Source organism: Camelus dromedarius, unplaced genomic scaffold (genome assembly GCF_036321535.1).
Source record: "Camelus dromedarius isolate mCamDro1 unplaced genomic scaffold, mCamDro1.pat HAP1_SCAFFOLD_179, whole genome shotgun sequence".
NCBI classification, from domain to species: domain Eukaryota; kingdom Metazoa; phylum Chordata; class Mammalia; order Artiodactyla; family Camelidae; genus Camelus; species Camelus dromedarius.
The window spans coordinates 1370576-1442664 of record NW_026989756.1 but is presented as its reverse complement, the minus strand read 5'-3'; positions in this window follow the sequence as shown (position 1 = coordinate 1442664).

The window sequence follows — 72089 nt, the reverse complement described above, 5'->3', positions numbered from 1 at the left end:
TCCATTCCATACATATATATGGGGAGGTAGAAGCTCCAACTCGGTTTTACAGTGAAAACTGCAGGAACTTCAAACCAGCACTAGGAAACAGACTGAGAAAGCAGAGAAAATGTGTTTCCTGCAACCCGTTCCCTTGGTGCTAGATGAACGAACGTCTCTCCACTTGCTCAGTTCTGAGAGTTAAGTGTGAGTGAAAGCCGTCCTTCACCTAGCTTGTTGGGAACACAAAGTTTCTTTTCAGTTGCAAACTCCATTCCATACATATATATGGGGAGGTACAAGCTCCAACTCGTTTTTACAGTGAAAACTGCAGGAACTTCAAACCGGCACTAGGAAACAGACTGAGGAAGCAGGGAAAAAGTGTCTCCTGCAACCCGTTCCCTTGGTGCTAGATGAACGAACCTCTCTCCACTTGCTCAGTTCTGAGAGATAAGTGTGTGTGAAAGCCGTCCTTCACCTAGCTTGTTGGGAACACAAAGTTTCTTTTCAGTTGCAAACTCCATTCCATACATATATATGGGGAGGTGCTAGCTCCAACTCGGTTTGACAGTGAAAACTGCAGGAACTTCAAACCGGCACTAGGAAACAGACTGAGAAAGCAGAGAAAAAGTGTCTCCTGCATCCCGTTCCCTTGGTGCTAGATGAACGAACGTCTCTCCACCTGCTCAGTTCTGAGAGATAAGTGTGTGTGAAAGCCGTCCTTCACCTAGTTTGTTGGGAACACAAAATTTCTTTTCAGTTGCAAACTCCATTCCATATATATATATGGTTAGGTACAAGCTCCAACTCATTTTTACAGTGAAAACTGCAGGAACTTCAAACCGGCACTAGGAAACAGACTGAGAAAGCAGAGAAAAAGTGTCTCCTGCAACCCGTTCCCTTGGTGCTAGATGAACGAACGTCTCTCCACTTGCTGAATTCTGAGAGATAAGTGTGTGTGAAAGCCGTCCTTCACCTAGCTTGTTGGGAACACAAAGTTTCTTTTCAGTTGCAAACTCCATTCCATACATATATATGGGAAGGTACTAACTCCAACTCTGTTTGACAGTGAAAACTGCAGGTACTTCAAACCGGCACTAGGAAACAGACTGAGAAAGCAGAGAAAAAGTGTCTCCTGCAACCCGTTCCCTTGGTGCTAGATGAACGAACGTCTCTCCACTTGCTCAGTTCTGAGAGATAAGTGTGTGTGAACGCCGTACTTCACCTAGCTTGTTGGGAACACAAAGTTTCTTTTCAGTTGCAAACTCCATTCCATACATATATAGAGGGAGGTACTAGCTCCAACTCTGTTTGACAGTGAAAACTGCAGGAACTTCAAACCGGCACTAGGAAACAGACTGAGAAAGCAGAGAAAAAGTGTCTCCTGCATCCCGTTCCCTTGGTGCTAGATGAACGAACGTCTCTCCACTTGCTCTGTTCTGAGAGATAAGTGTGTGTGAAAGCCGTCCTTCACCTAGCTTGTTGGGAACACAAAGTTTCTTTTCAGTAGCAAACTCCATTCCATACATATATATGGGGAGGTAGAAGCTCCAACTCGTTTTTACAGTGAAAACTGCAGGAACTTCAAACCGGCACTAGGAAACAGACTGAGAAAGCAGAGAAAAAGTGTCTCCTGCAACCCGTTCCCTTGGTGCTAGATGAACGAACGTCTCTCCACTTGCTCAGTTCTGAGAGATAAGTGTTAGTGAAAGCCGTACTTCACCTAGCTTGTTGGGAACACAAAGTTTCTTTTCAGTTGCAAACTCCATTCCATACATATATATGGTGGGGTATAAGCTCCAACACGGTTTTACTGTGAAAACTGCAGGAACTTCAAACCGGCACTAGGAAACAGACTGAGGAAGCAGAGAAAAGTGTCTCCTGCAACCCGTTCCCTTGGTGCTAGATGAACGAACGTCTCTCCACTTGCTCAAATCTGAGAGATAAGTGTGTGTGAAAGCCGTCCTTCACCTAGCTTGTTGGGAACACAAAGTTTCTTTTCAGTTGCAAACTCCATTCCATACATATATATGGGGAGGTACTAGCTCCAAATAGGTTTGACAGTGAAAACTGCAGGAACTTCAAACCGGCACTAGGAAACAGACTGAGAAAGCAGAGAAAAAGTGTCTCCTGCAACCCGTTCCCTTGGTGCTAGATGAACGAACGTCTCTCCACTTGCTCAGTTCTGAGAGATAAGTGTGTGTGAAAGCCGTCCTTCACCTAGCTTGTTGGGAACACAAACTTTCTTTTCAGTTGCAAACTCCATTCCATACATATATATGGGGAGGTACTAGCTCCAACTCGGTTTGACAGTGAAAACTGCAGGAACTTCAAACCGGCACTAGGAAACAGACTGAGAAAGCAAAGAAAAAGTGTCTCCTGCAACCCGTTCCCTTGGTGCTAGATGAACGAACGTCTCTCCACTTGCTCAGTTCTGAGAGATAAGTGTGTGTGAAAGCCGTCCTTCACCTAGCTTGTTGGGAACACAAAGTTTCTTTTCAGTTGCAAAGTCCATTCCATACATATATAGGGGGAGGTACTATCTCCAACACTGTTTGACAGTGAAAACTGCAGGAACTTCAAACCGGCACTAGGAAACAGACTGAGAAAGCAGAGAAAAAGTGTCTCCTGCAACCCGTTCCTTTGGTGCTAGATGAACGAACGTCTCTCCACTTGCTCAGTTCTGAGAGATAAGTGTGTGTGAAAGCCGTCCTTCACCTAGCTTGTTGGGAACACAAAGATTCTTTTCAGTTGCGAACTCCATTCCATACATATATATGGGGAGGTACAAGCTCCAAATCGGTTTTACAGTGAAAACTGCAGGAACATCAAACCGGCACTAGGAAACAGAATGAGGAAGCAGAGAAAAAGTGTCTCCTGCAACCCGTTCCCTTGGTGCTACATGAACGAACGTCCCTCCACTTGCTCAGTTCTGAGAGATATGTGTGTGTGAAAGCCGTCCTTCACATAACTTGTTGGGAACACAAAGTTTCTTTTCAGTTGCAAACTCCATTCCATACATATATATGGGGAGGTACTAGCTCCAACTCGGGTTTACATTGAAAACTGCACGAACTTCAAACCGGCACTAGGAAAAAGACTGAGAAAGCAGAGAAAAAGTGTCTCCTGCAACCCGTTCCCTTGGTGCTAGATGAACAAAAGTCTCTCCACTTGCTCAGTTCTGAGAGATAAGTGTGTGTGAAAGCCGTCCTTCACCTAGCTTGTTGGGAACACAAAGTTTCTTTTCAGTTGCAAACTCCATTCCATACATATATATGGGGAGGTACTAGCTCCAACTCGGTTTGACAGTGAAAACTGCAGGAACTTCAAACCGGCACTAGGAAACAGGCTGAGAAAGCAGAGAAAAAGTGTCTCCTGCAACCCGTTCCCTTGTTGCTAGATGAACGAACGTCTCTCCACTTGCTCAGTTCTGAGAGATATGTATGTGTGAACGCCGTCCTTCACCTAGCTTGTTGGGAACATAAAGTTTCTTTTCAGTTGCAAACTCCATTCCATACATATATAGTGGTAGGTACTAGCTCCAACTCTGTTTGACAGTGAAAACTGCAGGAACTTCAAACCGGCACTAGGAAACAGACTGAGAAAGCAGAGAAAAAGTGTCTCCTGCAACCCGTTCCCTTGGTGCTAGATGAACGAAGGTCTCTCCACTTGCTCTGTTCTGAGAGATAAGTGTGTGTGAAAGCCGTCCTTCACCTAGCTTGTTGGGAACACAAAGTTTCTTTTCAGTTGCAAACTCCATTCCATACATATATATGGGGAGGTACAAGCTCCAACTCGGTTTTACAGTGAAAACTGCAGGAACTTCAAACCGGCACTAGGAAACAGACTGAGAAAGCAGAATAAAACTTTCTCCTGCAACCCGTTCCCTTGGTGCTAGATGAACGAACGTCTCTCCACTTGTTCAGTTCTGAGAGATAAGTGTGTGTGAAAGTCGTCCTTCACCTAGCTTGTTGGGAACACAAATTTTCTTTTCAGTTGCAAACGCCATTCCATACATATATATGGGTAGGTACTAGCTCAAACCCGGTTTTACAGTGAAAACTGCAGGAACTTCAAACCGGCACTAGGAAACAGACTGAGAATGCAGAGAAAAAGTGTATCCTGCAACCCGTTCCCTTGGTGATAGATGAACGAACGTCTCTCCACTTGCTCAGTTCTGAGAGATAAGTGTGTGTGAAAGCCGTCCTTCACCTAGCTTGTTGGGAACACAAAGTTTCTTTTCAGTTGCAAATTCCATTCCATACATATATATGGGAAGGTACTAGCTCCAAATCTGTTTGACAGTGAAAACTGCAGGTACTTCAAACCGGCACTAGGAAACAGACTGATAAAGCAGAGATAAAGTGTCTCCTGCAACCCGTTCCCTTGGTGCTAGATGAACGAAGGTCTCTCCACTTGCTCTGTTCTGAGAGATAAGTGTGTGTGAAAGCCGTCCTTCACCTAGCTTGTTGGGAACACAAAGTTTCTTTTCAGTTGCAAACTCCATTCCATACATATATATGGGGAGGTAGAAGCTCCAACTCGCTTTTACAGTGAAAACTGCAGGAACTTCAAACCGGCACTAGGAAACAGACTGAGAAAGCAGAGAAAAAGTGTCTCCTGCAACCCGTTCCCTTGGTGCTAGATGAACGAACGTCTCTCCACTTGCTCAGTTCTGAGAGATAAGTGTTAGTGAAAGCCGTCCTTCACCTAGCTTGTTGGGAACACAAAGTTTCTTTTCAGTTGCAAACTCCATTCCATACATATATATGGTGAGGTACAAGCTCCAACTCGGTTTTACTGTGAAAACTGCAGGAACTTCAAACCGGCACTAGGAAACAGACTGAGGAATCAGAGAAAAAGTGTCTCCTGCAACCCGTTCCCTTGGTGCTAGATGAACGAACGTCTCTCCACTTGCTCAGTTCTGAGAGATAAGTGTGTGTGAACGCCGTACTTCACCTAGCTTGTTGGGAACACAAAGTTTCTTTTCAGTTGCAAACTCCATTCCATACATATATAGGGGGAGGTACTAGCTCCAACTCTGTTTGACAGTGAAAACTGCAGGAACTTCAAACCGGCACTAGGAAACAGACTGAGAAAGCAGAGAAAAAGTGTCTCCTGCAACCCGTTCCCTTGGTGCTAGATGAACGAACGTCTCTCCACTTGCTCTGTTCTGAGAGATAAGAGTGTGTGAAAGCCGTCCTTCACCTAGCTTGTTGGGAACACAAAGTTTCTTTTCAGTTGCAAACTCCATTCCATACATATATATGGGGAGGTACAAGCTCCAACTCGGTTTGACAGTGAAAACTGCAGGAACTTCAAACCGGCACTAGGAAAAAGACTGAGAAAGCAGAGAAAAAGTGTCTCCTGCAACCCGTTCCCTTGGTGCTAGATGAACGAACGTCTCTCCACTTGCTCAGTTCTGAGAGATAAGTGTGTGTGAAAGCCGTCCTTCATCTAGATTGTTGGGAACACAAAGTTTCTTTTCAGTTGCAAACTCCATTCCATACATATATATGGGTAGGTACTAGCTCCAACTCTGTTTTACAGTGAAAACTGCAGGAACTTCAAACCGGCACTAGGAAACAGAATGAGAAAGCAGAGAAAAAGTGTCTCCTGCAACCCGTTCCCTTGGTGCTAGATGAACGAACGTCTCTCCACTTGCTCAGTTCTGAGAGATAAGTGTGAGTGAAAGCCGTCCTTCACCTAGCTTGTTGGGAACACAAAGTTACTTTTCAGTTGCAAACTCCATTCCATACATATATATGGGGAGGTTCTAGCTCAAACTCGGTTTTACAGTGAAATCTGCAGGTACTTCAAAACGGCACTAGGAAACAGACTGAGAAAGCAGAGAAAAAGTGTCTCCTGCAACCCGTTCCCTTGGTGCTAGATGAACGAACGACTCTCCACTTGCTCAGTTCTGAGAGAAAAGTGTGTGTGAAAGCCGTCCTTCACCTAGCTTGTTGGGAACACAAAGTTTCTTTTCAGTTGCAAACTCCATTCCATACATATATATGGGGAGGTAGAAGCTCCAACTCGGTTTGACAGTGAAAACTGCAGGAACTTCAAACCGGCACTAGGAAACAGACTGAGAATGCAGAGAAAAAGTGTCTCCTGCAACCCGTTCCCTTGGTGCTAGATGAACGAACGTCTCTCCACATGCTCAGTTCTGAGAGATAAGTGTGAGTGAAAGCCGTCCTTCACCTAGCTTGTTGGGAACACAAAGTTTCTTTTCAGTTGCAAACTCCATTCCATACATATATATGGGGAGGTACAAGCTCCAACACGGTTTTACAGTGAAAACTGCAGGAACTTCAAACCGGCACTAGGAAACAGACTGAGGAAGCAGAGAAAAGTTGTCTCCTGCAACCCGTTCCCTTGGTGCTAGATGAACGAATGTCTCTCCACTTGCTCAGTTCTGAGAGGTAAGTGTGTGTGAAAGCCGTCCTTCATCTTGCTTGTTGGGAACACAAAGTTTCTTTTCAGTTGCAAACTCCATTCCATACATATATATGGAGAGGTACTAGCTCCAACTCGGTTTGACAGTGAAAAATGCAGGAACTTCAAACCGGCACTAGGAAACAGACTGAGAAAGCAGAGAAAAAGTTTCTCCTGCAACCCTGTCCCTTGGTGCTAGATGAACGAATGTCTCTCCACTTGCTCAGTTCTGAGAGATAAGTGTGTGTGAAAGCCGTCCTTCACCTAGCTTGTTGGGAACACAAAGTTTCTTTTCAGTTGCAAACGCCATTCCATACATATATATGGGGAGGTACTAGCTCCAACTCTGTTTTACAGTGAAAACTGCAGGAACTTCAAACCGGCACTAGGAAACAGACTGAGAAAGCAGAGAAAAAGTGTCTCCTGCTACCCGTTCCCTTGGTGCTAGATGAACGAACGTCTCTCCACTTGCTCAGTTCTGAGAGATAAGTGTGTGTGAAACCCGTCCTTCACCTAGCTTGTTGGGAACACAAAGTTTCTTTTCAGTTGCAAACTCCATTCCATACATATATATGGGAAGGTACTAGCTCCAACTCTGTTTGACAGTGAAAACTGAAGGTACTTCAAACCGGCACTAGGAAACAGACTGAGAAAGCAGAGAAAAAGTGTCTCCTGCAACCCGTTCCCTTGGTGCTAGATGAACGAACGTCTCTCCACTTGCTCAGTTCTGAGAGATAAGTGTGTGTGAACGCCGTACTTCACCTAGCTTGTTGGGAACACAAAGTTTCTTTTCAGTTGCAAACTCCATTCCATACATATATATGGGGAGGTACTAGCTCCAACTCGGTTTGACAGTGAAAACTGCAGGAACTTCAAACCGGCACTAGGAAACAGACTGAGAAAGCAGAGAAAAGTGTCACCTGCATCCCGTTCCCTTGGTGCCAGATGAACGAACGTCTCTCCACTTGCTCTGTTCTGAGAGATAAGTTTGTGTGAAAGCCGTCCTTCACCTACCTTGTTGGAACACAAAGTTTCTTTTCAGTTGCAAACTCCATTCCATACATATATATGGGGAGGTAGAAGCTCCAACTCGGTTTTACAGTGAAAACTGCAGGAACTTCAAACCGGCACTAGGAAACAGACTGAGAAAGCAGAGAAAAAGTGTCTCCTGCAACCCGTTCCCTTGGTGCTAGATGAACGAACGTCTCTCCAATTGCTGAGTTCTGAGAGATAAGTGTTAGTGAAAGCCGTCCTTCACCTAGCTTGTTGGGAACACAAAGTTTCTTTTCAGTTGCAAACTCCATTCCATACATATATATGGGGATGTACTAGCTCCAACTCGGTTTTACAGTGAAAACTGCAGGAACTTCAAACCGGCACTAGGAAACAGACTGAGGAAGCAGAGAAAAAGTGTCTCCTGCAACCCGTTCCCTTGGTGCTAGATGAACGAACGTCTCTCCACTTGCTCAGTTCTGAGAGATAAGTGTGTGTGAAAGCCGTCCTTCACCTAGCTTGTTGGGAACACAAAGTTTCTTTTCAGTTGCAAACTCCATTCCATACATATATATGTGGAGGTACTAGCTCCAACTCGGTTTTACAGTGAAAACTGCAGGAACTTCAAACCGGCACTAGGAAACAGACTGAGAAAGCAGAGAAAAAGTGTCTCCTGCAACCCGTTCCCTTGGTGCTAGATGAACGAACGTCTCTCCACTTGCTCAGTTCTGAGAGATAATTGTGTGTGATAGCCGTACTTCACCTAGCTTGTTGGGAACACAAAGTTCCTTTTCAGTTGCAAACTCCATTCCATACATATATAGGGGGAGGTACTGGCTCCAACCCTTTTTGACAGTGAAAACTGCAGGAACTTCAAACCGGCACTAGGAAACAGACTGAGAAAGCAGAGAAAAAGTGTCTCCTGCAACCCGTTCCCTTGGTGCTAGATGAACGAACGTCTCTCCACTTGCTCAGTTCTGAGAGATAATTGTGTGTGATAGCCGTACTTCACCTAGCTTGTTGGGAACACAAAGTTCCTTTTCAGTTGCAAACTCCATTCCATACATATATAGGGGGAGGTACTGGCTCCAACCCTTTTTGACAGTGAAAACTGCAGGAACTTCAAACCGGCACTAGGAAACAGACTGAGAAAGCAGAGAAAAAGTGTCTCCTGCAACCCGTTCCCTTGGTGCTAGATGAACGAACGTCTCTCCACTTGCTCAGTTCTGAGAGATAAGTGTGAGTGAAAGCCGTCCTTCACCTAGCTTGTTGGGAACACAAAGTTTCTTTTCAGTTGCAAACTCCATTCCATACTTATATATGGGGAGGTACAAGCTCAAACCCGGTTTTACAGTGAAAACTGCAGGAACTTCAAACCGGCACTAGGAAACAGACTGAGGAAGCAGAGAAAAAGTGTCTCCTGCAACCCGTTCCCTTGGTGCTAGATGAACGAACGTCTCTCCACTTGCTCAGTTCTGAGAGATAAGTGTGTGTGAAAGCCGTCCTTCACCTAGCTTGTTGGGAACACAAAGTTTCTTTTCAGTTGCAAACTCCATTCCATACATATATATGGGGAGGCACAAGCTCCAACTCGGTTTTACAGTGAAAACTGCAGGAACTTCAAACCGGCACTAGGAAACAGACTGAGAAAGCAGAGAAAAAGTGTCTCCTGCAACCCGTTCCCTTGGTGCTAGATGAACGAACGTCTCTCCACATGCTCAGTTCTGAGAGATAAGTGTGTGTGAAAGCCGTCCTTCACCTAGCTTGTTGGGAACACAAAATTTCTTTTCAGTTGAAAACTCCATTCCATACATATATATGGGGAGGTACAAGCTCCAACTCAGTTTTACAGTGAAAACTGCAGGAACTTCAAACCGGCACTAGGAAACAGACTGAGAATGCAGAGAAAAAGTGTCCCCTGCAACCCGTTCCCTTGGTGCTAGATTAACGAACGTCTCTCCACTTGCTCAATTCTGAGAGATAAGTGTGTGTGAAAGCCGTCCTTCACCTAGCTTGTTGGGAACACCAAGTTTCTTTTCAGTTGCAAACTCCTTTCCATACATATATATGGGGAAGTACTAGCTCCAACTCGGTTTGACTGTGAAAACTGCAGGAACTTCAAACCGGCACTAGGAAACAGACTGAGAAAGCAGAGAAAAAGTGTCTCCTGCAACCCGTTCCCTTGGTGCTAGATGAACGAAGGTCTCTCCACTTGCTCTGTTCTGAGAGATAAGTGTGTGTGAAAGCCGTCCTTCACCTAGCTTGTTGGGAACACAAAGTTTCTTTTCAGTTGCAAACTCCATTCCATACATATATATGGGGAGGTAGAAGCTCCAACTCGCTTTTACAGTGAAAACTGCAGGAACTTCAAACCGGCACTAGGAAACAGACTGAGAAAGCAGAGAAAAAGTGTCTCCTGCAACCCGTTCCCTTGGTGCTAGATGAACGAACGTCTCTCCACTTGCTCAGTTCTGAGAGATAAGTGTTAGTGAAAGCCGTCCTTCACCTAGCTTGTTGGGAACACAAAGTTTCTTTTCAGTTGCAAACTCCATTCCATACATATATATGGTGAGGTACAAGCTCCAACTCGGTTTTACTGTGAAAACTGCAGGAACTTCAAACCGGCACTAGGAAACAGACTGAGGAATCAGAGAAAAAGTGTCTCCTGCAACCCGTTCCCTTGGTGCTAGATGAACGAACGTCTCTCCACTTGCTCAGTTCTGAGAGATAAGTGTGTGTGAAAGCCGTCCTTCACCTAGCTTGTTGGGAACACAAAGTTTCTTTTCAGTTGCAAACTCCATTCCATACATATATATGGGGAGGTACTAGCTCCAACTCGGTTTTACAGTGAAAACTGCAGGAACTTCAAACCGGCACTAGGAAACAGACTGAGAAAGCAGAGAAAAAGTGTCTCCTGCAACCCGTTCCCTTGGTGCTAGATGAACGAACGTCTCTCCACTTGCTCAGTTCTGAGATATAAGTGTGTGTGAACGCCGTACTTCACCTAGCTTGTTGGGAACACAAAGTTTCTTTTCAGTTGCAAACTCCATTCCATACATATATAGGGGGAGGTACTAGCTCCAACTCTGTTTGACAGTGAAAACTGCAGGAACTTCAAACCGGCACTAGGAAACAGACTGAGAAAGCAGAGAAAAAGTGTCTCCTGCAACCCGTTCCCTTGGTGCTAGATGAACGAACGTCTCTCCACTTGCTCTGTTCTGAGAGATAAGAGTGTGTGAAAGCCGTCCTTCACCTAGCTTGTTGGGAACACAAAGTTTCTTTTCAGTTGCAAACTCCATTCCATACATATATATGGGGAGGTACAAGCTCCAACTCGGTTTGACAGTGAAAACTGCAGGAACTTCAAACCGGCACTAGGAAAAAGACTGAGAAAGCAGAGAAAAAGTGTCTCCTGCAACCCGTTCCCTTGGTGCTAGATGAACGAACGTCTCTCCACTTGCTCAGTTCTGAGAGATAAGTGTGTGTGAAAGCCGTCCTTCATCTAGATTGTTGGGAACACAAAGTTTCTTTTCAGTTGCAAACTCCATTCCATACATATATATGGGTAGGTACTAGCTCCAACTCTGTTTTACAGTGAAAACTGCAGGAACTTCAAACCGGCACTAGGAAACAGAATGAGAAAGCAGAGAAAAAGTGTCTCCTGCAACCCGTTCCCTTGGTGCTAGATGAACGAACGTCTCTCCACTTGCTCAGTTCTGAGAGATAAGTGTGAGTGAAAGCCGTCCTTCACCTAGCTTGTTGGGAACACAAAGTTACTTTTCAGTTGCAAACTCCATTCCATACATATATATGGGGAGGTTCTAGCTCAAACTCGGTTTTACAGTGAAATCTGCAGGTACTTCAAAACGGCACTAGGAAACAGACTGAGAAAGCAGAGAAAAAGTGTCTCCTGCAACCCGTTCCCTTGGTGCTAGATGAACGAACGACTCTCCACTTGCTCAGTTCTGAGAGAAAAGTGTGTGTGAAAGCCGTCCTTCACCTAGCTTGTTGGGAACACAAAGTTTCTTTTCAGTTGCAAACTCCATTCCATACATATATATGGGGAGGTAGAAGCTCCAACTCGGTTTGACAGTGAAAACTGCAGGAACTTCAAACCGGCACTAGGAAACAGACTGAGAATGCAGAGAAAAAGTGTCTCCTGCAACCCGTTCCCTTGGTGCTAGATGAACGAACGTCTCTCCACATGCTCAGTTCTGAGAGATAAGTGTGAGTGAAAGCCGTCCTTCACCTAGCTTGTTGGGAACACAAAGTTTCTTTTCAGTTGCAAACTCCATTCCATACATATATATGGGGAGGTACAAGCTCCAACACGGTTTTACAGTGAAAACTGCAGGAACTTCAAACCGGCACTAGGAAACAGACTGAGGAAGCAGAGAAAAGTTGTCTCCTGCAACCCGTTCCCTTGGTGCTAGATGAACGAATGTCTCTCCACTTGCTCAGTTCTGAGAGGTAAGTGTGTGTGAAAGCCGTCCTTCATCTTGCTTGTTGGGAACACAAAGTTTCTTTTCAGTTGCAAACTCCATTCCATACATATATATGGAGAGGTACTAGCTCCAACTCGGTTTGACAGTGAAAAATGCAGGAACTTCAAACCGGCACTAGGAAACAGACTGAGAAAGCAGAGAAAAAGTTTCTCCTGCAACCCTGTCCCTTGGTGCTAGATGAACGAATGTCTCTCCACTTGCTCAGTTCTGAGAGATAAGTGTGTGTGAAAGCCGTCCTTCACCTAGCTTGTTGGGAACACAAAGTTTCTTTTCAGTTGCAAACGCCATTCCATACATATATATGGGGAGGTACTAGCTCCAACTCTGTTTTACAGTGAAAACTGCAGGAACTTCAAACCGGCACTAGGAAACAGACTGAGAAAGCAGAGAAAAAGTGTCTCCTGCTACCCGTTCCCTTGGTGCTAGATGAACGAACGTCTCTCCACTTGCTCAGTTCTGAGAGATAAGTGTGTGTGAAACCCGTCCTTCACCTAGCTTGTTGGGAACACAAAGTTTCTTTTCAGTTGCAAACTCCATTCCATACATATATATGGGAAGGTACTAGCTCCAACTCTGTTTGACAGTGAAAACTGAAGGTACTTCAAACCGGCACTAGGAAACAGACTGAGAAAGCAGAGAAAAAGTGTCTCCTGCAACCCGTTCCCTTGGTGCTAGATGAACGAACGTCTCTCCACTTGCTCAGTTCTGAGAGATAAGTGTGTGTGAACGCCGTACTTCACCTAGCTTGTTGGGAACACAAAGTTTCTTTTCAGTTGCAAACTCCATTCCATACATATATATGGGGAGGTACTAGCTCCAACTCGGTTTGACAGTGAAAACTGCAGGAACTTCAAACCGGCACTAGGAAACAGACTGAGAAAGCAGAGAAAAGTGTCACCTGCATCCCGTTCCCTTGGTGCCAGATGAACGAACGTCTCTCCACTTGCTCTGTTCTGAGAGATAAGTTTGTGTGAAAGCCGTCCTTCACCTACCTTGTTGGAACACAAAGTTTCTTTTCAGTTGCAAACTCCATTCCATACATATATATGGGGAGGTAGAAGCTCCAACTCGGTTTTACAGTGAAAACTGCAGGAACTTCAAACCGGCACTAGGAAACAGACTGAGAAAGCAGAGAAAAAGTGTCTCCTGCAACCCGTTCCCTTGGTGCTAGATGAACGAACGTCTCTCCAATTGCTGAGTTCTGAGAGATAAGTGTTAGTGAAAGCCGTCCTTCACCTAGCTTGTTGGGAACACAAAGTTTCTTTTCAGTTGCAAACTCCATTCCATACATATATATGGGGATGTACTAGCTCCAACTCGGTTTTACAGTGAAAACTGCAGGAACTTCAAACCGGCACTAGGAAACAGACTGAGGAAGCAGAGAAAAAGTGTCTCCTGCAACCCGTTCCCTTGGTGCTAGATGAACGAACGTCTCTCCACTTGCTCAGTTCTGAGAGATAAGTGTGTGTGAAAGCCGTCCTTCACCTAGCTTGTTGGGAACACAAAGTTTCTTTTCAGTTGCAAACTCCATTCCATACATATATATGTGGAGGTACTAGCTCCAACTCGGTTTTACAGTGAAAACTGCAGGAACTTCAAACCGGCACTAGGAAACAGACTGAGAAAGCAGAGAAAAAGTGTCTCCTGCAACCCGTTCCCTTGGTGCTAGATGAACGAACGTCTCTCCACTTGCTCAGTTCTGAGAGATAATTGTGTGTGATAGCCGTACTTCACCTAGCTTGTTGGGAACACAAAGTTCCTTTTCAGTTGCAAACTCCATTCCATACATATATAGGGGGAGGTACTGGCTCCAACCCTTTTTGACAGTGAAAACTGCAGGAACTTCAAACCGGCACTAGGAAACAGACTGAGAAAGCAGAGAAAAAGTGTCTCCTGCAACCCGTTCCCTTGGTGCTAGATGAACGAACGTCTCTCCACTTGCTCAGTTCTGAGAGATAATTGTGTGTGATAGCCGTACTTCACCTAGCTTGTTGGGAACACAAAGTTCCTTTTCAGTTGCAAACTCCATTCCATACATATATAGGGGGAGGTACTGGCTCCAACCCTTTTTGACAGTGAAAACTGCAGGAACTTCAAACCGGCACTAGGAAACAGACTGAGAAAGCAGAGAAAAAGTGTCTCCTGCAACCCGTTCCCTTGGTGCTAGATGAACGAACGTCTCTCCACTTGCTCAGTTCTGAGAGATAAGTGTGAGTGAAAGCCGTCCTTCACCTAGCTTGTTGGGAACACAAAGTTTCTTTTCAGTTGCAAACTCCATTCCATACTTATATATGGGGAGGTACAAGCTCAAACCCGGTTTTACAGTGAAAACTGCAGGAACTTCAAACCGGCACTAGGAAACAGACTGAGGAAGCAGAGAAAAAGTGTCTCCTGCAACCCGTTCCCTTGGTGCTAGATGAACGAACGTCTCTCCACTTGCTCAGTTCTGAGAGATAAGTGTGTGTGAAAGCCGTCCTTCACCTAGCTTGTTGGGAACACAAAGTTTCTTTTCAGTTGCAAACTCCATTCCATACATATATATGGGGAGGCACAAGCTCCAACTCGGTTTTACAGTGAAAACTGCAGGAACTTCAAACCGGCACTAGGAAACAGACTGAGAAAGCAGAGAAAAAGTGTCTCCTGCAACCCGTTCCCTTGGTGCTAGATGAACGAACGTCTCTCCACATGCTCAGTTCTGAGAGATAAGTGTGTGTGAAAGCCGTCCTTCACCTAGCTTGTTGGGAACACAAAATTTCTTTTCAGTTGAAAACTCCATTCCATACATATATATGGGGAGGTACAAGCTCCAACTCAGTTTTACAGTGAAAACTGCAGGAACTTCAAACCGGCACTAGGAAACAGACTGAGAATGCAGAGAAAAAGTGTCCCCTGCAACCCGTTCCCTTGGTGCTAGATTAACGAACGTCTCTCCACTTGCTCAATTCTGAGAGATAAGTGTGTGTGAAAGCCGTCCTTCACCTAGCTTGTTGGGAACACCAAGTTTCTTTTCAGTTGCAAACTCCTTTCCATACATATATATGGGGAAGTACTAGCTCCAACTCGGTTTGACTGTGAAAACTGCAGGAACTTCAAACCGGCACTAGGAAACAGACTGAGAAAGCAGAGAAAAAGTGTCTCCTGCAACCCGTTCCCTTGGTGCTAGATGAACGAACGTCTCTCCACTTGCTCAGTTCTGAGAGATAAGTGTGTGTGAACGCCGTAGTTCACCTAGCTTGTTGGAAACACAAAGTTTCTTTTCAGTTGCAAACTCCATTCCATACATATATAGGGGGAGGTACTAGCTCCAACTCTGTTTGACAGTGAAAACTGCAGGAACTTCAAACCGGCACTAGGAAACAGACTGAGAAAGCAGAGAAAAAGTGTCTCCTGCAACCCGTTCCCTTGGTGCTAGATGAACGAACGTCTCTCCACTTGCTCTGTTCTGAGAGATAAGTGTGTGTGAAAGCCGTCCTTCACCTAGCTTGTTGGGAACACAAAGTTTCTTTTCAGTTGCAAACTCCATTCCATACATATATATGGGGAGGTAGAAGCTCCAACTCGGTTTTACAGTGAAAACTGCAGTAACTTCAAACCGGCACTAGGAAACAGACTGAGAAAGCAGAGAAAAAGTGTCTCCTGCAACCCGTTCCCTTGGTGCTAGATGAACGAACGTCTCTCCACTTGCTCAGTTCTGAGAGATAAGTGTTAGTGAAAGCCGTCCTTCAACTAGCTTGTTGGGAACACAAAGTTTCTTTTCAGTTGCAAACTCCATTCCATACATATATATGGGGATGTACTAGCTCCAACTCGGTTTTACAGTGAAAACTGCAGGAACTTCAAACCGGCACTAGGAAACAGACTGAGGAAGCAGAGAAAAAGTGTCTCTTGCAAACCGTTCCCTTGGTGCTAGATGAACGAACGTCTCTCCACTTGCTCAGTTCTGAGAGATAAGTGTGTGTGAAAGCCGTCCTTCACCTAGCTTATTGGGAACACAAAGTTTCTTTTCAGTTGCAAACTCCATTCCATACATATATATGGGAAGGTACTAGCTCCAACTCTGTTTGACAGTGAAAACTGCAGGTACTTCAAACCGGCACTAGGAAACAGACTGAGAAAGCAGAGAAAAACTGTCTCCTGCAACCCGTTCCCTTGGTGCTAGATGAACGAACGTCTCTCCACTTGCTCAGTTCTGAGAGATAATTGTGTGTGATAGCCGTACTTCACCTAGCTTGTTGGGAACACAAAGTTCCTTTTCAGTTGCAAACTCCATTCCATACATATATAGGGGGAGGTACTGGCTCCAACCCTTTTTGACAGTGAAAACTGCAGGAACTTCAAACCGGCACTAGGAAACAGACTGAGAAAGCAGAGAAAAAGTGTCTCCTGCAACCCGTTCCCTTGGTGCTAGATGAACGAACGTCTCTCCACTTGCTCAGTTCTGAGAGATAAGTGTGAGTGAAAGCCGTCCTTCACCTAGCTTGTTGGGAACACAAAGTTTCTTTTCAGTTGCAAACTCCATTCCATACTTATATATGGGGAGGTACAAGCTCAAACCCGGTTTTACAGTGAAAACTGCAGGAACTTCAAACCGGCACTAGGAAACAGACTGAGGAAGCAGAGAAAAAGTGTCTCCTGCAACCCGTTCCCTTGGTGCTAGATGAACGAACGTCTCTCCACTTGCTCAGTTCTGAGAGATAAGTGTGTGTGAAAGCCGTCCTTCACCTAGCTTGTTGGGAACACAAAGTTTCTTTTCAGTTGCAAACTCCATTCCATACATATATATGGGGAGGCACAAGCTCCAACTCGGTTTTACAGTGAAAACTGCAGGAACTTCAAACCGGCACTAGGAAACAGACTGAGAAAGCAGAGAAAAAGTGTCTCCTGCAACCCGTTCCCTTGGTGCTAGATGAACGAACGTCTCTCCACATGCTCAGTTCTGAGAGATAAGTGTGTGTGAAAGCCGTCCTTCACCTAGCTTGTTGGGAACACAAAATTTCTTTTCAGTTGAAAACTCCATTCCATACATATATATGGGGAGGTACAAGCTCCAACTCAGTTTTACAGTGAAAACTGCAGGAACTTCAAACCGGCACTAGGAAACAGACTGAGAATGCAGAGAAAAAGTGTCCCCTGCAACCCGTTCCCTTGGTGCTAGATTAACGAACGTCTCTCCACTTGCTCAATTCTGAGAGATAAGTGTGTGTGAAAGCCGTCCTTCACCTAGCTTGTTGGGAACACCAAGTTTCTTTTCAGTTGCAAACTCCTTTCCATACATATATATGGGGAAGTACTAGCTCCAACTCGGTTTGACTGTGAAAACTGCAGGAACTTCAAACCGGCACTAGGAAACAGACTGAGAAAGCAGAGAAAAAGTGTCTCCTGCAACCCGTTCCCTTGGTGCTAGATGAACGAACGTCTCTCCACTTGCTCAGTTCTGAGAGATAAGTGTGTGTGAACGCCGTAGTTCACCTAGCTTGTTGGAAACACAAAGTTTCTTTTCAGTTGCAAACTCCATTCCATACATATATAGGGGGAGGTACTAGCTCCAACTCTGTTTGACAGTGAAAACTGCAGGAACTTCAAACCGGCACTAGGAAACAGACTGAGAAAGCAGAGAAAAAGTGTCTCCTGCAACCCGTTCCCTTGGTGCTAGATGAACGAACGTCTCTCCACTTGCTCTGTTCTGAGAGATAAGTGTGTGTGAAAGCCGTCCTTCACCTAGCTTGTTGGGAACACAAAGTTTCTTTTCAGTTGCAAACTCCATTCCATACATATATATGGGGAGGTAGAAGCTCCAACTCGGTTTTACAGTGAAAACTGCAGTAACTTCAAACCGGCACTAGGAAACAGACTGAGAAAGCAGAGAAAAAGTGTCTCCTGCAACCCGTTCCCTTGGTGCTAGATGAACGAACGTCTCTCCACTTGCTCAGTTCTGAGAGATAAGTGTTAGTGAAAGCCGTCCTTCAACTAGCTTGTTGGGAACACAAAGTTTCTTTTCAGTTGCAAACTCCATTCCATACATATATATGGGGATGTACTAGCTCCAACTCGGTTTTACAGTGAAAACTGCAGGAACTTCAAACCGGCACTAGGAAACAGACTGAGGAAGCAGAGAAAAAGTGTCTCTTGCAAACCGTTCCCTTGGTGCTAGATGAACGAACGTCTCTCCACTTGCTCAGTTCTGAGAGATAAGTGTGTGTGAAAGCCGTCCTTCACCTAGCTTATTGGGAACACAAAGTTTCTTTTCAGTTGCAAACTCCATTCCATACATATATATGGGAAGGTACTAGCTCCAACTCTGTTTGACAGTGAAAACTGCAGGTACTTCAAACCGGCACTAGGAAACAGACTGAGAAAGCAGAGAAAAACTGTCTCCTGCAACCCGTTCCCTTGGTGCTAGATGAACGAACGTCTCTCCACTTGCTCAGTTCTGAGAGATAAGTGTGTGTGAACGCCGTACTTCACCTAGCTTCTTGGGAACACAAAGTTTCTTTTCAGTTGCAAACTCCATTCCATACATATATAGGGGGAGGTACAAGCTCCAACTCTGTTTGACAGTGAAAACTGCAGGAACTTCAAACCGGCACTAGGAAACAGACTGAGAAAGCAGAGAAAAGTGTCTCCTGCATCCCGTTCCCTTGGTGCTAGATGAACGAACGTCTCTCCACTTGCTCTGTTCTGAGAGATAATTTTGTGTGAAAGCCGTCCTTCACCTAGCTTGTTGGAACACAAAGTTTCTTTTCAGTTGCAAACTCCATTCCATACATATTTATGGGGAGGTAGAAGCTCCAACACGGTTTTACAGTGAAAACTGCAGGAACTTCAAACCGGCACTAGGAAACAGAGTGAGGAAGCAGAGAAAAAGTGTATCCTGCAACCCGTTCCCTTGGTGCTAGATGAACGAACGTCTCTCCACTTGCTCAGTTCTGAGAGATAAGTGTTAGTGAAAGCCGTCCTTCACCAAGCTAGTTGGGAATACAAAGTTTCTTTTCAGTTGCAAACTCCATTCCATACATATATAAGGTGAGGTACAAGCTCCAACTCGGTTTTACAGTGAAAACTGCAGGAACTTCAAACCGGCACTAGGAAACAGACTGAGGAAGCAGAGAAAAAGTGTATCCTGCAACCCGTTCCCTTGGTGCTAGATGAACGAACGTCTCTCCACTTGCTCAGTTCTGAGAGATAAGTGTGTGTGAAAGCCGTCCTTCACCTAGCTTGTTGGGAACACAAAGTTTCTTTTCAGTTGCAAACTCCATTCCATACATATATATGTGGAGGTACTAGCTCCAACTCGGTTTTACAGTGAAAACTGCAGGAACTTAAAACCGGCACTAGGAAACAGACTGAGAAAGCAGAGAAAAAGTGTCTCCTGCAACCCGTTCCCTTGGTGCTAGATGAACGAACGTCTCTCCACTTGCTCAGTTCAGAGAGATAAGTGTGTGTGAAAGCCGTCCTTCACCTATCTTGTTGGGAACACAAAGTTCCTTTTCAGTTGCAAACTCCATTCCATACATATATAGGGGGAGGTACTGGCTCCAACCCTGTTTGACAGTGAAAACTGCAGGAACTTCAAACCGGCACTAGGAAACAGACTGAGAAAGCAGAGAAAAAGTGTCTCCTGCAACCCGTTCCCTTGGTGCTAGATGAACGAACGTCTCTCCACTTGCTCAGTTCTGAGAGATAAGTGTGAGTCAAAGCCGTCCTTCACCTAGCTTGTTGGGAACACAAAGTTTCTTTTCAGTTGCAAACTCCATTCCATACTTATATATGGGGAGGTACAAGCTCAAACCCGGTTTTACAGTGAAAACTGCAGGAACTTCAAACCGGCACTAGGAAACAGACTGAGAAAGCAGAGAAAAAGTGTCTCCTGCAACCCGTTCCCTTGGTGCTAGATGAACGAACGTCTCTCCACTTGCTCAGTTCTGAGAGATAAGTGTGTGTGAAAGCCGTCCTTCACCTAGCTTGTTGGGAACACAAAGTTTCTTTTCAGTTGCAAACTCCATTCCATACATTTATATGGGGAGGTACTAGCTCCAACTCGGTTTGACAGTGAAAACTGCAGGAACTTCAAACCGGCACTAGGAAACAGACTGGGAAAGCAGAGAAAAAGTGTCTCCTTCAACCCGTTCCCTTGGTGCTAGATGAACGAACGTCTCTCCACTTGCTCAGTTCTGAGAGATAATTGTGTGTGAAAGCCGTCCTTCACCTAGCTTGTTGCGAACACAAAGTTCCTTTTCAGTTGCAAACTCCATTCCATACATATATAGGGGTAGGTACTGGCTCCAACCCTGTTTGACAGTGAAAACTGCAGGAACTTCAAACCGGCACTAGGAAACAGACTGAGAAAGCAGAGAAAAAGTGTCTCCTGTAACCCGTTCCCTTGGTGCTAGATGAACGAACGTCTCTCCACTTGCTCAGTTCTGAGAGATAAGTGTGAGTGAAAGCCGACCTTCACCTAGCTTGTTGGGAACACAAAGTTTCTTTTCAGTTGCAAACTCCATTCCATACTTATATATGGGGAGGTACAAGCTCAAACCCGGTTTTACAGTGAAAACTGCAGGAAATTCAAACCGGCACTAGGAAACAGACTGAGGAAGCAGAGAAAAAGTGTCTCCTGCAACCCGTTCCCTTGGTGCTAGATGAACGAACGTCTCTCCACTTGCTCAGTTCTGAGAGATAAGTGTGTGTGAAAGCCGTCCTTCACCTAGCTTGTTGGGAACACAAAGTTTCTTTTCAGTTGCAAACTCCATTCCATACATATATATGGGGAGGTACTAGCTCCAACTCTGTTTGACAGTGAAAACTGCAGGAACTTCAAACCGGCACTAGGAAACAGACTCAGAAAGCAGAGAAAAAGTGTCTCCTGCAACCCGTTCCCTTGGTGCTAGATGAACGAACGTCTCTCCACATGCTCAGTTCTGAGAGATAAGTGTGTGTGAAAGCCGTCCTTCACCTAGCTTGTTGGGAACACAAAATTTCTTTTCAGTTGAAAACTCCATTCCATACATATATATGGGTAGGTACAAGCTCCAACTCAGTTTTACAGTGAAAACTGCATGAACTTCAAACCGGCACTAGGAAACAGACTGAGAATGCAGAGAAAAAGTGTCCCCTGCAACCCGTTCCCTTGGTGCTAGATTAACGAACGTCTCTCCACTTGCTCAATTCTGAGAGATAAGTGTGTGTGAAAGCCGTCCTTCACCTAGCTTGTTGGGAACACAAAGTTTCTTTTCAGTTGCAAACTCCTTTCCATACATACATATGGGGAAGTACTAGCTCCAACTCGGTTTGACTGTGAAAACTGCAGGAACTTCAAACCGGCACTAGGAAACAGACTGAGAAAGCAGAGAAAAAGTGTCTCCTGCAACCCGTTCCCTTGGTACTAGATGAACGAACGTCTCTCCACTTGCTCAGTTCTGAGAGATAATTGTGTGTGAACGCCGTAGTTCACCTAGCTTGTTGGAAACACAAAGTTTCTTTTCAGTTGCAAACTCCATTCCATACATATTTAGGGGGAGGTACTAGCTCCAACTCTCTTTGACAGTGAAAACTGCAGGAACTTCAAACCGGCACTAGGAAACAGACTGAGAAAGCAGAGAAAAAGTGTCTCCTGCAACCCGTTCCCTTGGTGCTAGATGAACGAACGTCTCTCCACTTGCTCTGTTCTGAGAGATAAGTGTGTGTGAAAGCCGTCCTTCACCTAGCTTGTTGGGAACACAAAGTTTCTTTTCAGTTGCAAACTCCATTCCATACATATATATGGGGAGGTAGAAGCTCCAAATCGGTTTTACAGTGAAAACTGCAGGAACTTCAAACCGGCACTAGGAAACAGACTGAGAAAGCAGAGAAAAAGTGTCCCCTGCAACCCGTTCCCTTGGTGCTAGATGAACGAACGTCTCTCCACTTGCTCAGTTCTGAGAGATAAGTGTGTGTGAAAGCCGTCCTTCACCTAGCTTGTTGGGAACACAAAGTTTCTTTTCAGTTGCAAACTCCATTCCATACATATATATGGGGAGGTACAAGCTCCAACTCGGTTTGACAGTGAAAACTGCAGGAACTTCAAACCGGCACTAGGAAACAGACTGAGAAAGCAAAGAAAAAGTGTCTCCTGCAACCCGTTCCCTTGGTGCTAGATGAACGAACGTCTCTCCACTTGCTCAGTTCTGAGAGATAAGTGTGTGTGAAAGCCGTCCTTCACCTAGCTTGTTGGGAACACAAAGTTTCTTTTCAGTTGCAAAGTCCATTCCATACATATATAGGGGGAGGTACTATCTCCAACACTGTTTGACAGTGAAAACTGCAGGAACTTCAAACCGGCACTAGGAAACAGACTGAGAAAGCAGAGAAAAAGTGTCTCCTGCAACCCGTTCCTTTGGTGCTAGATGAACGAACGTCTCTCCACTTGTTCAGTTCTGAGAGATAAGTGTGTGTGAAAGTCGCCCTTCACCTAGCTTGTTGGGAACACAAAGTTTCTTTTCAGTTGCAAACGCCATTCCATACATATATATGGGTAGGTACTAGCTCAAACCCGGTTTTACAGTGAAAACTGCAGGAACTTCAAACCGGCACTAGGAAACAGACTGAGAATGCAGAGAAAAAGTGTCTCCTGCAACCCGTTCCCTTGGTGATAGATGAACGAACGTCTCTCCACTTGCTCAGTTCTGAGAGATAAGTGTGTGTGAAAGCCGTCCTTCACCTAGCTTGTTGGGAACACAAAGTTTCTTTTCACTTGCAAACTCCATTCCATACATATATATGGGAAGGTACTAGCTCCAAATCTGTTTGACAGTGAAAACTGCAGGTACTTCAAACCGGCACTAGGAAACAGACTGAGAAAGCAGAGAAAAAGTGTCTCCTGCAACCCGTTCCCTTGGTGCTAGATGAACGAACGTCTCTCCACTTGCTCAGTTCTGAGAGATAAGTGTGAGTGAAAGCCGACCTTCACCTAGCTTGTTGGGAACACAAAGTTTCTTTTCAGTTGCAAACTCCATTCCATACTTATATATGGGGAGGTACAAGCTCAAACCCGGTTTTACAGTGAAAACTGCAGGAAATTCAAACCGGCACTAGGAAACAGACTGAGGAAGCAGAGAAAAAGTGTCTCCTGCAACCCGTTCCCTTGGTGCTAGATGAACGAACGTCTCTCCACTTGCTCAGTTCTGAGAGATAAGTGTGTGTGAAAGCCGTCCTTCACCTAGCTTGTTGGGAACACAAAGTTTCTTTTCAGTTGCAAACTCCATTCCATACATATATATGGGGAGGTACTAGCTCCAACTCTGTTTGACAGTGAAAACTGCAGGAACTTCAAACCGGCACTAGGAAACAGACTCAGAAAGCAGAGAAAAAGTGTCTCCTGCAACCCGTTCCCTTGGTGCTAGATGAACGAACGTCTCTCCACATGCTCAGTTCTGAGAGATAAGTGTGTGTGAAAGCCGTCCTTCACCTAGCTTGTTGGGAACACAAAATTTCTTTTCAGTTGAAAACTCCATTCCATACATATATATGGGTAGGTACAAGCTCCAACTCAGTTTTACAGTGAAAACTGCAGGAACTTCAAACCGGCACTAGGAAACAGACTGAGAATGCAGAGAAAAAGTGTCCCCTGCAACCCGTTCCCTTGGTGCTAGATTAACGAACGTCTCTCCACTTTCTCAATTCTGAGAGATAAGTGTGTGTGAAAGCCGTCCTTCACCTAGCTTGTTGGGAACACAAAGTTTCTTTTCAGTTGCAAACTCCTTTCCATACATACATATGGGGAAGTACTAGCTCCAACTCGGTTTGACTGTGAAAACTGCAGGAACTTCAAACCGGCACTAGGAAACAGACTGAGAAAGCAGAGAAAGAGTGTCTCCTGCAACCCGTTCCCTTGGTACTAGATGAACGAACGTCTCTCCACTTGCTCAGTTCTGAGAGATAATTGTGTGTGAACGCCGTAGTTCACCTAGCTTGTTGGAAACACAAAGTTTCTTTTCAGTTGCAAACTCCATTCCATACATATTTAGGGGGAGGTACTAGCTCCAACTCTCTTTGACAGTGAAAACTGCAGGAACTTCAAACCGGCACTAGGAAACAGACTGAGAAAGCAGAGAAAAAGTGTCTCCTGCAACCCGTTCCCTTGGTGCTAGATGAACGAACGTCTCTCCACTTGCTCTGTTCTGAGAGATAAGTGTGTGTGAAAGCCGTCCTTCACCTAGCTTGTTGGGAACACAAAGTTTCTTTTCAGTTGCAAACTCCATTCCATACATATATATGGGGAGGTAGAAGCTCCAAATCGGTTTTACAGTGAAAACTGCAGGAACTTCAAACCGGCACTAGGAAACAGACTGAGAAAGCAGAGAAAAAGTGTCCCCTGCAACCCGTTCCCTTGGTGCTAGATGAACGAACGTCTCTCCACTTGCTCAGTTCTGAGAGATAAGTGTGTGTGAAAGCCGTCCTTCACCTAGCTTGTTGGGAACACAAAGTTTCTTTTCAGTTGCAAACTCCATTCCATACATATATATGGGGAGGTACAAGCTCCAACTCGGTTTGACAGTGAAAACTGCAGGAACTTCAAACCGGCACTAGGAAACAGACTGAGAAAGCAAAGAAAAAGTGTCTCCTGCAACCCGTTCCCTTGGTGCTAGATGAACGAACGTCTCTCCACTTGCTCAGTTCTGAGAGATAAGTGTGTGTGAAAGCCGTCCTTCACCTAGCTTGTTGGGAACACAAAGTTTCTTTTCAGTTGCAAAGTCCATTCCATACATATATAGGGGGAGGTACTATCTCCAACACTGTTTGACAGTGAAAACTGCAGGAACTTCAAACCGGCACTAGGAAACAGACTGAGAAAGCAGAGAAAAAGTGTCTCCTGCAACCCGTTCCTTTGGTGCTAGATGAACGAACGTCTCTCCACTTGTTCAGTTCTGAGAGATAAGTGTGTGTGAAAGTCGCCCTTCACCTAGCTTGTTGGGAACACAAAGTTTCTTTTCAGTTGCAAACGCCATTCCATACATATATATGGGTAGGTACTAGCTCAAACCCGGTTTTACAGTGAAAACTGCAGGAACTTCAAACCGGCACTAGGAAACAGACTGAGAATGCAGAGAAAAAGTGTCTCCTGCAACCCGTTCCCTTGGTGATAGATGAACGAACGTCTCTCCACTTGCTCAGTTCTGAGAGATAAGTGTGTGTGAAAGCCGTCCTTCACCTAGCTTGTTGGGAACACAAAGTTTCTTTTCACTTGCAAACTCCATTCCATACATATATATGGGAAGGTACTAGCTCCAAATCTGTTTGACAGTGAAAACTGCAGGTACTTCAAACCGGCACTAGGAAACAGACTGAGAAAGCAGAGAAAAAGTGTCTCCTGCAACCCGTTCCCTTGGTGCTAGATGAACGAACGTCTCTCCACTTGCTCTGTTCTGAGAGATAAGTGTGTGTGAAAGCCGTCCTTCACCTAGCTTGTTGGGAACACAAAGTTTCTTTTCAGTTGCAAACTCCATTCCATACATATATATGGGGAGGTAGAAGCTCCAAATCGGTTTTACAGTGAAAACTGCAGGAACTTCAAACCGGCACTAGGAAACAGGCTGAGAAAGCAGAGAAAAAGTGTCTCCTGCAACCCGTTCCCTTGGTGCTAGATGAACGAACGTCTCTCCACTTGCTCAGTTCTGAGAGATAAGTGTTAGTGAAAGCCGTCCTTCACCTAGCTTGTTGGGAACACAAAGTTTCTTTTCAGTTGCAAACTCCATTCCATACATATATATGGTGAGGTACAAGCTCCAACTCGGTTTTACTGTGAAAACTGCAGGAACTTCAAACCGGCACTAGGAAACAGACTGAGGAAGCAGAGAAAAAGTGTCTCCTGCAACCCGTTCCCTTGGTGCTAGATGAACGAACGTCTCTCCACTTGCTCAGTTCTGAGAGATAAGTGTGTGTGAAAGCCGTCCTTCACCTAGCTTGTTGGGAACACAAAGTTTCTTTTCAGTTGCAAACTCCATTCCATACATATATATGGGGAGGTACAAGCTCCAACTCGGTTTGACAGTGAAAACTGCAGGAACTTCAAACCGGCACTAGGAAAAAGACTGAGAAAGCAGAGAAAAATTGTCTCCTGCAACCCGTTCCCTTGGTGCTAGATGAACGAACGTCTCTCCACTTGCTCAGTTCTGAGAGATAAGTGTGTGTGAAAGCCGTCCTTCACCTAGATTGTTGGGAACACAAAGTTTCTTTTCAGTTGCAAACTCCATTCCATACATATATATGGGTAGGTACTAGCTCCAACTCTGTTTTACAGTGAAAACTGCAGGAACTTCAAACCGGCACTAGGAAACAGAATGAGAAAGCAGAGAAAAAGTGTCTCCTGCAACCCGTTCCCTTGGTGCTAGATGAACGAACGTCTCTCCACTTGCTCAGTTCTGAGAGATAAGTGTGAGTGAAAGCCGTCCTTCACCTAGCTTGTTGGGAACACAAAGTTACTTTTCAGTTGCAAACTCCATTCCATACATATATATGGGGAGGTTCTAGCTCAAACTCGGTTTTACAGTGAAATCTGCAGGTACTTCAAACCGGCACTAGGAAACAGACTGAGAAAGCAGAGAAAAAGTGTCTCCTGCAACCCGTTCCCTTGGTGCTAGATGAACGAACGACTCTCCACTTGCTCAGTTCTGAGAGATAAGTGTGTGTGAAAGCCGTCCTTCACCTAGCTTGTTGGGAACACAAAGTTTCTTTTCAGTTGCAAACTCCATTCCATACATATATATGGGGAGGTAGAAGCTCCAACTCGGTTTGACAGTGAAAACTGCAGGAACTTCAAACCGGCACTAGGAAACAAACTGAGAAAGCAGAGAAAAAGTGTCTCCTGCAACCCGTTCCCTTGGTGCTAGATGAACGAACGTCTCTCCACATGCTCAGTTCTGAGAGATAAGTGTGAGTGAAAGCCGCCCTTCACCTAGCTTGTTGGGAACACAAAGTTTCTTTTCAGTTGCAAACTCCATTCCATACATATATATGGGGAGGTACAAGCTCCAACTCGGTTTTACAGTGAAAACTGCAGGAACTTCAAACCGGCACTAGGAAACAGACTGAGGAAGCAGAGAAAAAGTGTCTCCTGCAACCCGTTCCCTTGGTGCTAGATGAACGAAAGTCTCTCCACTTGCTCAGTTCTGAGAGGTAAGTGTGTGTGAAAGCCGTCCTTCATCTTGCTTGTTGGGAACACAAAGTTTCTTTTCAGTTGCAAACTCCATTCCATACATATATAGGGGGAGGTACTGGCTCCAACCCTGTTTGACAGTGAAAACTGCAGGAACTTCAAACCGGCACTAGGAAACAGACTGAGAAAGCAGAGAAAAAGTGTCTCCTGTAACCCGTTCCCTTGGTGCTAGATGAACGAACTTCTCTCCACTTGCTCAGTTCTGAGAGATAAGTGTGAGTGAAAGCCGACCTTCACCTAGCTTGTTGGGAACACAAAGTTTCTTTTCAGTTGCAAACTCCATTCCATACTTATTTATGGGGAGGTACAAGCTCAAACCCGGTTTTACAGTGAAAACTGCAGGAAATTCAAACCGGCACTAGGAAACAGACTGAGGAAGCAGAGAAAAAGTGTCTCCTGCAACCCGTTCCCTTGGTGCTAGATGAACGAACGTCTCTCCACTTGCTCAGTTCTGAGAGATAAGTGTGTGTGAAAGCCGTCCTTCACCTAGCTTGTTGGGAACACAAAGTTTCTTTTCAGTTGCAAACTCCATTCCATACATATATATGGGGAGGTACTAGCTCCAACTCTGTTTGACAGTGAAAACTGCAGGAACTTCAAACCGGCACTAGGAAACAGACTCAGAAAGCAGAGAAAAAGTGTCTCCTGCAACCCGTTCCCTTGGTGCTAGATGAACGAACGTCTCTCCACATGCTCAGTTCTGAGAGATAAGTGTGTGTGAAAGCCGTCCTTCACCTAGCTTGTTGGGAACACAAAATTTCTTTTCAGTTGAAAACTCCATTCCATACATATATATGGGTAGGTACAAGCTCCAACTCAGTTTTACAGTGAAAACTGCAGGAACTTCAAACCGGCACTAGGAAACAGACTGAGAAAGCAGAGAAAAAGTGTCTCCTGCAACCCGTTCCCTTGGTACTAGATGAACGAACGTCTCTCCACTTGCTCAGTTCTGAGAGATAATTGTGTGTGAACGCCGTAGTTCACCTAGCTTGTTGGAAACACAAAGTTTCTTTTCAGTTGCAAACTCCATTCCATACATATTTAGGGGGAGGTACTAGCTCCAACTCTCTTTGACAGTGAAAACTGCAGGAACTTCAAACCGGCACTAGGAAACAGACTGAGAAAGCAGAGAAAAAGTGTCTCCTGCAACCTGTTCCCTTGGTGCTAGATGAACGAACGTCTCTCCACTTGCTCTGTTCTGAGAGATAAGTGTGTGTGAAAGCCGTCCTTCACCTAGCTTGTTGGGAACACAAAGTTTCTTTTCAGTTGCAAACTCCATTCCATACATATATATGGGGAGGTAGAAGCTCCAAATCGGTTTTACAGTGAAAACTGCAGGAACTTCAAACCGGCACTAGGAAACAGACTGAGAAAGCAGAGAAAAAGTGTCCCCTGCAACCCGTTCCCTTGGTGCTAGATGAACGAACGTCTCTCCACTTGCTCAGTTCTGAGAGATAAGTGTGTGTGAAAGCCGTCCTTCACCTAGCTTGTTGGGAACACAAAGTTTCTTTTCAGTTGCAAAGTCCATTCCATACATATATAGGGGGAGGTACTATCTCCAACACTGTTTGACAGTGTAAACTGCAGGAACTTCAAACCGGCACTAGGAAACAGACTGAGAAAGCAGAGAAAAAGTGTCTCCTGCAACCCGTTCCTTTGGTGCTAGATGAACGAACGTCTCTCCACTTGTTCAGTTCTGAGAGATAAGTGTGTGTGAAAGTCGCCCTTCACCTAGCTTGTTGGGAACACAAAGTTTCTTTTCAGTTGCAAACGCCATTCCATACATATATATGGGTAGGTACTAGCTCAAACCCGGTTTTACAGTGAAAACTGCAGGAACTTCAAACCGGCACTAGGAAACAGACTGAGAATGCAGAGAAAAAGTGTCTCCTGCAACCCGTTCCCTTGGTGATAGATGAACGAACGTCTCTCCACTTGCTCAGTTCTGAGAGATAAGTGTGTGTGAAAGCCGTCCTTCACCTAGCTTGTTGGGAACACAAAGTTTCTTTTCACTTGCAAACTCCATTCCATACATATATATGGGAAGGTACTAGCTCCAAATCTGTTTGACAGTGAAAACTGCAGGTACTTCAAACCGGCACTAGGAAACAGACTGAGAAAGCAGAGAAAAAGTGTCTCCTGCAACCCGTTCCCTTGGTGCTAGATGAACGAACGTCTCTCCACTTGCTCTGTTCTGAGAGATAAGTGTGTGTGAAAGCCGTCCTTCACCTAGCTTGTTGGGAACACAAAGTTTCTTTTCAGTTGCAAACTCCATTCCATACATATATATGGGGAGGTAGAAGCTCCAAATCGGTTTTACAGTGAAAACTGCAGGAACTTAAAACCGGCACTAGGAAACAGGCTGAGAAAGCAGAGAAAAAGTGTCTCCTGCAACCCGTTCCCTTGGTGCTAGATGAACGAACGTCTCTCCACTTGCTCAGTTCTGAGAGATAAGTGTTAGTGAACGCCGTCCTTCACCTAGCTTGTTGGGAACACAAAGTTTCTTTTCAGTTGCAAACTCCATTCCATACATATATATGGTGAGGTACAAGCTCCAACTCGGTTTTACTGTGAAAACTGCAGGAACTTCAAACCGGCACTAGGAAACAGACTGAGGAAGCAGAGAAAAAGTGTCTCCTGCAACCCGTTCCCTTGGTGCTAGATGAACGAACGTCTCTCCACTTGCTCAGTTCTGAGAGATAAGTGTGTGTGAAAGCCGTCCTTCACCTAGCTTGTTGGGAACACAAAGTTTCTTTTCAGTTGCAAACTCCATTCCATACATATATATGGGGAGGTACAAGCTCCAACTCGGTTTGACAGTGAAAACTGCAGGAACTTCAAACCGGCACTAGGAAAAAGACTGAGAAAGCAGAGAAAAATTGTCTCCTGCAACCCGTTCCCTTGGTGCTAGATGAACGAACGTCTCTCCACTTGCTCAGTTCTGAGAGATAAGTGTGTGTGAAAGCCGTCCTTCACCTAGATTGTTGGGAACACAAAGTTTCTTTTCAGTTGCAAACTCCATTCCATACATATATATGGGTAGGTACTAGCTCCAACTCTGTTTTACAGTGAAAACTGCAGGAACTTCAAACCGGCACTAGGAAACAGAATGAGAAAGCAGAGAAAAAGTGTCTCCTGCAACCCGTTCCCTTGGTGCTAGATGAACGAACGTCTCTCCACTTGCTCAGTTCTGAGAGATAAGTGTGAGTGAAAGCCGTCCTTCACCTAGCTTGTTGGGAACACAAAGTTACTTTTCAGTTGCAAACTCCATTCCATACATATATATGGGGAGGTTCTAGCTCAAACTCGGTTTTACAGTGAAATCTGCAGGTACTTCAAACCGGCACTAGGAAACAGACTGAGAAAGCAGAGAAAAAGTGTCTCCTGCAACCCGTTCCCTTGGTGCTAGATGAACGAACGACTCTCCACTTGCTCAGTTCTGAGAGATAAGTGTGTGTGAAAGCCGTCCTTCACCTAGCTTGTTGGGAACACAAAGTTTCTTTTCAGTTGCAAACTCCATTCCATACATATATATGGGGAGGTAGAAGCTCCAACTCGGTTTGACAGTGAAAACTGCAGGAACTTCAAACCGGCACTAGGAAACAAACTGAGAAAGCAGAGAAAAAGTGTCTCCTGCAACCCGTTCCCTTGGTGCTAGATGAACGAACGTCTCTCCACATGCTCAGTTCTGAGAGATAAGTGTGAGTGAAAGCCGCCCTTCACCTAGCTTGTTGGGAACACAAAGTTTCTTTTCAGTTGCAAACTCCATTCCATACATATATATGGGGAGGTACAAGCTCCAACTCGGTTTTACAGTGAAAACTGCAGGAACTTCAAACCGGCACTAGGAAACAGACTGAGGAAGCAGAGAAAAAGTGTCTCCTGCAACCCGTTCCCTTGGTGCTAGATGAACGAAAGTCTCTCCACTTGCTCAGTTCTGAGAGGTAAGTGTGTGTGAAAGCCGTCCTTCATCTTGCTTGTTGGGAACACAAAGTTTCTTTTCAGTTGCAAACTCCATTCCATACATATATATGGAGAGGTACTAGCTCCAACTCGGTTTGACAGTGAAAAATGCAGGAACTTCAAACCGGCACTAGGAAACAGACTGAGAAAGCAGAGAAAAAGTGTCTCCTGCAACCCTGTCCCTTGGTGCTAGATGAACGAATGTCTCTCCACTTGCTCAGTTCTGAGAGATAAGTGTGTGTGAAAGCCGTCCTTCACCTAGCTTGTTGGGAACACAAAGTTTCTTTTCAGTTGCAAACGCCATTCCATACATATATATGGGGAGGTACTAGCTCCAACTGTGTTTTACAGTGAAAACTGCAGGAACTTCAAACCGGCACTAGGAAACAGACTGAGAAAGCAGAGAAAAAGTGTCTCCTGCAACCCGTTCCCTTGGTGCTAGATGAACGAACGTCTCTCCACTTGCTCAGTTCTGAGAGATAAGTGTGTGTGAAACCCGTCCTTCACCTAGCTTGTAGGGAACACAAAGTTTCTTTTCAGTTGCAAACTCCATTCCATACATATATATGGGAAGGTACTAGCTCCAACTCTGTTTGACAGTGAAAACTGAAGGTACTTCAAACCGGCACTAGGAAACAGACTGAGAAAGCAGAGAAAAAGTGTCTCCTGCAACCCGTTCCCTTGGTGCTAGATGAACGAACGTCTCTCCACTTGCTCAGTTCTGAGAGATAAGTGTGTGTGAACGCCGTACTTCACCTAGCTTGTTGGGAACACAAAGTTTCTTTTCAGTTGCAAACTCCATTCCATACATATATAGGGGGAGGTACTAGCTCCAACTCTGTTTGACAGTGAAAACTGCAGGAACTTCAAACCGGCACTAGGAAACAGACTGAGAAAGCAGAGAAAAGTGTCACCTGCATCCCGTTCCCTTGGTGCTAGATGAACGAACGTCTCTCCACTTGCTCTGTTCTGAGAGATAAGTTTGTGTGAAAGCCGTCCTTCACCTACCTTGTTGGAACACAAAGTTTCTTTTCAGTTGCAAACTCCATTCCATACATATATATGGGGAGGTAGAAGCTCCAACTCGGTTTGACAGTGAAAACTGCAGGAACTTCAAACCGGCACTAGGAAACAGACTGAGAAAGCAGAGAAAAAGTGTCTCCTGCAACCCGTTCCCTTGGTGCTAGATGAACGAACGTCTCTCCACTTGCTCAGTTCTGAGAGATAAGTGTTAGTGAAAGCCGTACTTCACCTAGCTTGTTGGGAACACAAAGTTTCTTTTCAGTTGCAAACTCCATTCCATACATATATATGGTGAGGTACAAGCTCCAACTCGGTTTTACAGTGAAAACTGCAGGAACTTCAAACCGGCACTAGGAAACAGACTGAGGAAGCAGAGAAAAAGTGTCTCCTGCAACCCGTTCCCTTGGTGCTAGATGAACGAACGTCTCTCCACTTGCTCAGTTCTGAGAGATAAGTGTGTGTGAAAGCCGTCCTTCACCTAGCTTGTTGGGAACACAAAGTTTCTTTTCAGTTGCAAACTCCATTCCATACATATATATGTGGAGGTACTAGCTCCAAATCTGTTTTACAGTGAAAACTGCAGGAACTTCAAACCGGCACTAGGAAACAGACTGAGAAAGCAGAGAAAAAGTGTCTCCTGCAACCCGTTCCCTTGGTGCTAGATGAACGAACGTCTCTCCACTTGCTCAGTTCTGAGAGATAAGTGTGTGTGAAAGCCGTCCTTCACCTAGCTTGTTGGGAACACAAAGTTTCTTTTCAGTTGCAAACTCCATTCCATACATATATATGGGGAGGTACTAGCTCCAACTCGGTTTGACAGTGAAAACTGCAGGAACTTCAAACCGGCACTAGGAAACAGACTGAGAAAGCAGAGAAAAAGTGTCTCCTGCAACCCGTTCCCTTGGTGCTAGATGAACGAACGTCTCTCCACTTGCTCAGTTCTGAGAGATAATTGTGTGTGATAGCCGTACTTCACCTAGCTTGTTGGGAACACAAAGTTCCTTTTCAGTTGCAAACTCCATTCCATACATATATAGGGGGAGGTACTGGCTCCAACCCTTTTTGACAGTGAAAACTGCAGGAACTTCAAACCGGCACTAGGAAACAGACTGAGAAAGCAGAGAAAAAGTGTCTCCTGCAACCCGTTCCCTTGGTGCTAGATGAACGAACGTCTCTCCACTTGCTCAGTTCTGAGAGATAAGTGTGAGTGAAAGCCGTCCTTCACCTAGCTTGTTGGGAACACAAAGTTTCTTTTCAGTTGCAAACTCCATTCCATACTTATATATGGGGAGGTACAAGCTCAAACCCGGTTTTACAGTGAAAACTGCAGGAACTTCAAACCGGCACTAGGAAACAGACTGAGGAAGCAGAGAAAAAGTGTCTCCTGCAACCCGTTCCCTTGGTGCTAGATGAACGAACGTCTCTCCACTTGCTCAGTTCTGAGAGATAAGTGTGTGTGAAAGCCGTCCTTCACCTAGCTTGTTGGGAACACAAAGTTTCTTTTCAGTTGCAAACTCCATTCCATACATATATATGGGGAGGTACCAGCTCCAACTCGGTTTGACAGTGAAAACTGCAGGAACTTCAAACCGGCACTAGGAAACAGACTGAGAATGCAGAGAAAAAGTGTCTCCTGCAACCCGTTCCCTTGGTGCTAGATGAACGAAAGTCTCTCCACTTGCTCAGTTCTGAGAGGTAAGTGTGTGTGAAAGCCGTCCTTCATCTTGCTTGTTGGGAACACAAAGTTTCTTTTCAGTTGCAAACTCCATTCCATACATATATATGGAGAGGTACTAGCTCCAACTCGGTTTGACAGTGAAAAATGCAGGAACTTCAAACCGGCACTAGGAAACAGACTGAGAAAGCAGAGAAAAAGTGTCTCCTGCAACCCTGTCCCTTGGTGCTAGATGAACGAATGTCTCTCCACTTGCTCAGTTCTGAGAGATAAGTGTGTGTGAAAGCCGTCCTTCACCTAGCTTGTTGGGAACACAAAGTTTCTTTTCAGTTGCAAACGCCATTCCATACATATATATGGGGAGGTACTAGCTCCAACTGTGTTTTACAGTGAAAACTGCAGGAACTTCAAACCGGCACTAGGAAACAGACTGAGAAAGCAGAGAAAAAGTGTCTCCTGCAACCCGTTCCCTTGGTGCTAGATGAACGAACGTCTCTCCACTTGCTCAGTTCTGAGAGATAAGTGTGTGTGAAACCCGTCCTTCACCTAGCTTGTAGGGAACACAAAGTTTCTTTTCAGTTGCAAACTCCATTCCATACATATATATGGGAAGGTACTAGCTCCAACTCTGTTTGACAGTGAAAACTGAAGGTACTTCAAACCGGCACTAGGAAACAGACTGAGAAAGCAGAGAAAAAGTGTCTCCTGCAACCCGTTCCCTTGGTGCTAGATGAACGAACGTCTCTCCACTTGCTCAGTTCTGAGAGATAAGTGTGTGTGAACGCCGTACTTCACCTAGCTTGTTGGGAACACAAAGTTTCTTTTCAGTTGCAAACTCCATTCCATACATATATAGGGGGAGGTACTAGCTCCAACTCTGTTTGACAGTGAAAACTGCAGGAACTTCAAACCGGCACTAGGAAACAGACTGAGAAAGCAGAGAAAAGTGTCACCTGCATCCCGTTCCCTTGGTGCTAGATGAACGAACGTCTCTCCACTTGCTCTGTTCTGAGAGATAAGTTTGTGTGAAAGCCGTCCTTCACCTACCTTGTTGGAACACAAAGTTTCTTTTCAGTTGCAAACTCCATTCCATACATATATATGGGGAGGTAGAAGCTCCAACTCGGTTTGACAGTGAAAACTGCAGGAACTTCAAACCGGCACTAGGAAACAGACTGAGAAAGCAGAGAAAAAGTGTCTCCTGCAACCCGTTCCCTTGGTGCTAGATGAACGAACGTCTCTCCACTTGCTCAGTTCTGAGAGATAAGTGTTAGTGAAAGCCGTACTTCACCTAGCTTGTTGGGAACACAAAGTTTCTTTTCAGTTGCAAACTCCATTCCATACATATATATGGTGAGGTACAAGCTCCAACTCGGTTTTACAGTGAAAACTGCAGGAACTTCAAACCGGCACTAGGAAACAGACTGAGGAAGCAGAGAAAAAGTGTCTCCTGCAACCCGTTCCCTTGGTGCTAGATGAACGAACGTCTCTCCACTTGCTCAGTTCTGAGAGATAAGTGTGTGTGAAAGCCGTCCTTCACCTAGCTTGTTGGGAACACAAAGTTTCTTTTCAGTTGCAAACTCCATTCCATACATATATATGTGGAGGTACTAGCTCCAAATCTGTTTTACAGTGAAAACTGCAGGAACTTCAAACCGGCACTAGGAAACAGACTGAGAAAGCAGAGAAAAAGTGTCTCCTGCAACCCGTTCCCTTGGTGCTAGATGAACGAACGTCTCTCCACTTGCTCAGTTCTGAGAGATAAGTGTGTGTGAAAGCCGTCCTTCACCTAGCTTGTTGGGAACACAAAGTTTCTTTTCAGTTGCAAACTCCATTCCATACATATATATGGGGAGGTACTAGCTCCAACTCGGTTTGACAGTGAAAACTGCAGGAACTTCAAACCGGCACTAGGAAACAGACTGAGAAAGCAGAGAAAAAGTGTCTCCTGCAACCCGTTCCCTTGGTGCTAGATGAACGAACGTCTCTCCACTTGCTCAGTTCTGAGAGATAATTGTGTGTGATAGCCGTACTTCACCTAGCTTGTTGGGAACACAAAGTTCCTTTTCAGTTGCAAACTCCATTCCATACATATATAGGGGGAGGTACTGGCTCCAACCCTTTTTGACAGTGAAAACTGCAGGAACTTCAAACCGGCACTAGGAAACAGACTGAGAAAGCAGAGAAAAAGTGTCTCCTGCAACCCGTTCCCTTGGTGCTAGATGAACGAACGTCTCTCCACTTGCTCAGTTCTGAGAGATAAGTGTGAGTGAAAGCCGTCCTTCACCTAGCTTGTTGGGAACACAAAGTTTCTTTTCAGTTGCAAACTCCATTCCATACTTATATATGGGGAGGTACAAGCTCAAACCCGGTTTTACAGTGAAAACTGCAGGAACTTCAAACCGGCACTAGGAAACAGACTGAGGAAGCAGAGAAAAAGTGTCTCCTGCAACCCGTTCCCTTGGTGCTAGATGAACGAACGTCTCTCCACTTGCTCAGTTCTGAGAGATAAGTGTGTGTGAAAGCCGTCCTTCACCTAGCTTGTTGGGAACACAAAGTTTCTTTTCAGTTGCAAACTCCATTCCATACATATATATGGGGAGGTACCAGCTCCAACTCGGTTTGACAGTGAAAACTGCAGGAACTTCAAACCGGCACTAGGAAACAGACTGAGAATGCAGAGAAAAAGTGTCTCCTGCAACCCGTTCCCTTGGTGCTAGATGAACGAACGTCTCTCCACATGCTCAGTTCTGAGAGATAAGTGTGTGTGAAAGCCGTCCTTCACCTAGCTTGTTGGGAACACAAAATTTCTTTTCAGTTGAAAACTCCATTCCATACATATATATGGGTAGGTACAAGCTCCAACTCAGTTTTACAGTGAAAACTGCAGGAACTTCAAACCGGCACTAGGAAACAGACTGAGAATGCAGAGAAAAAGTGTCCCCTGCAACCCGTTCCCTTGGTGCTAGATTAACGAACTTCTCTCCACTTGCTCAATTCTGAGAGATAAGTGTGTGTGAAAGCCGTCCTTCACCTAGCTTGTTGGGAACACAAAGTTTCTTTTCAGTTGCAAACTCCTTTCCATACATATATATGGGGAAGTACTAGCTCCAACTCGGTTTGACTGTGAAAACTGCAGGAACTTCAAACCGGCACTAGGAAACAGACTGAGAAAGCAGAGAAAAAGTGTCTCCTGCAACCCGTTCCCTTGGTGCTAGATGAACGAACGTCTCTCCACTTGCTCAGTTCTGAGAGATAAGTGTGTGTGAACGCCGTAGTTCACCTAGCTTGTTGGAAACACAAAGTTTCTTTTCAGTTGCAAACTCCATTCCATACATATATAGGGGGAGGTAGAAGCTCCAACTCGGTTTTACAGTGAAAACTGCAGTAACTTCAAACCGGCACTAGGAAACAGACTGAGAAAGCAGAGAAAAAGTGTCTCCTGCAACCCGTTCCCTTGGTGCTAGATGAACGAACGTCTCTCCACTTGCTCAGTTCTGAGAGATAAGTGTTAGTGAAAGCCGTCCTTCACCTAGCTTGTTGGGAACACAAAGTTTCTTTTCAGTTGCAAACTCCATTCCATACATATATATGGGGATGTACTAGCTCCAACTCGGTTTTACAGTGAAAACTGCAGGAACTTCAAACCGGCACTAGGAAACAGACTGAGAAAGCAGAGAAAAAGTGTCTCCTGCAACCCGTTCCCTTGGTGCTAGATGAACGAACGTCTCTCCACTTGCTCAGTTCTGAGAGATAAGTGTTAGTGAAAGCCGTCCTTCAACTAGCTTGTTGGTAACACAAAGTTTCTTTTCAGTTGCAAACTCCATTCCATACATATATATGGGGATGTACTAGCTCCAACTCGGTTTTACAGTGAAAACTGCAGGAACTTCAAACCGGCACTAGGAAACAGACTGAGAAAGCAGAGAAAAAGTGTCTCCTGCAACCCGTTCCCTTGGTGCTAGATGAACGAACGTCTCTCCACTTGCTCAGTTCTGAGAGATAAGTGTTAGTGAAAGCCGTCCTTCACCTAGCTTGTTGGGAACACAAAGTTTCTTTTCAGTTGCAAACTCCATTCCATACATATATATGGTGAGGTACAAGCTCCAACTCGGTTTTACAGTGAAAACTGCAGGAACTTCAAACCGGCACTAGGAAACAGACTGAGGAAGCAGAGAAAAAGTGTATCCTGCAACCCGTTCCCTTGGTGCTAGATGAACGAACGTCTCTCCACTTGCTCAGTTCTGAGAGATAAGTGTGTGTGAAAGCCGTCCTTCACCTAGCTTGTTGGGAACACAAAGTTTCTTTTCAGTTGCAAACTCCATTCCATACATATATATGTGGAGGTACTAGCTCCAACTCGGTTTTACTGTGAAAACTGCAGGAACTTCAAACCGGCACTAGGAAACAGACTGAGAAAGCAGAGAAAAAGTGTCTCCTGCAACCCGTTCCCTTGGTGCTAGATGAACGAACGTCTCTCCACTTGCTCAGTTCTGAGAGATAAGTGTGTGTGAAAGCCGTCCTTCACCTAGCTTGTTGGGAACACAAAGTTCCTTTTCAGTTGCAAACTCCATTCCATACATATATAGGGGGAGGTACTGGCTCCAACCCTGTTTGACAGTGAAAACTGCAGGAACTTCAAACCGGCACTAGGAAACAGACTGAGAAAGCAGAGAAAAAGTGTCTCCTGCAACCCGGTCCCTTGGTGCTAGATGAACGAACGTCTCTCCACTTGCTCAGTTCTGAGAGATAAGTGTGAGTGAAAGCCGTCCTTCACCTAGCTTGTTGGGAACACAAAGTTTCTTTTCAGTTGCAAACTCCATTCCATACTTATATATGGGGAGGTACAAGCTCAAACCCGGTTTTACAGTGAAAACTGCAGGAACTTCAAACCGGCACTAGGAAACAGACTGAGGAAGCAGAGAAAAAGTGTCTCCTGCAACCCGTTCCCTTGGTGCTAGATGAACGAACGTCTCTCCACTTGCTCAGTTCTGAGAGATAAGTGTGTGTGAAAGCCGTCCTTCACCTAGCTTGTTGGGAACACAAAGTTTCTTTTCAGTTGCAAACTCCATTCCATACATTTATATGGGGAGGTACTAGCTCCAACTCGGTTTGACAGTGAAAACTGCAGGAACTTCAAACCGGCACTAGGAAACAGACTGGGAAAGCAGAGAAAAAGTGTCTCCTGCAACCCGTTCCCTTGGTGCTAGATGAACGAACGTCTCTCCACTTGCTCAGTTCTGAGAGATAATTGTGTGTGAAAGCCGTCCTTCACCTAGCTTGTTGGGAACACAAAGTTCCTTTTCAGTTGCAAACTCCATTCCATACATATATAGGGGGAGGTACTGGCTCCAACCCTGTTTGACAGTGAAAACTGCAGGAACTTCAAACCGGCACTAGGAAACACACTGAGAAAGCAGAGAAAAAGTGTCTCCTGCAACCCGTTCCCTTGGTGCTAGATGAACGAACGTCTCTCCACTTGCTCAGTTCTGAGAGATAAGTGTGAGTGAAAGCCGACCTTCACCTAGCTTGTTGGGAACACAAAGTTTCTTTTCAGTTGCAATCTCCATTCCATACTTATATATGGGGAGGTACAAGCTCAAACCCGGTTTTACAGTGAAAACTGCAGGAAATTCAAACCGGCACTAGGAAACAGACTGAGGAAGCAGAGAAAAAGTGTCTCCTGCAACCCGTTCCCTTGGTGCTAGATGAACGAACGTCTCTCAACTTGCTCAGTTCTGAGAGATAAGTGTGTGTGAAAGCCGTCCTTCACCTAGCTTGTTGGGAACAAAAAGTTTCTTTTCAGTTGCAAACTCCATTCCATACATATATATGGGGAGGTACTAGCTCCAACTATGTTTGACAGTGAAAACTGCAGGAACTTCAAACCGGCACTAGGAAACAGACTCAGAAAGCAGAGAAAAAGTGTCTCCTGCAACCCGTTCCCTTGGTGCTAGATGAACGAACGTCTCTCCACATGCTCAGTTCTGAGAGATAAGTGTGTGTGAAAGCCGTCCTTCACCTAGCTTGTTGGGAACACAAAATTTCTTTTCAGTTGAAAACTCCATTCCATACATATATATGGGTAGGTACAAGCTCCAACTCAGTTTTACAGTGAAAACTGCAGGAACTTCAAACCGGCACTAGGAAACAGACTGAGAATGCAGAGAAAAAGTGTCCCCTGCAACCCGTTCCCTTGGTGCTAGATTAACGAACGTCTCTCCACTTGCTTAATTCTGAGAGATAAGTGTGTGTGAAAGCCGTCCTTCACCTAGCTTGTTGGGAACACAAAGTTTCTTTTCAGTTGCAAACTGCTTTCCATATATACATATGGGGAAGTACTAGCTCCAACTCGGTTTGACTGTGAAAACTGCAGGAACTTCAAACCGGCACTAGGAAACAGACTGAGAAAGCAGAGAAAAAGTGTCTCCTGCAACCCGTTCCCTTGGTGCTAGATGAACGAACGTCTCTCCACTTGCTCAGTTCTGAGAGATAAGTGTTAGTGAAAGCCGTCCTTCACCTAGCTTGTTGGGAACACAAAGTTTCTTTTCAGTTGCAAACTCCATTCCATACATATATATGGGGATGTACTAGCTCCAACTCGGTTTTACAGTGAAAACTGCAGGAACTTCAAACCGGCACTAGGAAACAGACTGAGGAAGCAGAGAAAAAGTGTCTCTTGCAAACCGTTCCCTTGGTGCTAGATGAACGAACGTCTCTCCACTTGCTCAGTTCTGAGAGATAAGTGTGTGTGAAAGCCGTCCTTCACCTAGCTTATTGGGAACACAAAGTTTCTTTTCAGTTGCAAACTCCATTCCATACATATATATGGGAAGGTACTAGCTCCAACTCTGTTTGACAGTGAAAACTGCAGGTACTTCAAACTGGCACTAGGAAACAGACTGAGAAAGCAGAGAAAAAGTGTCTCCTGCATCCCGTTCCCTTGGTGCTAGATGAACGAACGTCTCTCCACTTGCTCAGTTCTGAGAGATAAGTGTGTGTGAACGCCGTAGTTCACCTAGCTTCTTGGGAACACAAAGTTTCTTTTCAGTTGCAAACTCCATTCCATACATATATAGGGGGAGGTACTAGCTCCAACTCTGTTTGACAGTGAAAACTGCAGGAACTTCAAACCGGCACTAGGAAACAGACTGAGAAAGCAGAGAAAAGTGTCTCCTGCAACCCGTTCCCTTGGTGCTAGATGAACGAACGTCTCTCCACATGCTCAGTTCTGAGAGATAAGTGTGTGTGAAAGCCGTCCTTCACCTAGCTTGTTGGGAACACAAAATTTCTTTTCAGTTGAAAACTCCATTCCATACATATATATGGGTAGGTACAAGCTCCAACTCAGTTTTACAGTGAAAACTGCAGGAACTTCAAACCGGCACTAGGAAACAGACAGAGAATGCAGAGAAAAAGTGTCCCCTGCAACCCGTTCCCTTGGTGCTAGATTAACGAACGTCTCTCCACTTGCTCAATTCTGAGAGATAAGTGTGTGTGAAAGCCGTCCTTCACCTAGCTTGTTGGGAACACAAAGTTTCTTTTCAGTTGCAAACTCCTTTCCATACATACATATGGGGAAGTACTAGCTCCAACTCGGTTTGACTGTGAAAACTGCAGGAACTTCAAACCGGCACTAGGAAACAGACTGAGAAAGCAGAGAAAAAGTGTCTCCTGCAACCCGTTCCCTTGGTGCTAGATGAACGAACGTCTCTCCACTTGCTCAGTTCTGAGAGATAAGTGTTAGTGAAAGCCGTCCTTCACCTAGCTTGTTGGGAACACAAAGTTTCTTTTCAGTTGCAAACTCCATTCCATACATATATATGGGGATGTACTAGCTCCAACTCGGTTTTACAGTGAAAACTGCAGGAACTTCAAACCGGCACTAGGAAACAGACTGAGGATGCAGAGAAAAAGTGTCTCTTGCAAACCGTTCCCTTGGTGCTAGATGAACGAACGTCTCTCCACTTGCTCAGTTCTGAGAGATAAGTGTGTGTGAAAGCCGTCCTTCACCTAGCTTATTGGGAACACAAAGTTTCTTTTCAGTTGCAAACTCCATTCCATACATATATATGGGAAGGTACTAGCTCCAACTCTGTTTGACAGTGAAAACTGCAGGTACTTCAAACCGGCACTAGGAAACAGACTGAGAAAGCAGAGAAAAAGTGTCTCCTGCATCCCGTTCCCTTGGTGCTAGATGAACGAACGTCTCTCCACTTGCTCAGTTCTGAGAGATAAGTGTGTGTGAACGCCGTAGTTCACCTAGCTTCTTGGGAACACAAAGTTTCTTTTCAGTTGCAAACTCCATTCCATACATATATAGGGGGAGGTACTAGCTCCAACTCTGTTTGACAGTGAAAACTGCAGGAACTTCAAACCGGCACTAGGAAACAGACTGAGAAAGCAGAGAAAAGTGTCTCCTGCAACCCGTTCCCTTGGTGCTAGATGAACGAACGTCTCTCCACTTGCTCTGTTCTGAGAGATAAGTTTGTGTGAAAGCCGTCCTTCACCTAGCTTGTTGGAACACAAAGTTTCTTTTCAGTTGCAAACTCCATTCCATACATATATATGGGGAGGTAGAAGCTCCAACTCGGTTTTACAGTGAAAACTGCAGGAACTTCAAACCGGCACTAGGAAACAGACTGAGAAAGCAGAGAAAAAGTGTCTCCTGCAACCCGTTCCCTTGGTGCTAGATGAACGAACGTCTCTCCACTTGCTCAGTTCTGAGAGATAAGTGTTAGTGAAAGCCGTACTTCACCTAGCTTGTTGGGAACACAAAGTTTCTTTTCAGTTGCAAACTCCATTCCATACATATATATGGTGAGGTACAATCTCCAACTCGGTTTTACAGTGAAAACTGCAGGAACTTCAAACCGGCACTAGGAAACAGACTGAGGAAGCAGAGAAAAAGTGTCTCCTGCAACCCGTTCCCTTGGTGCTAGATGAACGAACGTCTCTCCACTTGCTCAGTTCTGAGAGATAAGTGTGTGTGAAAGCCGTCCTTCACCTAGCTTGTTGGGAACACAAAGTTTCTTTTCAGTTGCAAACTCCATTCCATACATATATATGTGGAGGTACTAGCTCCAACTCGGTTTTACAGTGAAAACTGCAGGAACTTCAAACCGGCACTAGGAAACAGACTGAGAAAGCAGAGAAAAAGTGTCTCCTGCAACCCGTTCCCTTGGTGCTAGATGAACGAACGTCTCTCCACTTGCTCAGTTCTGAGAGATAAGTGTGTGTGAAAGCCGTCCTTCACCTAGCTTGTTGGGAACACAAAGTTCCTTTTCAGTTGCAAACTCCATTCCATACATATATAGGGGGAGGTACTGGCTCCAACCCTGTTTGACAGTGAAAACTGCAGGAACTTCAAACCGGCACTAGGAAATAGACTGAGAAAGCAGAGAAAAAGTGTCTCCTGCAACCCGTTCCCTTTGTGCTAGATGAACGAACGTCTCTCCACTTGCTCAGTTCTGAGAGATAAGTGTGAGTGAAAGCCGTCCTTCACCTAGCTTGTTGGGAACACAAAGTTTCTTTTCAGTTGCAAACTCCACTCCATACTTATATATGGGGAGGTACAAGCTCAAACCCGGTTTTACAGTGAAAACTGCAGGAACTTCTAACCGGCACTAGGAAACATACTGAGGAAGCAGAGAAAAAGTGTCTCCTGCAACCCGTTCCCTTGGTGCTAGATGAACGAACGTCTCTCCACATGCTCAGTTCTGAGAGATAAGTGTGTGTGAAAGCCGTCCTTCACCTAGCTTGTTGGGAACACAAAATTTCTTTTCAGTTGAAAACTCCATTCCATACATATATATGGGTAGGTACAAGCTCCAACTCAGTTTTACAGTGAAAACTGCAGGAACTTCAAACCGGCACTAGGAAACAGACTGAGAATGCAGAGAAAATGTGTCCCCTGCAACCCATTCCCTTTGTGCTAGATTAACGAACGTCTCTCCACTTGCTCAATTCTGAGAGATAATTGTGTGTGAAAGCCGTCCTTCACCTAGCTTGTTGGGAACACAAAGTTTCTTTTCAGTTGCAAACTACTTTCCATACATATATATGGGGAAGTACTAGCTCCAACTCGGTTTGACAGTGAAAACTGCAGGAACTTCAAAGCGGCACTAGGAAACAGACTGAGAAAGCAGAGAAAAAGTGTCTCCTGCAACCCGTTCCCTTGGTGCTAGATGAACGAACGTCTCTCCACTTGCTCTGTTCTGAGAGATAAGTTTGTGTGAAAGCCGTCCTTCACCTAGCTTGTTGGAACACAAAGTTTCTTTTCAGTTGCAAACTCCATTCCATACATATATATGGGGAGGTAGAAGCTCCAACTCGGTTTTACAGTGAAAACTGCAGGAACTTCAAACCGGCACTAGGAAACAGACTGAGAAAGCAGAGAAAAAGTGTCTCCTGCAACCCGTTCCCTTGGTGCTAGATGAACGAACGTCTCTCCACTTGCTCAGTTCTGAGAGATAAGTGTTAGTGAAAGCCGTCCTTCACCTAGCTTGTTGGGAACACAAAGTTTCTTTTCAGTTGCAAACTCCATTCCATACATATATATGGTGAGGTACAATCTCCAACTCGGTTTTACAGTGAAAACTGCAGGAACTTCAAACCGGCACTAGGAAACAGACTGAGGAAGCAGAGAAAAAGTGTCTCCTGCAACCCGTTCCCTTGGTGCTAGATGAACGAACGTCTCTCCACTTGCTCAGTTCTGAGAGATAAGTGTGTGTGAAAGCCGTCCTTCACCTAGCTTGTTGGGAACACAAAGTTTCTTTTCAGTTGCAAACTCCATTCCATACATATATATGTGGAGGTACTAGCTCCAACTCGGTTTTACAGTGAAAACTGCAGGAACTTCAAACCGGCACTAGGAAACAGACTGAGAAAGCAGAGAAAAAGTGTCTCCTGCAACCCGTTCCCTTGGTGCTAGATGAACGAACGTCTCTCCACTTGCTCAGTTCTGAGAGATAAGTGTGTGTGAAAGCCGTCCTTCACCTAGCTTGTTGGGAACACAAAGTTCCTTTTCAGTTGCAAACTCCATTTCATACATATATAGGGGGAGGTACTGGCTCCAACCCTGTTTGACAGTGAAAACTGCAGGAACTTCAAACCGGCACTAGGAAACAGACTGAGAAAGCAGAGAAAAAGTGTCTCCTGCAACCCGTTCCCTTTGTGCTAGATGAACGAACGTCTCTCCACTTGCTCAGTTCTGAGAGATAAGTGTGAGTGAAAGCCGTCCTTCACCTAGCTTGTTGGGAACACAAAGTTTCTTTTCAGTTGCAAACTCCACTCCATACTTATATATGGGGAGGTACAAGCTCAAACACGGTTTTACAGTGAAAACTGCAGGAACTTCTAACCGGCACTAGGAAACAGACTGAGAATGCAGAGAAAATGTGTCCCCTGCAACCCATTCCCTTTGTGCTAGATTAACGAACGTCTCTCCACTTGCTCAATTCTGAGAGATAATTGTGTGTGAAAGCCGTCCTTCACCTAGCTTGTTGGGAACACAAAGTTTCTTTTCAGTTGCAAACTACTTTCCATACATATATATGGGGAAGTACTAGCTCCAACTCGGTTTGACAGTGAAAACTGCAGGAACTTCAAACCGGCACTAGGAAACAGACTGAGAAAGCAGAGAAAAAGTGTCTCCTGCAACCCGTTCCCTTGGTGCTAGATGAACGAACGTCTCTCCACTTGCTCTGTTCTGAGAGATAAGTTTGTGTGAAAGCCGTCCTTCACCTAGCTTGTTGGAACACAAAGTTTCTTTTCAGTTGCAAACTCCATTCCATACATATATATGGGGAGGTAGAAGCTCCAACTCGGTTTTACAGTGAAAACTGCAGGAACTTCAAACCGGCACTAGGAAACAGACTGAGAAAGCAGAGAAAAAGTGTCTCCTGCAACCCGTTCCCTTGGTGCTAGATGAACGAACGTCTCTCCACTTGCTCAGTTCTGAGAGATAAGTGTTAGTGAAAGCCGTCCTTCACCTAGCTTGTTGGGAACACAAAGTTTCTTTTCAGTTGCAAACTCCATTCCATACATATATATGGTGAGGTACAATCTCCAACTCGGTTTTACAGTGAAAACTGCAGGAACTTCAAACCGGCACTAGGAAACAGACTGAGGAAGCAGAGAAAAAGTGTCTCCTGCAACCCGTTCCCTTGGTGCTAGATGAACGAACGTCTCTCCACTTGCTCAGTTCTGAGAGATAAGTGTGTGTGAAAGCCGTCCTTCACCTAGCTTGTTGGGAACACAAAGTTTCTTTTCAGTTGCAAACTCCATTCCATACATATATATGTGGAGGTACTAGCTCCAACTCGGTTTTACAGTGAAAACTGCAGGAACTTCAAACCGGCACTAGGAAACAGACTGAGAAAGCAGAGAAAAAGTGTCTCCTGCAACCCGTTCCCTTGGTGCTAGATGAACGAACGTCTCTCCACTTGCTCAGTTCTGAGAGATAAGTGTGTGTGAAAGCCGTCCTTCACCTAGCTTGTTGGGAACACAAAGTTCCTTTTCAGTTGCAAACTCCATTCCATACATATATAGGGGGAGGTACTGGCTCCAACCCTGTTTGACAGTGAAAACTGCAGGAACTTCAAACCGGCACTAGGAAACAGACTGAGAAAGCAGAGAAAAAGTGTCTCCTGCAACCCGTTCCCTTTGTGCTAGATGAACGAACGTCTCTCCACTTGCTCAGTTCTGAGAGATAAGTGTGAGTGAAAGCCGTCCTTCACCTAGCTTGTTGGGAACACAAAGTTTCTTTTCAGTTGCAAACTCCACTCCATACTTATATATGGGGAGGTACAAGCTCAAACCCGGTTTTACAGTGAAAACTGCAGGAACTTCTAACCGGCACTAGGAAACATACTGAGGAAGCAGAGAAAAAGTGTCTCCTGCAACCCGTTCCCTTGGTGCTAGATGAACGAACGTCTCTCCACATGCTCAGTTCTGAGAGATAAGTGTGTGTGAAAGCCGTCCTTCACCTAGCTTGTTGGGAACACAAAATTTCTTTTCAGTTGAAAACTCCATTCCATACATATATATGGGTAGGTACAAGCTCCAACTCAGTTTTACAGTGAAAACTGCAGGAACTTCAAACCGGCACTAGGAAACAGACTGAGAATGCAGAGAAAATGTGTCCCCTGCAACCCATTCCCTTTGTGCTAGATTAACGAACGTCTCTCCACTTGCTCAATTCTGAGAGATAATTGTGTGTGAAAGCCGTCCTTCACCTAGCTTGTTGGGAACACAAAGTTTCTTTTCAGTTGCAAACTACTTTCCATACATATATATGGGGAAGTACTAGCTCCAACTCGGTTTGACAGTGAAAACTGCAGGAACTTCAAACCGGCACTAGGAAACAGACTGAGAAAGCAGAGAAAAAGTGTCTCCTGCAACCCGTTCCCTTGGTGCTAGATGAACGAACGTCTCTCCACTTGCTCTGTTCTGAGAGATAAGTTTGTGTGAAAGCCGTCCTTCACCTAGCTTGTTGGAACACAAAGTTTCTTTTCAGTTGCAAACTCCATTCCATACATATATATGGGGAGGTAGAAGCTCCAACTCGGTTTTACAGTGAAAACTGCAGGAACTTCAAACCGGCACTAGGAAACAGACTGAGAAAGCAGAGAAAAAGTGTCTCCTGCAACCCGTTCCCTTGGTGCTAGATGAACGAACGTCTCTCCACTTGCTCAGTTCTGAGAGATAAGTGTTAGTGAAAGCCGTCCTTCACCTAGCTTGTTGGGAACACAAAGTTTCTTTTCAGTTGCAAACTCCATTCCATACATATATATGGTGAGGTACAATCTCCAACTCGGTTTTACAGTGAAAACTGCAGGAACTTCAAACCGGCACTAGGAAACAGACTGAGGAAGCAGAGAAAAAGTGTCTCCTGCAACCCGTTCCCTTGGTGCTAGATGAACGAACGTCTCTCCACTTGCTCAGTTCTGAGAGATAAGTGTGTGTGAAAGCCGTCCTTCACCTAGCTTGTTGGGAACACAAAGTTTCTTTTCAGTTGCAAACTCCATTCCATACATATATATGTGGAGGTACTAGCTCCAACTCGGTTTTACAGTGAAAACTGCAGGAACTTCAAACCGGCACTAGGAAACAGACTGAGAAAGCAGAGAAAAAGTGTCTCCTGCAACCCGTTCCCTTGGTGCTAGATGAACGAACGTCTCTCCACTTGCTCAGTTCTGAGAGATAAGTGTGTGTGAAAGCCGTCCTTCACCTAGCTTGTTGGGAACACAAAGTTCCTTTTCAGTTGCAAACTCCATTCCATACATATATAGGGGGAGGTACTGGCTCCAACCCTGTTTGACAGTGAAAACTGCAGGAACTTCAAACCGGCACTAGGAAACAGACTGAGAAAGCAGAGAAAAAGTGTCTCCTGCAACCCGTTCCCTTTGTGCTAGATGAACGAACGTCTCTCCACTTGCTCAGTTCTGAGAGATAAGTGTGAGTGAAAGCCGTCCTTCACCTAGCTTGTTGGGAACACAAAGTTTCTTTTCAGTTGCAAACTCCATTCCATACTTATATATGGGGAGGTACAAGCTCAAACCCGGTTTTACAGTGAAAACTGCAGGAACTTCTAACCGGCACTAGGAAACATACTGAGGAAGCAGAGAAAAAGTGTCTCCTGCAACCCGTTCCCTTGGTGCTAGATGAACGAACGTCTCTCCACTTGCTCAGTTCTGAGAGATAAGTATGTGTGAAAGCCGTCCTTCACCTAGCTTGTTGGGAACACAAAGTTTCTTTTCAGTTGCAAACTCCATTCCATACATATATATGGGGAGGTACTAGCTCCAACTCGGTTTGACAGTGAAAACTGCAGGAACTTCAAACCGGCACTAGGAAACAGACTGAGAAAGCAGAGAAAAAGTGTCTCCTGCAAACAGTTCCCTTGGTGCTAGATGAACGAACGTCTCTCCACATGCTCAGTTCTGAGAGATAAGTGTGTGTGAAAGCCGTCCTTCACCTAGCTTGTTGGGAACACAAAATTTCTTTTCAGTTGAAAACTCCATTCCATACATATATATGGGTAGGTACAAGCTCCAACTCAGTTTTACAGTGAAAACTGCAGGAACTTCAAACCGGCACTAGGAAACAGACTGAGAATGCAGAGAAAATGTGTCCCCTGCAACCCATTCCCTTTGTGCTAGATTAACGAACGTCTCTCCACTTGCTCAATTCTGAGAGATAATTGTGTGTGAAAGCCGTCCTTCACCTAGCTTGTTGGGAACACAAAGTTTCTTTTCAGTTGCAAACTACTTTCCATACATATATATGGGGAAGTACTAGCTCCAACTCGGTTTGACAGTGAAAACTGCAGGAACTTCAAACCGGCACTAGGAAACAGACTGAGAAAGCAGAGAAAAAGTTTCTCCTGCAACCCGTTCCCTTGGTGCTAGATGAACGAACGTCTCTCCAATTGCTCAGTTCTGAGAGATAAGTGTGTGTGAACGCCGTAGTTCACCTAGCTTGTTTGAAACACAAAGTTTCTTTTCAGTTGCAAACTCCATTCCATACATATATAGGGGGAGGTACTAGCTCCAACTCTGTTTGACAGTGAAAACTGCAGGAACTTCAAACCGGCACTAGGAAACAGACTGAGAAAGCAGAGAAAAAGTGTCTCCTGCAACCCGTTCCCTTGGTGCTAGATGAACGAACGTCTCTCCACTTGCTCTGTTCTGAGAGATAAGTGTGTGTGAAAGCCGTCCTTCAACTAGCTTGTTGGGAACACAAAGTTTCTTTTCAGTTGCAAACTCCATTCCATACATATATATGGGGAGGTAGAAGCTCCAACTCGGTTTTACAGTGAAAACTGCAGGAACTTCAAACCGGCACTAGGAAACAGACTGAGAAAGCAGAGAAAAAGTGTCTCCTGCAACCCGTTCCCTTGGTGCTAGATGAACGAACGTCTCTCCACTTGCTCAGTTCTGAGAGATAAGTGTTAGTGAAAGCCGTCCTTCACCTAGCTTGTTGGGAACACAAAGTTTCTTTTCAGTTGCAAACTCCATTCCATACATACATATGGGGAGGTACAAGCTCCAACTCGGTTTTACAGTGAAAACTGCAGGAACTTCAAACCGGCACTAGGAAACAGACTGAGGAAGCAGAGAAAAAGTGTCTCTTGCAAACCGTTCCCTTGGTGCTAGATGAACGAACGTCTCTCCACTTGCTCAGTTCTGAGAGATAAGTGTGTGTGAAAGCCGTCCTTCACCTAGCGTGTTGGGAACACAAAGTTTCTTTTCAGTTGCAAACTCCATTCCATACATATATATGGGTAGGTACTAGCTCCAACTCGGTTTTACACTGAAAACTGCAGGAACTTCAAACCGGCACTAGGAAACAGACTGAGAAAGCAGAGAAAAAGTGTCTCCTGCAACACGTTCCCTTGGTGCTAGATGAACGAACGTCTCTCCACTTGCTCAGTTCTGAGAGATAAGTGTGTGTGAAAGCCGTCCTTCACCTAGCTTGTTGGGAACACAAAGTTTCTTTTCAGTTGCAAACTCCATTCCATACATATATATGGGGAGGTACTAGCTCCAACTCGGTTTGACAGTGAAAACTGCACGAACTTCAAACCGGCACTAGGAAACAGACTGAGAAAGCAGAGAAAAAGTGTCTCCTGCAACCCGTTCCCTTGGTGCTAGATGAACGAACGTCTCTCCATTTGCTCAGTTCTGAGAGATAAGTGTGTGTGAAAGCCGTCCTTCACCTAGCTTGTTGGGAACACAAAGTTTCTTTTCAGTTGCAAACTCCATTCCATACATATATATGGGTAGGTACTAGCTCCAACTCGGTTTTACAGTGAAAACTGCAGGAACTTCAAACCGGCACTAGGAAACCCACTGAGAAAGCAGAGAAAAAGTGTCTCTTGCAACCCGTTCCTTTGGTGCTAGATGAACGAACGTCTCTCCACTTGCTCAGTTCTGAGAGATAAGTGTGTGTGAAAGCCGTCCTTCACCTAGCTTGTTGGGAACACAAAGTTTCTTTTCAGATGCAAACTCCATTCCATACATATATATGGGGAGGTACTAGCTCCAACTCCTTTTGACAGTGAAAACTGCAGGAACTTCAAACCGGCACTAGGAAAAAGACTGAGAAAGCAGAGAAAAAGTGTCTCCTGCAACCCGTTCCCTTGGTGCTAGATGAACGAAAGTCTCTCCACTTGCTCTGTTCTGAGAGATAAGTGTGTGTGAAAGCCGTGCTTCACCTAGCTTGTTGGGAACACAAAGTTTCTTTTCAGTTTCAAACTCCATTCCATACATATATATGGGGAGGTAGAAGCTCCAAATCGGTTTTACAGTGAAAACTGCACGAACTTCAAACCGGCACTAGGAAACAGACTGAGAAAGCAGAGAAAAAGTGTCTCCTGAAACCCGTTCCCTTGGTGCTAGATGAATGAACGTCTCTCCACTTGCTCAGTTCTGAGAGATAAATGTGTGTGAAAGCCGTCCTTCACCTAGCTTGTTGGGAACACAAAGTTTCTTTTCAGTTGCAAACTCCATTCCATACATATATATGGGTAGGTACTAGCTCCAACTCGGTTTTACAGTGAAAACTGCAGGAACTTCAAACCGGCACTAGGAAACCCACTGAGAAAGCAGAGAAAAAGTGTCTCTTGCAACCCGTTCCTTTTGTGCTAGATGAACGAACGTCTCTCCACTTGCTCAGTTCTGAGAGATAAGTGTGTGTGAAAGCCGTCCTTCACCTAGCTTGTTGGGAACACAAAGTTTCTTTTCAGATGCAAACTCCATTCCATACATATATATGGGGAGGTACTAGCTCCAACTCCTTTTGACAGTGAAAACTGCAGGAACTTCAAACCGGCACTAGGAAAAAGACTGAGAAAGCAGAGAAAAAGTGTCTCCTGCAACCCGTTCCCTTGGTGCTAGATGAACGAAAGTCTCTCCACTTGCTCTGTTCTGAGAGATAAGTGTGTGTGAAAGCCGTGCTTCACCTATCTTGTTGGGAACACAAAGTTTCTTTTCAGATTCAAACTCCATTCCATACATATATATGGGGAGGTAGAAGCTCCAAATCGGTTTTACAGTGAAAACTGCAGGAACTTCAAACCGGCACTAGGAAACAGACTGAGAAAGCAGAGAAAAAGTGTCTCCTGCTACCCGTTCCCTTGGTGCTAGATGAACGAACGTCTCTCCACTTGCTCAGTTCTGAGAGATAAGTGTGTGTGAAAGCCGTCCTTCACCTAGCTTGTTGGGAACACAAAGTTTCTTTTCAGTTGCAAACTCCATACCATACATATATATGGGGAGGTACTAGCTCCAACTCGGTTTTACAGTGAAAACTGCAGGAACTTCAAACCGGCACCAGGAAACAGACTGAGAAAGCAGAGAAAAGTGTCTCCTGCAACCCGTTCCCATTGTGCTAGATGAACGAACGTCTCTCCACTTGCTCAGTTTTGAGAGAAAAGTGTGTGTGAAAGCCGTCCTTCACCTAGCTTGTTGGGAACACAAAGTTTCTTTTCAGTTGCAAACTCCAATCCATACATATATATGGGGTGGTACTTGCTCCAACTCGGTTTTACAGTGAAAACTGCAGGAACTTCAAACCGGCACTAGGAAACAGACTCAGAAAGCACAGAAAATGTGTCTCCTGCAACCCGTTCCCTTGGTGCTAGATGAACGAACGTCTCTCCACTTGCTCAGTTCTGAGAGATAAGTGTGTGTGAAAGCCGTCCTTCACCTAGCTTGTTGGGAACACAAAGTTTCTTTTCAGATGCAAACTCCAATCCATACATATATATGGGTAGGTAGAAGCTCCAACTCGGTTTTACAGTGAAAACTGCAGGAACTTCAAACCGGCACTAGGAAACAGACTGAGAAAGCAGAGAAAAAGTGTCTCCTGCAACCCGTTCCCTTGGTGCTAGATGAACGAACGTCTCTCCACTTGCTCAGTTCTGAGAGATAAGTGTGTGTGAAAGCCGTCCTTCACCTAGCTTGTTGGGAACACAAAGTTTCTTTTCAGTTGCAAACTCCATTCCATACATATATATGGGGAGGTACTAGCTCCAACTCGGTTTGACAGTGAAAACTGCACGAACTTCAAACCGGCACTAGGAAACAGACTGAGAAAGCAGAGAAAAAGTGTCTCCTGCAACCCGTTCCCTTGGTGCTAGATGAACGAACGTCTCTCCACTTGCTCTGTTCTGAGAGATAAGTGTGTGTGAAAGCCGTCCTTCACCTAGCTTGTTGGGAACACAAAGTTTCTTTTCAGTTGCAAACTCCATTCCATACATATATATGGGTAGGTACTAGCTCCAACTCGGTTTTACAGTGAAAACTGCAGGAACTTCAAACCGGCACTAGGAAACCCACTGAGAAAGCAGAGAAAAAGTGTCTCTTGCAACCCGTTCCTTTTGTGCTAGATGAACGAACGTCTCTCCACTTGCTCAGTTCTGAGAGATAAGTGTGTGTGAAAGCCGTCCTTCACCTAGCTTGTTGGGAACACAAAGTTTCTTTTCAGATGCAAACTCCATTCCATACATATATATGGGGAGGTACTAGCTCCAACTCTTTTTGACAGTGAAAACTGCAGGAACTTCAAACCGGCACTAGGAAAAAGACTGAGAAAGCAGAGAAAAAGTGTCTCCTGCAACCCGTTCCCTTGGTGCTAGATGAACGAAAGTCTCTCCACTTGCTCTGTTCTGAGAGATAAGTGTGTGTGAAAGCCGTGCTTCACCTATCTTGTTGGGAACACAAAGTTTCTTTTCAGATTCAAACTCCATTCCATACATATATATGGGGAGGTAGAAGCTCCAAATCGGTTTTACAGTGAAAACTGCAGGAACTTCAAACCGGCACTAGGAAACAGACTGAGAAAGCAGAGAAAAAGTGTCTCCTGCTACCCGTTCCCTTGGTGCTAGATGAACGAACGTCTCTCCACTTGCTCAGTTCTGAGAGATAAGTGTGTGTGAAAGCCGTCCTTCACCTAGCTTGTTGGGAACACAAAGTTTCTTTTCAGTTGCAAACTCCATACCATACATATATATGGGGAGGTACTAGCTCCAACTCGGTTTTACAGTGAAAACTGCAGGAACTTCAAACCGGCACCAGGAAACAGACTGAGAAAGCAGAGAAAAGTGTCTCCTGCAACCCGTTCCCATTGTGCTAGATGAACGAACGTCTCTCCACTTGCTCAGTTTTGAGAGAAAAGTGTGTGTGAAAGCCGTCCTTCACCTAGCTTGTTGGGAACACAAAGTTTCTTTTCAGTTGCAAACTCCAATCCATACATATATATGGGGTGGTACTAGCTCCAACTCGGTTTTACAGTGAAAACTGAAGGAACTTCAAACCGGCACTAGGAAACAGACTCAGAAAGCACAGAAAATGTGTCTCCTGCAACCCGTTCCCTTGGTGCTAGATGAACGAACGTCTCTCCACTTGCTCAGTTCTGAGAGATAAGTGTGTGTGAAAGCCGTCCTTCACCTAGCTTGTTGGGAACACAAAGTTTCTTTTCAGATGCAAACTCCAATCCATACATATATATGGGGAGGTAGAAGCTCCAACTCGGTTTTACAGTGAAAACTGCAGGAACTTCAAACCGGCACTAGGAAACAGACTGAGAAAGCAGAGAAAAAGTGTCTCCTGCAACCCGTTCCCTTGGTGCTAGATGAACGAACGTCTCTCCACTTGCTCAGTTCTGAGAGATAAGTGTGTGTGAAAGCCGTCCTTCACCTAGCTTGTTGGGAACACAAAGTTTCTTTTCAGTTGCAAACTCCATTCCATACATATATATGGGGAGGTACTAGCTCCAACTCGGTTTGACAGTGAAAACTGCACGAACTTCAAACCGGCACTAGGAAACAGACTGAGAAAGCAGAGAAAAAGTGTCTCCTGCAACCCGTTCCCTTGGTGCTAGATGAACGAACGTCTCTCCACTTGCTCTGTTCTGAGAGATAAGTGTGTGTGAAAGCCGTCCTTCACCTAGCTTGTTGGGAACACAAAGTTTCTTTTCAGTTGCAAACTCCATTCCATAAATATATATGGGTAGGTACTAGCTCCAACTCGGTTTTACAGTGAAAACTGCAGGAACTTCAAACCGGCAATAGGAAACAGACTGAGAAAGCAGAGAAAAAGTGTCTCCTGCAACCCGTTCCCTTGGTGCTAGATGAACGAACGTCTCTCCACTTGCTCAGTTCTGAGAGATAAGTGTGTGTAAAAGCCATCCTTCACCTAGCTTGTTGGGAACACCAAGTTTCTTTTCAGTTGCAAACTCCATTTAATACATATATATGGGGAGGTACTAGCTCCAACTCGGTTTGACAGTGAAAACTGCACGAACTTCAAACCGGCACTAGGAAACAGACTGAGAAAGCAGAGAAAAAGTGTCTCCTGAAACCCGTTCCCTTGGTGCTAGATGAACGAACGTCTCTCCACTTGCTCAGTTCTGAGAGATAAATGTGTGTGAAAGCCGTCCTTCACCTAGCTTGTTGGGAACACAAAGTTTCTTTTCAGTTGCAAACTCCATTCCATACATATATATGGGTAGGTACTAGCTCCAACTCGGTTTTACAGTGAAAACTGCAGGAAGTTCAAACCGGCACTAGGAAACCCACTGAGAAAGCAGAGAAAAAGTGTCTCTTGCAACCCGTTCCTTTGGTGCTAGAAGAACGAACGTCTCTCCACTTGCTCAGTTCTGAGAGATAAGTGTGTGTGAAAGCCGTCCTTCACCTAGCTTGTTGGGAACACAAAGTTTCTTTTCAGATGCAAACTCCATTCCATACATATATATGGGGAGGTACTAACTCCAACTCCGTTTGACAGTGAAAACTGCAGGAACTTCAAACCGGCACTAGGAAACAGACTGAGAAAGCAGAGAAAAAGTGTCTCCTGCAACCCGTTCCCTTGGTGCTAGATGAACGAACGTCTCTCCACTTGCTCTGTTCTGAGAGATAAGTGTGTGTGAAAGCCGTGCTTCACCTAGCTTGTTGGGAACACAAAGTTTCTTTTCAGTTTCAAACTCCATTCCATACATATATATGGGGAGGTAGAAGCTCCAACTCGGTTTTACAGTGAAAACTGCAGGAACTTCAAACCGGCACTAGGAAACAGACTGAGAAAGCAGAGAAAAAGTGTCTCCTGCAACCCGTTCCCTTGGTGCTAGATGAACGAAAGTCTCTCCACTTGCTCTGTTCTGAGAGATAAGTGTGTGTGAAAGCCGTGCTTCACCTATCTTGTTGGGAACACAAAGTTTCTTTTCAGATTCAAACTCCATTCCATACATATATATGGGGAGGTAGAAGCTCCAAATCGGTTTTACAGTGAAAACTGCAGGAACTTCAAACCGGCACTAGGAAACAGACTGAGAAAGCAGAGAAAAAGTGTCTCCTGCTACCCGTTCCCTTGGTGCTAGATGAACGAACGTCTCTCCACTTGCTCAGTTCTGAGAGATAAGTGTGTGTGAAAGCCGTCCTTCACCTAGCTTGTTGGGAACACAAAGTTTCTTTTCAGTTGCAAACTCCATACCATACATATATATGGGGAGGTACTAGCTCCAACTCGGTTTTACAGTGAAAACTGCAGGAACTTCAAACCGGCACCAGGAAACAGACTGAGAAAGCAGAGAAAAGTGTCTCCTGCAACCCGTTCCCATTGTGCTAGATGAACGAACGTCTCTCCACTTGCTCAGTTTTGAGAGAAAAGTGTGTGTGAAAGCCGTCCTTCACCTAGCTTGTTGGGAACACAAAGTTTCTTTTCAGTTGCAAACTCCAATCCATACATATATATGGGGTGGTACTAGCTCCAACTCGGTTTTACAGTGAAAACTGAAGGAACTTCAAACCGGCACTAGGAAACAGACTCAGAAAGCACAGAAAATGTGTCTCCTGCAACCCGTTCCCTTGGTGCTAGATGAACGAACGTCTCTCCACTTGCTCAGTTCTGAGAGATAAGTGTGTGTGAAAGCCGTCCTTCACCTAGCTTGTTGGGAACACAAAGTTTCTTTTCAGATGCAAACTCCAATCCATACATATATATGGGGAGGTAGAAGCTCCAACTCGGTTTTACAGTGAAAACTGCAGGAACTTCAAACCGGCACTAGGAAACAGACTGAGAAAGCAGAGAAAAAGTGTCTCCTGCAACCCGTTCCCTTGGTGCTAGATGAACGAACGTCTCTCCACTTGCTCAGTTCTGAGAGATAAGTGTGTGTGAAAGCCGTCCTTCACCTAGCTTGTTGGGAACACAAAGTTTCTTTTCAGTTGCAAACTCCATTCCATACATATATATGGGGAGGTACTAGCTCCAACTCGGTTTGACAGTGAAAACTGCACGAACTTCAAACCGGCACTAGGAAACAGACTGAGAAAGCAGAGAAAAAGTGTCTCCTGCAACCCGTTCCCTTGGTGCTAGATGAACGAACGTCTCTCCACTTGCTCTGTTCTGAGAGATAAGTGTGTGTGAAAGCCGTCCTTCACCTAGCTTGTTGGGAACACAAAGTTTCTTTTCAGTTGCAAACTCCATTCCATAAATATATATGGGTAGGTACTAGCTCCAACTCGGTTTTACAGTGAAAACTGCAGGAACTTCAAACCGGCAATAGGAAACAGACTGAGAAAGCAGAGAAAAAGTGTCTCCTGCAACCCGTTCCCTTGGTGCTAGATGAACGAACGTCTCTCCACTTGCTCAGTTCTGAGAGATAAGTGTGTGTAAAAGCCATCCTTCACCTAGCTTGTTGGGAACACCAAGTTTCTTTTCAGTTGCAAACTCCATTTAATACATATATATGGGGAGGTACTAGCTCCAACTCGGTTTGACAGTGAAAACTGCACGAACTTCAAACCGGCACTAGGAAACAGACTGAGAAAGCAGAGAAAAAGTGTCTCCTGAAACCCGTTCCCTTGGTGCTAGATGAACGAACGTCTCTCCACTTGCTCAGTTCTGAGAGATAAATGTGTGTGAAAGCCGTCCTTCACCTAGCTTGTTGGGAACACAAAGTTTCTTTTCAGTTGCAAACTCCATTCCATACATATATATGGGTAGGTACTAGCTCCAACTCGGTTTTACAGTGAAAACTGCAGGAAGTTCAAACCGGCACTAGGAAACCCACTGAGAAAGCAGAGAAAAAGTGTCTCTTGCAACCCGTTCCTTTGGTGCTAGAAGAACGAACGTCTCTCCACTTGCTCAGTTCTGAGAGATAAGTGTGTGTGAAAGCCGTCCTTCACCTAGCTTGTTGGGAACACAAAGTTTCTTTTCAGATGCAAACTCCATTCCATACATATATATGGGGAGGTACTAACTCCAACTCCGTTTGACAGTGAAAACTGCAGGAACTTCAAACCGGCACTAGGAAACAGACTGAGAAAGCAGAGAAAAAGTGTCTCCTGCAACCCGTTCCCTTGGTGCTAGATGAACGAACGTCTCTCCACTTGCTCTGTTCTGAGAGATAAGTGTGTGTGAAAGCCGTGCTTCACCTAGCTTGTTGGGAACACAAAGTTTCTTTTCAGTTTCAAACTCCATTCCATACATATATATGGGGAGGTAGAAGCTCCAACTCGGTTTTACAGTGAAAACTGCAGGAACTTCAAACCGGCACTAGGAAACAGACTGAGAAAGCAGAGAAAAAGTGTCTCCTGCAACCCGTTCCCTTGGTGCTAGATGAACGAACGTCTCTCCACTTGCTCAGTTCTGAGAGATAAGTGTGTGTGAAAGCCGTCCTTCACCTAGCTTGTTGGGAACACAAAGTTTCTTTTCAGTTGCAAACTCCATTCCATACATATATATGGGGAGGTACTAGCTCCAACTCGTTTTGACAGTGAAAACTGCACGAACTTCAAACCGGCACTAGGAAACAGACTGAGAAAGCAGAGAAAAAGTGTCTTCTGAAACCCGTTCCCTTGGTGCTAGATGAACGAACGTCTCTCCACTTGCTCTGTTCTGAGAGATAAGTGTGTGTGAAAGCCGTCCTTCACCTAGCTTTTTGGGAACACAAAGTTTCTTTTCAGTTGCAAACTCCATTCCATAAATATATATGGGTAGGTACTAGCTCCAACTCGGTTTTACAGTGAAAACTGCAGGAACTTCAAACCGGCAATAGGAAACAGACTGAGAAAGCAGAGAAAAAGTGTCTCCTGCAACCCGTTCCCTTGGTGCTAGATGAACGAACGTCTCTCCACTTGCTCAGTTCTGAGAGATAAGTGTGTGTAAAAGCCATCCTTCACCTAGCTTGTTGGGAACACCAAGTTTCTTTTCAGTTGCAAACTCCATTTAATACATATATATGGGGAGGTACTAGCTCCAACTCCGTTTGACAGTGAAAACTGCAGGAACTTCAAACCGGCACTAGTAAACAGACTGAGAAAGCAGAGAAAAAGTGTCTCCTGCAACCAGTTCCCTTGGTGCTAGATGAACGAACGTCTCTCCACTTGCTCTGTTCTGAGAGATAAGTGTGTGTGAAATCCGTGCTTCACCTAGCTTGTTGGGAACACAAAGTTTCTTTTCAGTTTCAAACTCCATTCCATACATATATATGGGGAGGTAGAAGCTCCAACACGGTTTTACAGTGAAAACTGCAGGAACTTCAAACCGGCACTAGGAAACAGACTGAGAAAGCAGAGAAAAAGTGTCTCCTGCAACCCGTTCCCTTGGTGCTAGATGAACGAACGTCTCTCCACTTGCTCAGTTCTGAGAGATAAGTGTGTGTGAAAGCCGTCCTTCACCTAGCTTGTTGGGAACACAAAGTTTCTTTTCAGTTGCAAACCCCATTCCATACATATATATGGGGAGGTACAAGCTCCAACTCGGTTTGACTGTGAAAACTGCAGGAACTTCAAACCGGCACTAGGAAACAGCCTGAGAAAGCAGAGAAAAAGTGTCTCCTGCAACCCGTTCCCTTGGTGCTAGATGAACGAACGTCTCTCCACTTGCTCTGTTCTGAGAGATAAGTGTGTGTGAAAGCCGTCCTTCACCTAGCTTGTTGGGAACACAAAGTTTCTTTTCAGTTGCAAACTCCATTCCATACATATATATGGGGAGGTACAAGCTCCAACTCGGTTTGACTGTGAAAACTGCAGGAACTTCAAACCGGCACTAGGAAACAGCCTGAGAAAGCAGAGAAAAAGTGTCTCCTGCAACCCGTTCCCTTGGTGCTAGATGAACGAACGTCTCTCCACTTGCTCAGTTCTGAGAGATAAGTGTGTGTGAAAGCCGTCCTTCACCTAGCTTGTTGGGAACACAATGTTTCTTTTCAGTTGCAAACTCCATTCCATACATATATATGGTGAGGTACTAGCTCGAACACGGTTTTACAGTGAAAACTGCAGGAACTTCATACCGGCACTAGGAAACAGACTGAGGAAGTAGAGAAAAAGAGTTTCCTGCAACCCGTTCCCTTGGTGCTAGATGAACGAACGTCTCTCCACTTGCTCAGTTCTGAGAGATAAGTGTGTGTGAAAGCCGTCCTTCACCTAGCTTGTTGGAAACACAAAGTTTCTTTTCAGTTGCAAACTCCATTCCATACATATATAGCGGGAGATACTAGCTCCAAATCAGTTTTACAGTGAAAACTGCAGGAACTTCAAACCGGCACTAGGAAACAGACTGAGAAAGCAGAGAAAAAGTGTCTCCTGCAACCCGTTCCCTTGGTGCTAGATGAACGAACGTCTCTCCACTTGCTCAGTTCTGAGAGATAAGTGTGTGTAAAAGCCATCCTTCACCTAGCTTGTTGGGAACACCAAGTTTCTTTTCAGTTGCAAACTCCATTTAATACATATATATGGGGAGGTACTAGCTCCAACTCGGTTTGACAGTGAAAACTGCACGAACTTCAAACCGGCACTAGGAAACAGACTGAGAAAGCAGAGAAAAAGTGTCTCCTGAAACCCGTTCCCTTGGTGCTAGATGAACGAACGTCTCTCCACTTGCTCAGTTCTGAGAGATAAATGTGTGTGAAAGCCGTCCTTCACCTAGCTTGTTGGGAACACAAAGTTTCTTTTCAGTTGCAAACTCCATTCCATACATATATATGGGTAGGTACTAGCTCCAACTCGGTTTTACAGTGAAAACTGCAGGAACTTCAAACCGGCACTAGGAAACCCACTGAGAAAGCAGAGAAAAAGTGTCTCTTGCAACCCGTTCCTTTGGTGCTAGAAGAACGAACGTCTCTCCACTTGCTCAGTTCTGAGAGATAAGTGTGTGTGAAAGCCGTCCTTCACCTAGCTTGTTGGGAACACAAAGTTTCTTTTCAGATGCAAACTCCATTCCATACATATATATGGGGAGGTACTAACTCCAACTCCGTTTGACAGTGAAAACTGCAGGAACTTCAAACCGGCACTAGGAAACAGACTGAGAAAGCAGAGAAAAAGTGTCTCCTGCAACCCGTTCCCTTGGTGCTAGATGAACGAACGTCTCTCCACTTGCTCTGTTCTGAGAGATAAGTGTGTGTGAAAGCCGTGCTTCACCTAGCTTGTTGGGAACACAAAGTTTCTTTTCAGTTTCAAACTCCATTCCATACATATATATGGGGAGGTAGAAGCTCCAACTCGGTTTTACAGTGAAAACTGCAGGAACTTCAAACCGGCACTAGGAAACAGACTGAGAAAGCAGAGAAAAAGTGTCTCCTGCAACCCGTTCCCTTGGTGCTAGATGAACGAACGTCTCTCCACTTGCTCAGTTCTGAGAGATAAGTGTGTGTGAAAGCCGTCCTTCACCTAGCTTGTTGGGAACACAAAGTTTCTTTTCAGTTGCAAACTCCATTCCATACATATATATGGGGAGGTACTAGCTCCAACTCGTTTTGACAGTGAAAACTGCACGAACTTCAAACCGGCACTAGGAAACAGACTGAGAAAGCAGAGAAAAAGTGTCTTCTGAAACCCGTTCCCTTGGTGCTAGATGAACGAACGTCTCTCCACTTGCTCTGTTCTGAGAGATAAGTGTGTGTGAAAGCCGTCCTTCACCTAGCTTTTTGGGAACACAAAGTTTCTTTTCAGTTGCAAACTCCATTCCATAAATATATATGGGTAGGTACTAGCTCCAACTCGGTTTTACAGTGAAAACTGCAGGAACTTCAAACCGGCAATAGGAAACAGACTGAGAAAGCAGAGAAAAAGTGTCTCCTGCAACCCGTTCCCTTGGTGCTAGATGAACGAACGTCTCTCCACTTGCTCAGTTCTGAGAGATAAGTGTGTGTAAAAGCCATCCTTCACCTAGCTTGTTGGGAACACCAAGTTTCTTTTCAGTTGCAAACTCCATTTAATACATATATATGGGGAGGTACTAGCTCCAACTCCGTTTGACAGTGAAAACTGCAGGAACTTCAAACCGGCACTAGTAAACAGACTGAGAAAGCAGAGAAAAAGTGTCTCCTGCAACCAGTTCCCTTGGTGCTAGATGAACGAACGTCTCTCCACTTGCTCTGTTCTGAGAGATAAGTGTGTGTGAAAGCCGTGCTTCACCTAGCTTGTTGGGAACACAAAGTTTCTTTTCAGTTTCAAACTCCATTCCATACATATATATGGGGAGGTAGAAGCTCCAACACGGTTTTACAGTGAAAACTGCAGGAACTTCAAACCGGCACTAGGAAACAGACTGAGAAAGCAGAGAAAAAGTGTCTCCTGCAACCCGTTCCCTTGGTGCTAGATGAACGAACGTCTCTCCACTTGCTCAGTTCTGAGAGATAAGTGTGTGTGAAAGCCGTCCTTCACCTAGCTTGTTGGGAACACAAAGTTTCTTTTCAGTTGCAAACTCCATTCCATACATATATATGGGGAGGTACAAGCTCCAACTCGGTTTGACTGTGAAAACTGCAGGAACTTCAAACCGGCACTAGGAAACAGCCTGAGAAAGCAGAGAAAAAGTGTCTCCTGCAACCCGTTCCCTTGGTGCTAGATGAACGAACGTCTCTCCACTTGCTCAGTTCTGAGAGATAAGTGTGTGTGAAAGCCGTCCTTCACCTAGCTTGTTGGGAACACAATGTTTCTTTTCAGTTGCAAACTCCATTCCATACATATATATGGTGAGGTACTAGCTCGAACACGGTTTTACAGTGAAAACTGCAGGAACTTCATACCGGCACTAGGAAACAGACTGAGGAAGTAGAGAAAAAGAGTTTCCTGCAACCCGTTCCCTTGGTGCTAGATGAACGAACGTCTCTCCACTTGCTCAGTTCTGAGAGATAAGTGTGTGTGAAAGCCGTCCTTCACCTAGCTTGTTGGAAACACAAAGTTTCTTTTCAGTTGCAAACTCCATTCCATACATATATAGCGGGAGATACTAGCTCCAAATCAGTTTTACAGTGAAAACTGCAGGAACTTCAAACCGGCACTAGGAAACAGACTGAGAAAGCAGAGAAAAAGTGTCTCCTGCAACACGTTCCCTTGGTGCTAGATGAACGAACGTCTCTCCACTTGCTCAGTTCTGAGAGATAAGTGTGTGTGAAAGCCGTCCTTCACGTAGCTTGTTGGGAACACAAAGTTTCTTTTAAGTTGCAAACTCCATTCCATACATATATATGGGGAGGTACAAGCTCCAACTCGGTTTTACAGTGAAAACTGCAGGAACTTCAAACCGGCACTAGGAAACAGACTGAGAAAGCAGAGAAAAAGTGTCTCCTGCAACCCGTTCCCTTGGTGCTAGATGAACGAACGTCTCTCCACTTGCTCAGTTCTGAGAGATAAGTGTGTGTGAAAGCCGTCCTTCACCTATCTTGTTGGGAACACATAGTTTCTTTTCAGTTGCAAACTCCGTTCCATACATATATATGGGGAGGTAGAAGCTCCAACTCGGTTTGACAGTGAAAACTGCAGGAACTTCAAACCGGCACTAGGAAACAGACTGAGATAGCAGAGAAAAGTGTATCCTGCAACCCGTTCCCTTGTTGCTAGATGAACGAACGTCTCTCCACTTGCTCAGTTCTGAGAGATAAGTGTGTGTGAAAGCCGTCCTTCACCTAGCTTGTTGGGAACACAAAGTTTCTTTTCAGTTGCAAACTCCATTCCATACATATATATGGGGATGTACAAGCTCCAAATCGGTTTTACAGTGAAAACTGCAGGAACATCAAACCAGCACTAGGAAACAGACTGAGGAAGCAGAGAAAAAGTGTCTCCTGCAACCCGTTCCCTTGGTGCTAGATGAACGAACGTCTCTCCACTTGCTCAGTTCTGAGAGATAAGTGTGTGTGAAAGCCGTCCTTCACCTAGCTTGTTGGGAACACAAAATTTCTTTTCAGTTGCAAACTCCATTCCATACATATATATGGGGAGGTACTAGCTCCAACTCGGTTTTAAAGTGAAAAATGCAGGAACTTCAAACCGGCACTAGGAAACAGACTGAGGAAGCAGGGAAAAAGTGTCTCCTGCAAACCGTTCCCTTGGTGCTAGATGAACGAACGTCTCTACACTTGCTCAGTTCTGAGAGATAAGTGTGTGTGAAAGCCGTCCTTCACCTAGCTTCTTGGGAACACAAAGTTTCTTTTCAGTTGCAAACTCCATTCCATACATATATATGGGGAGGTACAAGCTCCAACTCGGTTTTACAGTGAAAACTGCAGGAACTTGAAACGGGCACTAGGAAACAGACTGAGGAAGCAGAGAATAAGTGTCTCCTGCAACCCGTTCCCTTGGTGCTAGATGAACGAACGTCTCTCCACTTGCTCAGTTCTGAGAGATAAATGTGTGAGAAAGCCGTCCTTCACCTAGATTGTTGGGAACACAAAGTTTCTTTTCAGTTGCAAACTCCATTCCATACATATATATGGGGAGGTACTAGCTCCAAATCTGTTTGACAGTCAAAACTGCAGGAACTTCAAACCGGCACTAGGAAACAGCCTGAGAAAGCAGAGAAAAAGTGTCTCCTGCAACCCGTTCCCTTGGTGCTAGATGAACGAACGTCTCTCCAATTGCTCTGTTCTGAGAGATAAGTGTGTGTGAAAGCCGTCCTTCAACTAGCTTGTTTGGAACACAAAGTTTCTTTTCAGTTGCAAACTCCATTCCATACATATATATGGGGAGGTACTAGCTCCAACTCGTTTTTACAGTGAAAACTGCAGGAACTTCCAACCGGCACTAGGAAACAGAATGAGAAAGCAGAGAAAAAGTGTCTCCTGCAACCCGTTCCCTTGGTGCTAGATGAACGAACGTCTCTCCACTTGCTCAGTTCTGAGAGATAAGTGTGTGTGAAAGCCGCACTTCACCTAGCTTGTTGGGAACACAAAGTTTCTTTTCAGTTGCAAACTCCATTCCATACATATATATGGGGAGGTAGAAGCTCCAACTCGGTTTTACAGTGAAAACTGCAGGAACATCAAACCCGCACTAGGAAACAGCCTGAGAAAGCAGAGAAAAGTGTCGCCTGCAACCCGTTCCATTGGTGCTAGATGAAGGAACGTCTCTCCACTTGCTCAGTTCTGAGAGAAAAGTGTGTGTGAAAGCCGTCCTTCACCTAGCTTGTTGGGAACACAAAGTTTCTTTTCAGTTGCAAACTCCATTCCATACATATATATGGGGAGTTACTAGCTCCAACACGGTTTTAAAGTGAAAACTGCAGGAACTTCAAATGGCACTAGGAAACAGACTAAGGAAGCAGAGAAAAAGTGTCTCCTGCAAACCGTTCCCTTGGTGCTAGATGAAAGAACGTCTCTACACTTGCTCAGTTCTGAGAGATAAGTGTGTGTGAAAGCCGTCCTTCACCTAGCTTATTGGGAACACAAAGTTTCTTTTCAGTTGCAAACTCCATTCCATACATATATATGGGGAGGTACAAGCTCCAACTCGGTTTTACAGTGAAAACTGCAGGAACTTGAAACGGGCACTAGGAAACAGACTGAGGAAGCAGAGAATAAGTGTCTCCTGCAACCCGTTCCCTTGGTGCTAGATGAACGAACGTCTCTCCACTTGCTCAGTTCTGAGAGAAAAATGTGTGAGAAAGCCGTTCTTCACCTAGCTTGTTGGGAACACAAAGTTTCTTTTCAGTTGCAAACTCCATTCCATACATATATATGGGGAGGTACTAGCTCCAAATCTGTTTGACAGTCAAAACTGCAGGAACTTCAAACCGGCACTAGGAAACAGCCTGAGAAAGCAGAGAAAAAGTGTCTCCTGCAACCCGTTCCCTTGGTGCTAGATGAACGAACGTCTCTCCAATTGCTCTGTTCTGAGAGATAAGTGTGTGTGAAAGCCGTCCTTCAACTAGCTTGTTTGGAACACAAAGTTTCTTTTCAGTTGCAAACTCCATTCCATACATATATATGGGGAGGTACTAGCTCCAACTCGTTTTTACAGTGAAAACTGCAGGAACTTCCAACCGGCACTAGGAAACAGACTGAGAAAGCAGAGAAAAAGTGTCTCCTGCAACCCGTTCCCTTGGTGCTAGATGAACGAAAGTCTCTCCACTTGCTCAGTTCTGAGAGATAAGTGTGTGTGAAAGCCGCACTTCACCTAGCTTGTTGGGAACACAAAGTTTCTTTTCAGTTGCAAACTCCATTCCATACATATATATGGGGAGGTAGAAGCTCCAACTCGGTTTTACAGTGAAAACTGCAGGAACATCAAACCGGCACTAGGAAACAGACTGAGAAAGCAGAGAAAAAGTGTCTCCAGCAACCCGTTCCTTTGGTGCTAGATGAACAAACGTCTCTCCACTTGCTCAGTTCTGAGAGATAAGTGTGTGTGAAAGCCGTCCTTCACCTAGCTTGTTGGGAACACAAAGTTTCTTTTCAGTTGCAAACTCCATTCCATACATATATATGGGGAGGTACTAGCTCCAAATCTGTTTGACAGTCAAAACTGCAGGAACATCAAACCCGCACTAGGAAACAGCCTGAGAAAGCAGAGAAAAGTGTCGCCTGCAACCCGTTCCATCGGTGCTAGATGAAGGAACGTCTCTCCACTTGCTCAGTTCTGAGAGAAAAGTGTGTGTGAAAGCCGTCCTTCACCTAGCTTGTTGGGAACACAAAGTTTCTTTTCAGTTGCAAACTCCATTCCATACATATATATGGGGAGTTACTAGCTCCAACTCGGTTTTAAAGTGAAAACTGCAGGAACTTCAAACCGGCACTAGGAAACAGACTGAGGAAGCAGAGAAAAAGTTTCTCCTGCAAACCGTTCCCTTGGTGCTAGATGAACGAACGTCTCTACACTTGCTCAGTTCTGAGAGATAAGTGTGTGTGAAAGCCGTCCTTCACCTAGCTTATTGGGAACACAAAGTTTCTTTTCAGTTGCAAACTCCATTCCATACATATATATGGGGAGGTACTAGCTCCAACTCGGTTTTACAGTGAAAACTGCAGGAACTTCAAACCGGCACTAGGAAACAGACTGAGGAAGCAGAGAAAAAGTGTCTCCTGCAAACCGTTCCCTTGGTGCTAGATGAACGAACGTCTCTCCACTTGCTCAGTTCTGAGAGATAAGTGTGTGTGAAAGCCGTCCTTCACCTAGCTTGTTGGGAACACAAAGTTTCTTTTAAGTTGCAAACTCCATTCCATACATATATATGGGGAGGTAGAAGCTCCAACTCGGTTTGACAGTGAAAACTGCAGGAACTTCAAACCGGCACTAGGAAACAGACTGAGATAGCAGAGAAAAAGTGTCTCCTGCAACCCGTTCCCTTGGTGCTAGATGAACGAACGTCTCTCCACTTGCTCAGTTCTGAGAGATAAGTGTGTGTGAAAGCCGTCCTTCACCTAGCTTGTTGGGAACACAAAGTTTCTTTTCAGTTACAAACTCCATTCCATACATATATATGGGGAGGTAGAAGCTCCAACTCGGTTTTACAGTGAAAACTGCAGGAACTTCAAACCGGCACTAGGAAACAGACTGAGAAAGCAGAGAAAAAGTGTCTCCTGCAACCCGTTCCCTTGGTGCTAGATGAACGAACGTCTCTCCACTTGCTCAGTTCTGAGAGATAAGTGTGTGTGAAAGCCGTCCTTCACCTAGCTTGTTGGGAACACAAAGTTTCTTTTCAGTTACAAACTCCATTCCATACATATATATGGTGAGGTAGAAGCTCCAAATCGTGTTTACAGTGAAAACTGCAGGAACTTCAAACCGGCACTAGGAAACAGACTGAGAAAGCCGAGAAAAAGTGTCTCCTGCAACCCGTTCCCTTGGTGCTAAATGAACGAACGTCTATCCAATTGCTCTGTTCTGAGAGATATGTGTGTGTGAAAGCCGTCCTTCAACTAGCTTCCTGGGAACACAAAGTTTCTTTTCAGTTGCAAACTCCATTCCATACATATATATGGGGAGGTACAAGCTCCAACTCGTTTTTACAGTGAAAACTGCAGGAACTTCAAACCGGCACTAGGAAAAGACTGAGAAAGCAGAGAAAAAGTGTCTCCTGCAACCCGTTCCCTTGGTTCTAGATGAACGAACGTCTCTCCACTTGCTCAGTTCTGAGAGATAATTGTGTGTGAAAGCCGTCCTTCAACTAGCTTGTTGGGAACACAAAGTTTCTTTTCAGTTGCAAACTCCATTCCATACATATATATGGGGAGGTACTAGCTCCAACTCGATTTTACAGTGAAAACTGCAGGAACTTCAAACCGGCACTAGGAAACAGACTGAGAAAGCAGAGAAAAAGGGTCTCCTGCAACCCGTTCCCTTGGTGCTAGATGAACGAACGTCTCTCCACTTGCTCCGTTCTGAGAGATAAGTGTGTGTGAAAGCCGTCCTACACTTAGCTTGTTGGGAACACAAAGTTTCTTTTCAGTTGCAAACTCCATTCCATACATATATATGGGGAGGTACTAGCTCCAACTCGGTTTGACAGTGAAAACTGCAGGAACTTCAAACCGGCACTAGGAAACAGACTGAGAAAGCAGAGAAAAAGTGTCTCATGCAACCCGTTCCCTTGGTGCTAGATGAACGAACGTCTCTCCACTTGCTCAGTTCTGAGAGATAAGTGTGTGTGAAAGCCGTCCTACACTTAGCTTGTTGGGAACACAAAGTTTCTTTTCAGTTGCAAACTCCATTCCATACATATATATGGGGAGGTACTAGCTCCAAATCGGTGTGACAGTGAAAACTGCAGGAACTTCAAACCGGCACTAGGAAACAGACTGAGAAAGCAGAGAAAAAGTGTCTCCTGCAACCCGTTCCCTTGGTGCTAGATGAACGAACGTCTCTCCACTTGCTCAGTTCTGAGAGATAGGTGTGTGTGAAAGCCGTCCTTCACCTAGCTTGTTGGGAACACAAAGTTTCTTTTCAGTTGCAAACTCCATTCCATACATATATATGGGGAGGTACTAGCTCCAACTCGGTTTTACAGTGAAAACTGCAGAAACTTCAAACCGGCACTAGGAAACAGACTGAGAAAGCAGAGAAAAAGTGTCTCTTGCAACCCGTTCCCTTGGTGCTAGATGAACGAACGTCTCTCCACTTGCTCACTTCTGAGAGATAGGTGTGTGTGAAAGCCGTCCTTCACCTAGCTTGTTGGGAACACAAAGTTTCTTTTCAGTTGCAAACTCCATTCCATACATATAAATGGGGTGGTACTAGCTCCAACTCGGTTTTACAGTGAAAACTGCAGGAACTTCAAACCGGCACTAGGAAACAGACTGAGAGAGCAGAGAAAAAGTGTCTCCTGCAACCCGTTCCATTGGTGCTAGATGAACGAACGTCTCTCCACTTGCTCAGTTCTGAGAGATAAGTGTGTGTGAAAGCCGTCCTTCACCTAGCTTGTTGGGAACACAAAGTTTCTTTTCAGTTGCAAACTCCATTCCGTACATATATATGGGGAGGTACAAGCTCCAACTCGGTTTGACAGTGAAAACTGCAGGAACTTCAAACCGGCACTAGGAAACAGACTGAGAAAGCAGAGAAAAAGTGTCTCCTGCAACCCGTTCCCTTGGTGCTAGAAGAACGATCGTCTCTCCACTTGCTCTGTTCTGAGAGATATGTGTGTGTGAAAGCCGTCCTTCACCTAGCTTCCTGGTAACACAAAGTTTCTTTTCAGTTGCAAACTCCATTCCATACATATATATGGGGAGGTACAAGCTCCAACTTGGTTTTACAGTGAAAACTGCAGGAACTTCAAACCGGCACTAGGAAACAGACTGAGAATGCCGAGAAATAGTGTCTCCTGCAACCCGTTCCCTTGGTGCTAGATGAACGAACGTCTCTCCACTTGCTCAGTTCTGAGAGATAAGTGTGTGTGAAAGCCGTCCTTCACCTAGCTTGTTGGGAACACAAAGTTTCTTTTCAGTTGCAAACTCCATTCCATACATATATATGGGGAGGTACTAGCTCCAACTCGGTTTGACAGTGAAAACTGCAGGAACTTCAAACCGGCACTAGGAAACAGACTGAGAAAGCAGAGAAAAAGTGTCTCTTGCATCCCGTTCCCTTGGTGCTATATGAACGAACGTCTCTCCACTTGCTCAGTTCTGAGAGATATGTGTGTGTGAAAGCCGTCCTTCACCTAGCTTGTTGGGAACACAAAGTTACTTTTCAGTTGCAAACTCCATTCCATACATATATATGGGGAGGTACTAGCTCCAACTCGGTTTTACAGTGAAAACTGCAGAAACTTCAAACCGGCACTAGGAAACAGACTGAGAAAGCAGAGAAAAAGTGTCTCCTTCAACCCGTTCCCTTGGTGCTAGATGAACGAACGTCTCTCCACTTGCTCAGTTCTGAGAGATAGGTGTGTGTGAAAGCCGTCCTTCACCTAGCTTGTTGGGAACACAAAGTTTCTTTTCAGTTGCAAACTCCATTCCATACATATAAATGGGGTGGTACTAGCTCCAACTCGGTTTTACAGTGAAAACTGCAGGAACTTCAAACCGGCACTAGGAAACAGACTGAGAGAGCAGAGAAAAAGTGTCTCCTGCAACCCGTTCCATTGGTGCTAGATGAACGAACGTCTCTCCACTTGCTCAGTTCTGAGAGATAAGTGTGTGTGAAAGCCGTCCTTCACCTAGCTTGTTGGGAACACAAAGTTTCTTTTCAGTTGCAAACTCCATTCCGTACATATATATGGGGAGGTACAAGCTCCAACTCGGTTTGACAGTGAAAACTGCAGGAACTTCAAACCGGCACTAGGAAACAGCCTGAGAAAGCAGAGAAAAAGTGTCTCCTGCAACCCGTTCCCTTGGTGCTAGAAGAACGATCGTCTCTCCACTTGCTCTGTTCTGAGAGATATGTGTGTGTGAAAGCCGTCCTTCACCTAGCTTCCTGGTAACACAAAGTTTCTTTTCAGTTGCAAACTCCATTCCATACATATATATGGGGAGGTACAAGCTCCAACTTGGTTTTACAGTGAAAACTGCAGGAACTTCAAACCGGCACTAGGAAACAGACTGAGAATGCCGAGAAATAGTGTCTCCTGCAACCCGTTCCCTTGGTGCTAGATGAACGAACGTCTCTCCACTTGCTCAGTTCTGAGAGATAAGTGTGTGTGAAAGCCGTCCTTCACCTAGCTTGTTGGGAACACAAAGTTTCTTTTCAGTTGCAAACTCCATTCCATACATATATATGGGGAGGTACTAGCTCCAACTCGGTTTGACAGTGAAAACTGCAGGAACTTCAAACCGGCACTAGGAAACAGACTGAGAAAGCAGAGAAAAAGTGTCTCCTTCAACCCGTTCCCTTGGTGCTAGATGAACGAACGTCTCTCCACTTGCTCAGTTCTGAGAGATAGGTGTGTGTGAAAGCCGTCCTTCACCTAGCTTGTTGGGAACACAAAGTTTCTTTTCAGTTGCAAACTCCATTCCATACATATAAATGGGGTGGTACTAGCTCCAACTCGGTTTTACAGTGAAAACTGCAGGAACTTCAAACCGGCACTAGGAAACAGACTGAGAGAGCAGAGAAAAAGTGTCTCCTGCAACCCGTTCCATTGGTGCTAGATGAACGAACGTCTCTCCACTTGCTCAGTTCTGAGAGATAAGTGTGTGTGAAAGCCGTCCTTCACCTAGCTTGTTGGGAACACAAAGTTTCTTTTCAGTTGCAAACTCCATTCCGTACATATATATGGGGAGGTACAAGCTCCAACTCGGTTTGACAGTGAAAACTGCAGGAACTTCAAACCGGCACTAGGAAACAGCCTGAGAAAGCAGAGAAAAAGTGTCTCCTGCAACCCGTTCCCTTGGTGCTAGAAGAACGATCGTCTCTCCACTTGCTCTGTTCTGAGAGATATGTGTGTGTGAAAGCCGTCCTTCACCTAGCTTCCTGGTAACACAAAGTTTCTTTTCAGTTGCAAACTCCATTCCATACATATATATGGGGAGGTACAAGCTCCAACTTGGTTTTACAGTGAAAACTGCAGGAACTTCAAACCGGCACTAGGAAACAGACTGAGAATGCCGAGAAATAGTGTCTCCTGCAACCCGTTCCCTTGGTGCTAGATGAACGAAC